The sequence below is a fragment of the Haemaphysalis longicornis genome, unplaced genomic scaffold (genome assembly GCF_048455015.1).
Source record: "Haemaphysalis longicornis isolate Haplotype H1 unplaced genomic scaffold, Haemaphysalis longicornis Haplotype H1 scaffold_47, whole genome shotgun sequence".
NCBI lineage: Eukaryota > Metazoa > Arthropoda > Arachnida > Ixodida > Ixodidae > Haemaphysalis > Haemaphysalis longicornis.
Genome location: NW_027526379.1, coordinates 1,411,599 through 1,482,890, shown reverse-complemented (window position 1 = coordinate 1,482,890; position 71,292 = coordinate 1,411,599). Strand labels below are relative to the sequence as shown.

The window sequence follows — 71,292 nt, the reverse complement described above, 5'->3', positions numbered from 1 at the left end:
TTTTTTTTTTTTGGGGGGGGGGGAGTTGTATAACAGAAATATTATTGATTTTGTAAGATCCTTTTCTGAAGAAATTTTACATTTTTTGTTGTCTTATGTCTGGGTTTTTCCAAATTCCGTTCGACCAATTGTCTCAATGTACGCTATTAAAACGATTAAATGTGTTACTTCCGTCAAATCTACATTTTGGGGGAATGGCTTGGCGTTACGCGATTCGCTATTTTCGCTATATTGTATCCGCACTTTGGGAATCCTTTTGCGGACTTTTAACCTTTATTCTTCGTTCTTTCAGGTAGATGTATAGATGCATATTTGGGATTTTGCCAGATCTTTTTGTTTAACTTTTTTTAATTGTTTTTTATTTCAAAATTCTGTCCGCCCAATTGTCTTCATTCACGCTATTATAACGTACAAAGGTGTTCCTTTGTTTTCATCAGCATTTTTGTGCAAATGCTAAACGTTACACGGTCCTGGCAGTGGGGTAGTCGGCGAAGAATTCTACTCATTAAAAATAAGGGGAATTCACAATGTTAGATTTACAGGTGGGCGCCTGTTGGTTGGTTGGTTGGTTGGTACCAAAAAACAGTGGTGCGTAGCCACTCTGGGGGATTGGCCAAGTCATATTTTGTGGAATGATTAAGAATTCAAACTAAGGGTAAAATAGAGCTGTGGAGAATGTGAAAGACATGATGTTAACAATTTGCGAACCCAAGAAAAAAAACTATAATATACTGATGCATAAAACGATACTACACGTACCAGGAAAAGAGAGTACGAGATGTGTTTTAACAGGGAAGGCGACCTGATTGTAAAATAATGGCTTGAAGGACACGACAAACATCCCCGTGGCAGAAACCTAAAGCGGATGCCCCAAATGTCAGTAAATTCGAAACCCTCAAGTAGGGACCCAGGCGCCGGAGGCGAACCTCCAGGAATCTATTTCGGAGAGTACATGTCGCTTATAGTATCTGTATTCATCTTCGTCTACTGAGCGCCCTCTTCTTTTTTATCACACTTACCACTTATAATAGCGCCAATGGCGAATATTGGTCTAACAAAATGTTGAGAAAAAAAGTGATCTTGCGAAATTAGTAATGCGTATTAAGAGTATCAACATAGAAAGTTCGTGTGGAATGTTCATTTTTGTGGTTCTTGGCAATGCGAAGTCACCTGCACCAAGCTGAGCTGCAGGATTCCAAGGCGAAATATTCATCTGTTCAGATCAGGGATTTCACCTACGTAACTATGCTGGCGGTGCCAGGTCCTTGAAAGAATCGAACATTTTTGTAGCGTGAGCTACACTGGCCGAGGTTGAGCAGTTTCCCGTGGTTTTTGGAGAGCCGTGCTGCACAAGCACTGCGCGTGGCGGCCCGGTCAACTTGATGATCATGCGCGGGGTGCCGGGTGTGGAACCGATGGCTCGAGCATCGCAGCAATACCGGCATGCGCCTGTGGAACCAGCTCAGCTCTGGGGCGATTGGAGAGGCTGCGCAGGACCCGCCTGATAATTACACATGTGTCACAAAATGCGCATACCGTGTGTGTGTCATTGAAGCAGCAGTAAGCCTGATAATCAAGCTAATCCTAGACAACGAGGAAAGATAAGAATAAACAGCTGAATCTTAACTCACGCTACGTATATCCTGGCATAGCCTAGCTAAGCCACTGCTAATTTTTAAGTGCGAATGCACTTTATAAGCGACCCTGAATTCCGGCGACCGCCGTCCGTCCACACAGCAACAGCTGCGGGTGCGCGCGCTCCTCGTCTTCCTCGGCAACGGGGGGAGATGGGCGCGCGCTGCCTGGCCGCTGACATTGCACATACCCACGTGGGGGATTGGCCAGGAATCGGGCGTGAGAAGGGCTAATGCACCCGCTTAAAGGAGTACTGACACGAAATTTCAAAGCTGAGATCCGCTCTAGCAATCAAGTACAACGACAACACAAATAGGTGTCTGTGAATAAATGCATCTTTCTTTCTTTGTAGTTGTGTGTGTGTGTGTGATCTCTCTTTTGCGAAAATTACCGAACCGCGCAAATTCAACTCGTGCATTCGCACTTTCACATTCTTCCCCTCGGGGAAATGCGGGGAAATTTTTTGTTCTCGACTGTCGCCGTTTCTCAGCACCTAGACTTTGAAGGCTCTTGAAGCAGCTTTTGAAGGACCCTATTGAGCGTTTGGGGTGGACTTTGTCGATTCCACTTATATTATCTATTGGTGCACCAAATTTGGGGTATGCCAAAAAGGGATATATATAATTGCATTCAAGATTTTCTTTCGGCTTCAGGTCATTTGAAGTGCTCAAGGGTGCTAATTAATGGGCAATTCGGGTTATATTCATACCGATGTTTCCTTTTACGGCGTATTTCCGGAAATAAACTGGTATTTTGAAGTGCACACGAATTTCAACAACCAATTTAGCCCTGACCAATCTCCACTTACTGGTATGTTCCAAACCTTTGAGGGCATCATCATCATCACCACCACCATCATCATCATAATCATCACCACGTTATACTCCACCTTTATAAAGGGAAGGCAAAACAATCTCGAAAAGAACGATGGATGGACCAGCGCTGCAACGCTCTGCATTAACAAAACATGATACATGGCTGAGTTAGCCCACTTAATCGCTATAATAGGCTAAGAAGAACTTGGGGAAAGAACCGCCTACTATAACGATTGGATGGTCTAATGCGCATTTAGGATTTCATAAAAGTTTTTTAAAATGTGTTTATTATAGTTTTTCTATTCTCGACATAGTCCTCAAACATCTTTTCGCGAAACTAGACTCCATCGCCGACGTTCACTTTAACATCTATCTATGGCGATGATCTGACTGTGTTGTGCAAATCAGGGCTCCCCCAGGCACAAGAAGTACCAACCACAGAAATCAATAGGTGTCGTCCCAGCGCACACAAAAGACTTTGGTCTCAGCTGCTCCCCCTCTATGACAGAATACATCATCGTGAAGGATGGTCTACCCGGCCGCGCTGTCCGCAGTCGTAATTTGATGAAGTTAACACCAGAAGGCACCCCCTAGCAAGTAAAGAAGATTGCATTGCTCGGCTTTTGGCTTTATTAACAAGGCAAGGCGGGCAATTGTTTTTTTTTAAAGATCATTACTCCGATCATTCGGATCACGCACGTGATGAAACGGATTTCAAGAAACCGACACGCGGTAAAAGATCACAAACCACTACAAATTTTCAAGGAGTTCATCGCTCCCCGCATCATGTCGGCAGCCCCTTACATGCTGCTAACCCGCACTCAGATAGGCAAAATGTAAACGCAACTACGCAAACCTATCTGCCATGGGACTCACAAATTACACCCCACTCCACGAGATTCGACGAATGGGAGTTCCAATTTCAATCTCACTCCTAGTAGACATTCACTCAGAAGCTCAAGAGTCTCGGTTGCGCGCCTCTAGACAGGCACGAGCTATATTCTGCTCACTACTGGCGCAAATTCAGGAACAAGAAGGCTACATTACAGAAAACCCCCCCTCCCTTCCCCTTACGAGCACATGCCGAGGCTGATTGCACATTCTATACCCCGCAACAAAAGCGTGAAAAACACGGGCGTCGCTTTGAAACGACGGGGTAGGGCCATGCAAATGCATGTGTTCTGGGGTTGGGGCCGTCGCTTTGGGGAAGCTGTGCACTCAGTGTGAGCCGCAGAAAAGCACCTTGGCAAGGGCGCGAAGCGAGAAGTGAAACGATGGCGGCCAGTGGGTGTCGCTTTGCGCCCTTGCCAGAATGCTTTTCGGCGGCCCACACTGAGTGCACAGCTTCCCCAAAGCGACGGCCCCAACCCAGAACACATGCATTTGCATGGCGCTACCCCATCGTTTCAAACGACGCCCGGTCGTTTTAGAGACTTTGGCCCCAGCTCAGCGCCCACAGAGCGCATGCCGCCCGCCATCTAGTTGCGCAGAAGACAGTCCAGGGTTACGCTCACGAAAACACCCACGCCGCCGTATAGGCCACCTGCGCTGGAGTTTTGGCGACATGCAGCGCCTCTAACGGCCGACGCCTCTGGGTAGTACAAAAGCAGACGACCCTCGCCGCCCTCCAGGTGTTTTCAATTACAAGCCAGAGTGAACGTTGGTTGTGGCGCTTTGTGGCGTGTTTAAATGACTGCATACTGTATGAAATAGCCCTTAAAGTAGCTTCAGATGCTAAACAAAATAATATCCGCTAAGAGAAGCCGATTTGTCGGCTTTCTTTTGAGCGAGCTGTCGCGGTACGTGGTCGCGGCGTGGGACAGTGTCGCCAGGTCGGGTGGTTGAACGGTTTGACGACAGTTACAGTTTTTTCTTCTTGCGTGCAGTCGACAAAGGAAAGTTCACGAGTAGCATAAACACGGAACGCTGCCGGTAACTGCAAAAGGTTGCTTCAGCGTGAGCATGCGAGCGAACGCAAGAATTGCGCAGCCGACTCAACTGACACTGCTGGCCTGGCACCGCCTTGAAAACGAGTGGAAATTTTGTTTTGTATTTACGCAAACTAAATGATTATTGCGTAACGTTTTGCCGCACGATTTACGAATGGCAGGGTACATGTATACTAGCGAGTAAGTGGGGCAATAGCGCCAATTAAATAAACAAATTAAGCGCTATTAAAGGACGCAAAACACGCACCAAATCACACGCCCGCTGCCTGCAGAGATGTGTACTTCTATAACATCACATAACACAGTATAACATAACACAGCCGCATACACGGCGCGGAGCCCCGAATATTTATAAACGATCTTCACTGACTGTGTTGGTTTTCTAGTGCAGGGGTCGTCCAATCTGAACGCCGACACACCAGTTTGGACTTCAAATGGAGTTAGACAGCGAGACAAGAACAGAGAATTGGCGTCCTCCAGTTGAATTGCCCCCCCCCCCCCCCATCTGCACACTTCGCCAGATTATTGTAAAATATTATTAGAAATTCGCTGAATGTTTTCTCTTTGCATTCAAAGCCCTGCATGGAACTCGGCCGTTGCTGACCCTCATTCTAGGCTATTAAGTGCGAACTGGGACTGTATGCTGCAAGAGCGTAATTAAGTAAAGTGAGAGCAAACAAGGCAAGCGAGCGGCCTCTTAGTTCGCCCGACCACCTTGTTTTACGGCCACTATAATTTCGGAATCGCAAAACAGATTTCACGCTTCTGATGGTCGCGGCATTTTGTCACGGAGACACGCAACAAAACGGCAAGCTAACGCTGCACCATGTATTCGTAACGGCGACGCAAACGAGCACTGTTTAATGAAAGTGCACGCATAGTGTGCAGGTACGCAAAAGAGCGGCGCACCGCAGCAGGCGAGCCTGCGGTCCGCCGGACTCGCTGGCTTTTCAAAGCCCGATCATCGCCGATTGCGTCACTCTTCTTTTTTGATCGGCTGTTTTTGAGAAGTATTTGTCACCTAGAGTATTAGTTTAAACTAGAAATTTTACGTAAAATTTCACTTCGTACGACCATCGAACGGTGAACCTGCGTGTAGCAGAGGCCGTCACGGTCCCAGGCACTTTGGTCGGCTCTGTAAAGGTGTTTAGCGCTGCAAAGCTTTTTCCCCTAATGCCAAGTTCATCGCTGAAATAGATCGGACGCGTCGGGGATGAGCTGGTGACCATGTCTCAAAAGAATCGAGAACATCGAGCTCATTTTGCTTCTGTCAACACGGGATCCTATGGGACCCGCGCAGCTTTGTACTACCCGTAAGTACTGCCCGGAAGCCGCTTGCGCAGCGCCCCCTGTGCAGCGCAGGAGGCCTATAAGACGACGGTATAGGCCTCGGGCTTCGCGATTGCTGCGCCGCCTGCCGCCGCATCTCCGCGGTGCGTACTGGATGAGCGCTGGGCGGCTGATTGGGGCTTAGGCAGTGTTTTGGTTATCTCTCGCTTATTTTTGCCTTTCCGCGCCATAAACAGTTTGTTATGGTGATGTCCGCAAGCAAATAGCACGTTTAGGGAACTTCAAAAAACCGATGCACGAGTGCTCGAACGCCAGCAAGAGCAACCCGGGGACGCGGTACTGCGGGCTTCTTCACCGCTCTCACGGGTGCCAGACGGCAGCAGCATTTCACGACTGTCACCTCCCGAATACATCAGACACAAAGTGAATTATATTGTCGCCTCGTTTAGACCTGATACTGGCACCGTGAGATGTTGGTTCTGTTTTGCAGCGCGGACAACGAGTGCGGCTTTGTTTGGAATATATATGTCGTAGAAAAAGATGGTTCGGGGATGTGATTACCCAATACCTGACAACACTTCTGCTTTGTATAGGAATCTAGGCCACGCGAAAATGTTAAGTGTATTCCAAGACTGTGGTTAGGTCAATAAGTGCCCACACACGCCTTATAGCAAGGACCAAGAAGAGTTAATGAAAAAACGAAACAAATACATGGTCTCCCAAGTCCGGAAGAAATAGAATAGCTTATACGGGAATGAGAGACCCCCAGTGCTGCTTCGGAAATGGTAAGGACGGTCATCTAAATTTAAGCAAAGTAGGACTCAACAGACCAACTAGATGCGAAATGCACTGACATTTCCCAAGATAGGGGGGAAGCAGAGTGGGCGGATGGTTAACTATCGTGTACAAATGCCGAGCGAAATCAAAGAATGAACGTTTTCGTTTTAGTAATTACACACACAAGCTGCGCGCTGACTTTTATTTTAGGTGCAGAGCACCTTAGGACCACACAATGTCCGTCCGCGTCCGTGCGCAAGTATTTAAAATCGCAAGAAATCACACAGGCACCGCCAGGATTTGAGCCTGTGTCTGCTCGACCAGGCAGAGTTAGTGTCAGTCGTCTTACCCATTTGGCTACGACCATGAGGTAGACCAGAGAGTCAAACGGCTTACTCCCTCGCCTGTAACGGTGCGGAGTACCTTAGGACCTCCCAATGTCTGTCCGAGTCCATCTGTGCGCACACCACCATCAAGCGAAAATCAAGCGAAATTCCATTTGAGCCGTGAGTTGCAGTTTCATTTATGGAATAATCAAGGTGAAACTGACGGCTCAAATCGAATCACGGTCGGGGCGCAGCTTGGATGTCATTTCGAGTCCTCGTACTCCGCACCCTCGCCATCATACACAAAGTGGAGATGCTGCCCTTTTTGTTTTTCGACTTCAACGAACAGCTGATCACTCGGCGGACGCATTTCTTGAAGTATAAAGTAAGTTCACAAGCGATAAAAGGTGCCATTAGAAAACTGTGGTATCGAATAAGGCCCTCTGATTTCAGTTTGCGATAGGTTCTGCAGCATTTCTGGTTCGTATGACGTTTCAAAGAAGCGTTTAGTTGCGAACGCAAGTATAAGCTCGTCTCCGCGCTGCTCGCGCAGGGTACATGTAGCGATTAATGAATGTTTGCGAGCGCTCACCTCGCGACAAGACAATCCAGCATTAAATTCTTTGTCGTGCGCTGATGCCCGCGTATACTTTTGCATTATCCATCGTACTTATTGCGTACAATGCTTGTGAAATTTATGACACATTGGCTTGTTCAGGGTAGTGATCAATATCTGAAATATGAAGTGTAACTGGCGTTTCCAGGTATACGAGTGCTGCGCTCGATTATGTAAGCGCACAAAACCGACTTTCATCATAGCGTATAGCCGTAGCATGAGCATATAAAAGAACGCTGCTTACGGAGATACAGTTAGGAAATGTCAGGGTGGTGGAATTACGATCAGCTGTATGCATACGCCGGTTTCGCGACGCCGGCTGTGACACACACGTGGCGCTTATACGGACCCAATCTGTTGCCCTAAGATCGCATCAGATACGCATGTTGTGAACTTATCGCTTTTATCGCTTGTCAACATGCTTGAAGCGATTCAAAATAGAGCAGCCCGTTTTATCTCGAGAAATTACGACTACCATAGCAGCATAACGGAAATTAAGCTCTGCCTTTCTCTTCAATTGCTGAGTACTCGGCGGGATATTTCTCTTCTATGCCTCTTCCATAAGTATGTTTACAGTAATAAACCATTCCCATTTCAACTCGATGTACCTTCCGTTACATCTCGCAGGTTGCATAATAACTTAAGTTTCACGCGATTATATGGGTCAACCGACGCCTTTAACTCATCGGCTCTTCCTCACGCCATTCGCTTGTGGAATGATCTCTCGAATGACATCGAATATCAATCAGACCCCGAAAAATTCAGACAACTTCTCCACTCTTTCTTTCAGTGATAGAAAACTTCGACTGGTTCTTTTTACAAGTATTTGTGCCACCTCCTGTATCGCTCCAGTGTAATTATATCCATTCGTTTTTACTCCGGTTCCGCCCGCTTACAGATTAAGGCCTTGTGTTCGGTAAAACAGCATCGCGCTCTTCTTTTTCTTTCTTTTTTCTTACCGCTTCACACTTTGTGACCGCCGCATTTTTGTAGTTTATAATGTCCTTATACACACAAGTAAAACTCTGTTATCGCCCTTTATTATCCTGTGTTTTCGAAACAAGAACAAGTTGCTTTCTGCGCTTTGTTATAGAATATTTTTAACTACGTGTGTAGTAGGTGTTTTTTACTAAGTTGTATTGCGCATATTTGCATTCCTTCCCACCTGCAATGTTCCCATGTATGTGTCACTTCAAGTGACTTTTTTTGCACATTCTCTTCTTTTTCTCTTTAGTGACATATATCCTGTTATTTGCTGTTCCGTTCTTTCAAAGTTCATTCAAAGTTTGATGTTCCCTTACAGTTCTGTCGCGACACTCACCCTTTGTTACCCCCCTTACACAATGCTCTGCAACAAGGGCCTGTAAGGTATTTTTAAATAAAGATACATTTACAATCTCGTAAATACACAAAATTTGCGAAGAGAATGACTGCTCTTCATAGAAATATATATTTCTAACGCATACAAGCGGTAAATCACAGTCGTGAACATGCCGCAAAAGCAGCGGCGATAGTGGTGAGATGGCCGCAGCCTCCACGACTGTTTTCCAAACGGGCCGCTAAAGGAATTTCAGTGGCGCCCCCAAAGGCAGCGGTCGAGGCGTATAGTTGCTACCGCCGCGTACTAAGGAAACGGACAAAGTACACGACGCTTCCTCGGGATTCATGATCTTGGTCATGCCAAAGCGTTATCCATAGCAGATGCCACCACGATCTTCACCGGCAGACGGGAACTTCTTATACTGACTGGCGGCCAGGATGCGGTCCGCTTCTTCTGCCGTAACAAAGTATCCAAGCACATACGCAAAATTCTCGAAGTACATCTAACCTGCAAACCAGAGCTTTCGGTCGAACTCCGCCGGGTGCCAGGTAATCAAAGGATACCAGGAAATGCGGCGGCTCACAAACTCGCGCCCACAACTCTCTTCCGAGAGTCTGAGCCTCCAATCGGGCTCCCGGAGGAATACGACTGCCGCACCAGGCGCGTCGAAGAAAGAATAGCCAGGCAGCAAAAGTTAGTTCAGCTGCGCACAGATCAAGACAAGCATTTTATCCCTCCAATCTCTTGGCCCCGATATAAGATAAGGTGCATCCGCCGAGCTCAAGCAGTTGCCCTACGCACCCCCAAATCACCTGCTACATAGTAAGCGAACGTGGCCATCCTAGCTGCCCACGCTGCCGTCACGGACACCCTAACAACTAGCGCTACATGCGGGACGACACAGATATTATAGAGACCAGGATCATATACACAGAATACCTTTCTCCTTCTCCTTAGACTTGGGCGGAGTGACTCTACCCGCCAGAGGACTCCCCAAAAACAGCTCAAACTCGCTCTCCGCAAGCGCACGGCAAGCATCGGCCGGTAACCATCCTCAGTGAGACAACTGTCCACCTCCTCATTGATATTCATACTTCATACTTCGTCGAAGCATCATCTACGAGCGGGTAAAATTCAACACCTGAGTCCAGATGGATGGTGAGTCCGTGGAAAGTTTCTCCACAGCCCGGCACGCACTAGCAGAGGCTTGTAACTATGGGGAGCTCTGCGAAGAGTTAATCCGTGACAGACTAGTCATGGGCCTCAACAACCACCAACTGACACAAACTCTGCAGCTTGACCCCAGCTTAGACCTAATGAAGGCTTTAACCAGCGCTCGTCAGAATGGGGCAGTACAACAGCAGCAGGCAGAACTCGTTTCGGCCACGCCAAAGGAAACAGTCAACCTCGACGCTCTTAAAGCATCACGGAATAGGCCTGCTAAAGACCCCGCTGCTACACGAACTTCAACCGCATATCACATGAGAGGTTCCAAGAAAAACGTCCCATCGTGTGGCGGGTGTGGCAACGAACGTCGCGCGAGGGCCTCACGTCCTTCTAAGGACTGCATCTACAAGAAATGCAGGCCCAAGAGCCATTTCTCAACCATTTGCCGCTCATCAAATGCTGTTCGAAATATTGAGCAGGAGCCAGGTTTCCTGGGCCTCACGACGACGACGTCTTAATCCAGGTGGGAGGTCGCTCCCTTCGTCGAGTCACAGACCCTAGTCTACAAAATCGACACGGGAGTGGGCGAGACTTATCGCGGAGCAACAATTCCGACAGCTCTTCAAGCACGTCGCTCTAAATCCCACCGACCGGAGGCTTCAGGGTCCGTATGGGAGGACTCTGTGCATCTCGGGGCTAGCACGGCTTCATTTCAAGATCAACAGCCGAGAAAGCGTGGAAAACGTCTACATCCTACCTGGCCTACGCACAGCCCTACTTCGGAAACCAGCCATCATGAACCTTGGTTGGTACCTGTCAGTGAACAATGTTTTGGATTTAAACGTCGAAAGGGACTTTCCTGACCTCTTCCAAGGGCTCGGAAAGCTGCAACAGGAGTATGACATCGCGTTCCAGCCAGACGCAACTTCGTTTGCTCTGACGTCCTCACGACGGGTACCACTTCAACTCTACGAGAAGAGCAGGGCAGAGCTTTAGCGAGTGCAGCAAGTTGGCGTTATTACTCCTGTCACACAACCCACGGCATGGTGCGCGCCAACGGTAGTCGTACGCAAGCCGTGGGGGTTACTCCGCATTTGTTTAGAACAGAGAGAACTAACCAAGTCAGTACTACGCGAGTGGCCTCCGATCCCGGCCGTTGAGAACACCCTTGGCATGCTTCAAGGTGCCGCGTGGTCCTGAAAAATCGACACAACCTCGGGTTTTTGCATATCCCGCTGACTGAGAGAGGCAAATTAATCACCACCTTTATAACGCCTTTTGATCGTTTCTGCTCCAACCATCTACCATTGGGAATCTGCTATGCGCCGGAACACTTCCAACGACGCATGAGTGACATTCTGCAAGGCCTCGGTGGGGTTGCCTGTCACATGGACGACATCCTCATCTGGGGTTCAACAACACGACGAGTGACTCCAACGTACTGTCGAGCGGATTCCACGTGCGAATGTATTCGACAAGCCGGTGTAATGCTCAACAAGGAAAAATGTCAGTTTGGCGTCATGAAGATCACATACTTAGGGTACGTCATCGAAAGCAACCATGTTCGACCTGATGAGCGCAAACTGAAAGCCATCACAGAAATGCCTAGGCCAACTTCCAAGGAGGAACTTCGGCGGCTACTGGGCATGGTGACGTACTATCGTGATAAATTGAAATACGAACGACGGAGCGCGCGGCTTTCAGCATATGCCGCGCATCCTGGAGACAGGCCGCTTACGCACAGTGCGAACAAGTTACAAGAGTTCGTGTCCAACGTTGGTATGGAAACACCGTCGTTCGGTGTGTAAGTGTTTTGGTTGGTCTTACCAACGCGTTCGGCGTCCGCTCACGCAAGAAATATCTATGTTGCTTTGATGAGTGAAAATGGCGCACGCAGGCATATTCCTTTATATTTTTATTTTGTGCTGAGCGCCCAACGGGCAATGGAAATACAAAAGAGAAAACAGCGCAAACTTAGACAAGACACAAGAAGAAGGAGGTGACAAACACGAGCGCTGAACAAACACGAGTCAGCGCTCGTGTTTGTCACCTCCTTCTTCTTGTGTCTTGTCTGAGTTTGCGCTGTTTTCCCTTTTATAATCATGAACCAACTCGCCCAAGCCCTAACCCTTGAAATGGAAATACGATGGTCTTTCCATATCCAGGTGGTCACGAACTCTCGTAACTTGTTCGCACGGCGCAAACGCAGTCCGTCGCCAGAATGCGCGGCATGTACTGAAAGCCACGTGCTCCGTCGTTCGTATCTCAACTAACCACGATAGTACCTCCGTCGGTTCGGACCGAACATGGCCTAGCCTCTGCAGCCACTGTCTAGCATGCTGTCTTCAAAGCAAGAGTTCGTCTGGGAGGCCGCACAAGGGAACGCATTCGCAAATGGAAGACACTGCTCGCATCAAGCCCAGTTCTAGCCGTGTACAGAAACGACAGGGCGACGAAGATCACAGCGGTAGCGTCATCCTACGGGATCGGTGCCGTCTTGCGCGAAAAGCAAGAGAACAGTCACTTCGCTGTATGCGCCTACGCCTGTCGAGTACTGACTGAAACGGAACCTCGATACGCCTTGATTTAAAAGGAAGGACTCGCTTTCGTTTGGGCAGGTGAGAAGTTCCATGGCTACGTCTTCGTGATGAAGTTTTGCCTTTAGACCGATCACAAGCCCCTAGTTGCGCTTTTCGGATCAAAGCCCCTTGACGAAACTAACTAGTTTAAATTGGTATAAAGGGGTATCACTAAGCTCCCACCCCGAATTGCTCCGGTGTCTGCGCTTGTGTCGTGCGGTGGTGTAGCCCCAAGCTAGCACATCAGGATGGCTAGGTTCCGCTGCCTCACCTTTCGAAAGATGCTCCTCTCCGTTGTTTTTTCTCCCGACTCACGGCCGGGCTATAGCGGCGGTGTCCGCCGCTCTAGCTCGGCCGTGGCCGAGAGAGAGAGAGAGAGAGAGAGAGAGAGAGAGAGAGAGAGAGAGAGAGAGAGAGAGAGAGAGAGAGAGAGAGAGAGAGAGAGAGAGAGAGAGAGAGAGAGAGAGAGAGAGAGAGAAGCACTTTATTAAAGAATACCTCTAAGCGAGGGAGGTGGCCGGCAGCCGGAGCTGTGCGGCGACCTTTGTAGCCCGGGCTATGATGATCTTCTGTCTCTCCGGGTTAGAGAAGCTCAGCGCTGCCTCCCAGAGCTCCGAGGAATTGATTTGAGGGAGGGGATCATATGAACAGGCCCACATGTGATGTTGCACCGTGGCCTTGTCTCCGCATAGTGGGCAAAAGGGAGAGGGATAAACTGAGGGGTGTATGTGATGGAGGAGGGCCCTATTGGGAAGGGATTCTGTCTGTGCGAGCCTCCATAGTCGTTCTTCCGTGTATGTCAGTGAGCGGTGAGCCGGTGGGTATTTGGGTATTTGAGGCGAGGGAGGCGGTAATGAGTAGTTATTTCGTTGTAGCTAAATAGGCTATCTCGGGCTGATCTGTCTCCGTGAGAGGCTACGGAGGTGGCGCACGCCCGGGAGGTGAGTGCTCGGGCTGTCGTGTGTGCCATCTCGTTACCCCCAAGCCCAGTGTGGGCAGGAGTCCAAATCAGCTCAACTTGGGTAGTAGGTGGGTTTTGGAGGAGAAGGTTTAGGGCCTGGGGTGAGATGGTACCCGCAGCATAATTTCTAATGGCCGTTTTCGAATCAGAAAATATGATTGAGGGAGGTGGCCGACTTCCAAGGGCTACTGCGATTGCCGCGCCTTCCGCCGTGACCGGTTCTGCCATGTGGATCGTGAGAGAAGTGAGTGGCGAATTGTTCGGGGTGTTGATGACTGCTATAGCGAATGCATTGCGGTGCCGATATTCAGCTGCATCGACATACACTGTGTCTGGGCGTATCGGGTACTTTTCAGCAAGCTTTTTGGCCCTGTGCATCCTGCGGCCCCGGTGTGAATCAGGGTGCATATTTCGAGGGAGGGGGCTGATTTTGATGTGAGCGTGAATTTCCAGTGGGATAGAAGACTCGGAAGCTGTGATGATGGGCGCTTTGAGTTGGAGGCGTTGAAGCAGATTCTGTCGGGGAAGTGCTTTGGTTAGTCGATTCAGTTGTCCAATACGGTGCGCTTCTATGAGCTCCTGTGCCATGTTGTAGGTACCAGTGGCCTCACGCCTGGCAGTGGAAGTGCCGGGTGGGAGTTGTAAGGCAACCTTATATATTTTCCGTATCAGACAATTTATTTTCGCTAGCTCTGCGTCAGTTTCCCAACTGGAGGTACGTGAGGGAGTAAGTAATACGGCTGATGGCAAATACTTGGATTAAACGTAGTCTATCGGCTTCTTTAACGCCGTTATTTCGGGTAGAAATGCGTTTAATTAACCCGATGGTTTGGGGGACGTGAGAAAAAAAGTTGTTTTATAAAGTCCGTAGTAGTTCTGGAGCGATTTATAGTGAGTCTGAGAATTTTGATTTTTGAGACAATCGGTGTAGGGGTTGACGCAATGTAAACATGGATATTTGGATTCCAATGTTGTCTTTTCCTTGGGGGTAGAAGCAATAGCTCAGATTTCGTGGGGGAGCATTGGAGACCAGCGAGGGCAGCGCCCTATACTACAGCTGTCGCACCAGCTCAGAGAATTTCTTCTATTCCGGCGTCACTGCCCCCCTTGGTAAATAAAGTTGAAAATTGAAATTGAAATTGGTCCAGAGGGTAATATCGTCCGCATGTAGACTATGGTGAAGATTTGGTATTTTGTTCAGTGTTTCCGGGATTTGAAGTAGGGCTAAGTTAAAGAGTAGCGGTGAAAGCACTGCTCCTTGCGGTGTTCCTATTGATGGTAAGCTAAATTCTTCCGTTTCTAGAGGGCCAAGGAGGAGCGTCGCTGTTCGTGAGGTGAGGAAGGCTTTAATGTAGTGGCTGACGCTGCTGCTGCGTTCGGGACGCCGCCCCCGCAAATTCCAGGTAACGCCTGCCAGAATCACTGGTTTTAATTTTTGTAAAGCCACGTGCGTGAATTGAAGCGATGTCACATGGGCAATTATTGTGGGTGTCGTTTAAATATGTGCTTTCCAACCACCTGTACAGCGTGGATCCCATGTATTTCCTCCCTTCTGTCGGCAAGTCAGGCGCCATAAACGTGGCTTCTTCAGAGTCCGGCGTCGACTTTCTGCGTCGACCTGGAGCCCAGCTCGGCCAAACGTAACATTACGCATGGGTAATGCCAACGCCTGCCTGTAGGCTTTACCGATGACTACGTTTAGTTGTTCTATTTCTGCTTTGGAGGGGACTACGTAAGGCGTTGCTTACGTTATCGGGAAGATGAAAAACGCTTGCATGAGTAGGATTGTGTCCAGTTCGTTTATGCCGCGCTGCCTGTTTGAGATTGCGGGAACCATATACGTTACTTGTTCTGCTGAGTGATTCAGGTGGCTCACCAGGATGGTGTCCGTGGTATCCGCTTGGAATATCAGCCTGGTAATTTTAAAGGGTTTGCGTGGGTGGGTGGGGTGACCATCTAGTTTAATTTGAATGTCAAACCGTTGCGGTGGGTCACTGGCTGAGGCAGCTGAGCCCAAGGACCCGGGTTTGATTTCCGGCCGCGGCGGCCGCTTTAGGATGGAAGCCAAAAAACGAAAACGACCGTGTTTGAGATCTCGGCTCACGTTAAAGATCCCCAGGTAGTCAAAATTAATCCGCAGCCCCCCACCACGGCACGCCTCATCGCCTATATAGCATCGGCGCGTTAAACTTCACAATCAATCAATCAATCAATCAATCAATCAATCAATCAATCAATCAATCAATCAATCAATCAATCAATCAATCAATCAATCAATCAATCAATCAATCAAGCAAGCAATCAATCAATCAATCAATCAATCAATTGAATGTCAATGGAGTCCGTAGCGGTACCGTTTCCCCTGAGTAGTAATAGTAGCCCTGATTCTTGCGGGGTGCAGGAAAGGCTGTATTTCTGGGCATATGGTTAACTAAATCGGTTGCCTCTTGAAGGCTGTCCTGAAGGCTGCCCAGTGAATCAGAGCCGGCTCAAACTGTGATGTCATCTGTGTTAAAGCCGTGGATTATGCTTTCGGGCATTATCTACGGCATAATCGGGCATAAATTCGGGCGACTTTTAACAATTTACTTGAAACATTACAGGCACGACGAAGTGTTCATTCAGAGCACTTCATTTACCGAGGGCTTGTAGTCGTCCCCTTGTTTATAGTCGGGTTTTTCCGTATTGGACAAATAGAGGTTGCGATTTTCTTTATTTGGGAGAAGCAAAGCTGTTCCTTTAGCCCGTAAATAGGCGCACAAACAGCAGAGTGTAATGGTGGGTGTCCAAGAGATGGTTGGGCAGCATAACCTAACAGTTGGGAGCATGTGAGACACTGACAGAAAGCAGACCTTTTTTCGAAAATCAGGTGGGGAAATGTTTATTGGGAGACCGGCAGTCATAGATTGACGATGTTGGCCTTGTACCTGCTTCTTCGCCGCTTATTGTTGAAGTAGCAGAAGGAATCACCGGCACAACGGTTCTCAGTAACAACGCACTTTTCTCCGGGGCACTGCAAGACGAAAAAAAATGGCAGCGTATGTGCTCACCTGGCTGGAACTGTCGAAAGACGATAGCCTTCCGCCGCCCCTACCCCGCCCACCCCTAACTCTCTCTCCCACCCGTCTCGGTCCCCTCATGTTAAACGCCGTTGAGCTTTACTGAAATCAATTCAATTCTGCCGCGTTCGCACTGCTCGTGCGCGCTCTGTTTGGACCTTTTGCTGCCACTTCGAGAAATGAGCTCCAGGGTCAAAACATTACTTTCAACGCGCGTTTTTTTTAAGCGCAGCCCTTAAGCACCGACTACTGTGATCTTACGGCGTCTCTCGCCGCCCTCCCTACATGTACCCGATAGAATGATACCGAAGCGAGCGCCAAGAGGTAGCCGAGGGTGCCGTGCGAAATTTGCTCCGTGGCGTTGACCTTCCACGGAATAACGCCATAGTGGCGTGCGGCGTCGTGCATTCGCCGATACTGCGATCACTTCTTAAGATTAGTACAGCGTGTTGTTGGACTAGTTGGTATTGCATTTTAAGGGTGGAAGAACTGCGCGTGAGAGACAAGACAAGGCACGTTCTGTCCCTTTCTTATTCTCTCGTCGCTCACGCTCAGTTTTCCCACCCTTAAAAAAACCTACCTAAGACAAGTTGTTTCGTCTGGGACTGATTTGCTTAAGCATCGGCTGAGTGCCACAGACGCTAGAATCGAAAGGTGCGCGCCACCGAAGCAGCAGCTATCACCGTCGTGGAGAAGACTGTGCACTTCGGGCCACCGAAGCAGAGGCTTATTATTGCCGCTAATGTATATGTATGTTTGTCTGAAATTCTTCGCCCCAACATATTTGCAACGTCAAAATTTCGGATTAGGAAGTGTCGCAATCGTCAGCCACTTTTAACAGGATGGCAAGTTGGGCGAGTTGGTGTTGATTCGATCTCGAAAATTGGCGCGGAAAGACGTTGGCTAACAAGAGAAATACACAGGACGGCGCGCACTTTCAGCCTCAGCTACTTCAGACAGCCACTTTTGTATTCCTAAATACCTAATATTGTGGCAAAAGTGGTTTTATTGCGCAACACTTTGGCGGTCGCTGTGGTTTGACATCGGCGTCCGAGTCGTAGCCGAGCGAGCGAAGAAAACGGCGGAGGACAGTGTGGCGAAAGTCTGAGGGGGAGGGCAGTTGGCTGAGCCCGTACGAGACACTCCTCGGCGGCAATGCATGACGAACGCGTGATGAAGAGGCCGTGAGAGATGCAGGGCGGCAGCGAGGCGCTGCGAGATGACGCCATTGCAGCGCGGGCCGTCTTGCGCTCGACGATGATGTGCGTTCGCTTCCTGAGACGCAGTTCGCGGTCACTTCCTGAGGCGCAATTCGCGCCGACGACGCAGAGGCTTACCATCGCTGCCGTCGAGAGAACCAATGAGTGAGTGCTGCGTCAGCGCACTGCAGCCCTCGGGAGTGAGTGCTGAACAACGAGTAAGGCAACCGGTGGACGTGCTTTGCGTCCTCTTCGTGGCGGGGCTCATCCGAACCACGCTAAATTTGCTCGGGAGGTTTAACACAATTTAAAACAACATGCTAGGCGCTGGCGACGCTCTGTGAGAAAACTACATACCAGCGCAGTCACTTCCGATGGTGATTTGAAATCAGAAAGAAACATTTTCACCGGAACGATGCGAAGGCACGTCTGCTCTCGTGCCCCTGCTCGTGCATCCCCCGCCGTGTGAGAGCGTGGCGCGTCCAACCATCGCCTTGTTTATTACTTTTTCATCTCAAAACGCAGCGCCCGCCTCACAATGGGAGTTAGCGAGACGCCTGTTTCGCCCCCATTACTTAAGGTGGGGCGCCGAGCTTAACCGGGATCACCCGGCCGTAACTGAACTAAACTCGAAAGCGGCTTGCACCTGGTTGCCAAGGCAACCGATGTTTGAGATTGCCGAAGTAGCGGTGCTCTGGCCAGCGATAGAAAACGGAAGGCCGCAGCGGCGAACGTTTCGCCAAGCCGCCCCTTTCCGCTACGCGTCGCCCCGGCCTTAACCAGTGTAGGGTGCCTTGATTCACGCGTCCGCCGTACAGGGTGGAGACACGTCTGCGCTGCCGCAGCCATTTTGGGTCACTCCCTCGCCTCCGAAGCAAGTAATTGTATCAAAACCGCGCTAAAAGTATCGCCGCAAAGCGGTTTACTGGCGAAGTTTGAATCATGTTATCTCTTTCGCGTTTCTGGGTCTCGTGGGAAATGAAAAGCACAACGCGTTGAGCACGTTGACCCAATTGCGGCGGCACGGGACCGTACACAGGGTGCTCCACCGTGTACGGCGGCGCTGGCAAGGTTAGAAATTCGGGGAGAGTTGACGAGTAGAAATAAAGGGCTTGGTTAGCCACTGGTTACAGATGAATTTGGAATTGAAAAAAATTCAGGAAGCGATGCTCCAACCGAACAAACGCCGGCATGAAGCTACAAGAAAACACGTTTCGTGGGTCACGTGCTAGGGCTGACTCCGGCGGACCTGGAAAGGGAAACAGCGAGGGAGCCGCGTTAGCGGAGATGGGCATGAGAAGGCTGGCTCCATGACGTCCCGCCTTCCCCTAAGTTTTTCCTCCATGCTGCGAGCACCAAATATACTAGGGATAAAGAAACAATGCTGCCATTGTGAACTAAGCATCGCTTTATGTTCTGTACTATGTGTATTTCCGCGTCTGTGAGTCTTTCCTAACTAGCCTAACTTTGGGTTCGAAGGAGCTCGGTTTGCGTTTGAAATTTGGAGATAGCAGTCATAGAGTTTCTTACAATATACACCAGTGAGGAATCCAGCGCTTGCGTCAGTACGGCTCACATCAAGCCCGTCTCTTTCGTCATGGGGCCACCATCATACGGTCGCCTAAGTTTTATCATTGGCTTGAACTAAAACATTTTCGTGTCCAGAAATTCAAACACAGTGCCGCAAAAACGCAAGGAAAAAGGCTTCATGATACATGTAGACAATATTACAGGCTGTTTTAAATTTAACAAAAAGGAAAGTATTTGTTTTACTGAAGAAGTGTCGGAATAGTTGTCTTTGCGGCCATGGCATATCAGTGCGTAGTAAAAAAAGCAAATACAAAAACAGGCGCTTAAGGATTAAAATATCATGCCAAGCCCATGCCAAACCGAAATCTTCCCTTAATTTCCTCTGATGATATTCATTACAAGGCGCAGTTTCCTCTCCAGTATACGTACTAAGAAAATCTGTGATAGCAGCACCTTAAATATTTTTAAGTAAATATTTTTTTCAAGCCACTTATACCAAACAAATATATCCCCAATTCCCCAAACACAACCCAATTTAGCTTGTGTTTTTTTTTCAAGAAGTGTTTTATAAGCGTGAGTATCTATCTGGACATGGCCGCTCGATGAAAAGGAGGCCTATATTTCATCCAGCTTCCGCGCTCTAAATACCAAAGGTTCTTTTGTGCTGTACGTCTCAACAAGATATACCCGCAGCTACCCCGAACCGAAGTCGACATTTTGTTCCGCCAACTCAAAAAACTGATACCGCCTGAGTCGCGCAACATAGCTAATTGCACATTGTTTTACTTCCTCCAGCTGAGAGCAGTGCTCACTGTATATAAACTCCATTACTGTATTAGGAAAACGAAAATTGATATCCACCATTTTAGAGCGAAAAGGCCTACAAAATTCAGCGTGGAGAGAACACACACTGTGTTGCGGAAAACGTGAAGAGCATACTAATTTTTGCAAAAAAAAAAAAAACGACTGAATGATATCGTGGCTTTGACATAGCTATTTATTGGATAAATGAGTACCCGTACGCTAGGCATAGAAAACAAAGCGACATAACATGAACAGGTCCTATAATTAGATTGATTTGCAGAAACTAGGGTAATCTTCTCGTGCGTATAACGTATCTTAGTTCGCTTAACTTTCAGTCAGTTCAATTTGCGAAACAGCAAGGTACACGCAAGAATAAACAGCACATGGCAGCGGGAGGGCGAAATGCCGCCTAGTGTTGGAACCTAAGCCTGCCAAAACATCCGGTCATGAGAGGACTGCGACAGGACGTAGAAACCGTAGAAAGCACTTGGTGCAAACTTACCCCACACCTGTCACCAAGACGACAAGGAGGAGGATAACGGCGGTTTTCATTGCGATTCGTGCGTGCAGGACGGTTAGAAACAGAGCGAGAGAGAGAGAGAGAGAGAGAAAGAGAGAGAGAGAGAGAGAGAGAGAGAGAGAGAGAGAGAGAGAGAGAGAGAGAGAGAGAGAGAGAGAGAGAGAGAGAGAGATATGTCCGAGTGAGTGACAGACTCACTCACTCACTCACTCACTCACTCACTCACTCACTCACTCAATCACTCACTCACTGATACATGAACGCCTAGCCAAAACTGCCAGACCTAAAGACTAAGTTTCTGGAGTACATTTTTGTCATGTCGTACGGGCTCACTAAGGCGGCGTTTTCCGGAATCATAATCCTAACCCATTGAAACGGAGAAATACTGTTTTCGTAAATTCGAGACTATCTCGGTCACCTGTTCACACATCAAAGTGCGTTTTGCTTATATGTTTAGTCCTTAGGAATATCTAAAAAGTAGTTTTACGATTTAGCCGTAACGAAAACTACCGGGGCTATTCAGTATTTCGGAACAAAAGGGGTGCTCTTAAAGATCCCCCAATATATGTTTTACTGTATCATTCATTCACTTGGTTTTGACTAGTAAATGTTTCTCATACAAAAACAGAAAAACAATGTTAAGGATTTAGCCTTGCGACGCCGATACAAGAGTGAAAATAATTTTTTTAATGACACACCTGACGAGGCCAAAAGGCCTAATAGATAATGTCATCGCTAGCCGAACTGCTTCTTCAAAAGGCTTCAAGTTTTATGAGCACATTTTATTTATAGTGTAGGACCTGAATATTGCTTAAAATTTGAGATATTACTCTACCTAGAGAGCAAAACGCGTTGAAATAATCGGGGCCCGACAATAGCGCACCATAGGAATACATGGTTGCTTGCAAAGCGATTTGATGAAAAGCCCTTAGGCATTCTTAGTTAAATCGAAGCTTACCTATCGTGCGCACAAAAAAAAAATGTCGTCTGAGCAGTACAACTCGGTGTAGCAGCGGAGCCGACTTTACAACAGCAAGAAGCCTAACCATTTATCTAGCAATTCTCGCTTGGGAGTTTCTGCAATTTTAAATGCCTGAGCGTTTCAATGTGCTGTGAACAAGGAAACCTGCCTGTCTGTGTGGAATAATTCCAGCACCGAGGGCCTTCGTGCTTTGTGTCAGGCTCCTCCTAATGTCTCTGAAGAAATATGTTCCTAGTAATGCACGCGTTTATAGTAGGAAGCCGAATTTGAAAGGGGCCTGGTTTACAGCGCTCCCTAGGGTTCATGGGCTTTATGGAATGTATTGATAAAAAGCTTTCGGCGAATCATACCTTGGTGTCTTATGGCTTACATTGCTCAAAATATTTTCCCAGCTGTTGAAAACCAGGAAGCAGGCGTGGGTTAGAGGACGCCGCTTTATTTATGACTTTCGAGCGGTTCGCGTTGTTCAAATGATGAAGATGTCTTGAGCCTCGCTGCTCATGCGGTCGCTGCTCGTCTTCACTTATGCGCCATTTTTCGGGCCACCACCACCACCACTTCGGTGTCGTCTTCTTCCAACCAACCAGATCACATTTTGTAACAGGCTCCGGGCCGACGCAATAATATGGATCTGGTTGGCTTCAGGTGGTTAATATCTTGAACCTGGCAATGGATTGGCGATTTATTGGTGCGTCCGTAGTCGAGAAAAACTGGAGACTTCCTTGGAGTCGTGCCAGCAGGGCGCAACGCGTGCAGGTATTTGTTTCGCCGCTCTAATTTTTATGGTCACTCCAGAAGTTGCTCTCCGTGCTTCCAACGCTCATAAATTGTCTCGGCCGATTAAGCTTGAGGCGCTGAAGTCGAGAATAAACATTCGGCGGTTTGTTTCGTATAAGCTTCTGCTTCGGTTTCGACGAGGACTTTTAAGGCCCGTGAACTTTCTTCGGAACATTCTTTATGGTCGGTACCTTGTGGTAGGTCCACCTCCAAGGAGGCCTTTTCCTGCTCAAACACTGGCTCTTCATTTGTTACGTGCGAGCATGTCAGTGCTTTTGATTGTATGCTTGCTGAGGTTAATTTCGCTTCTCCAGGCTCTGTCCACGCAAAAGCCGTTTCCTGGGACATAGTCGTCAGTTTTGTTGGTGTTGGCCGTTTCCAGTTTGGATCGCACAGTGAAGGTATGTGGTGTCCTTTACTATTCCGACATGAGAGGCTTTTTACATTCTTGCAATTCTTAACGCGGTGAAAGGGCCTGGTGCTGCGAAAGCAACATCCCTGCTTTCGCAATTTTGCTTTCTTTAAGTTTAATGGGAGTTTAACCCCGCAATAATCTGTGAGGTGGTCGTTGGATTTACAGAGAAGACATTTATGGCGGGATAACTTGACCGTTAGCGTGGCAGAAGAACCTTCTATGTTGTCGACGTGTTTCCGGTTTGGTTCTGTTGTGGTAGGCGTATCTGAACCAGTCATTACAGAAGTAATCTCCCGACTTCGCACTTCAAGGTTAAAAAATTCGAGTAACGTTGATACTTCATCAGGCCGTTCTCTTCTCTGTCCTTGTGGCGTTGTTAGCATTAACTGGTGAAAATTGAGCACGAGCTCATAGGGCAACTTCTGCAACAGCGCAGTCTTCAACATGATTCCGTAGGACTAAATGTGTACTCCGAGGTTTTCGAGTGACCTAACGTGAGTGTGTACACATTTATGGAGCGTCTGAAGGTCGCTGAAGTTTTCACAGGAGGTCACTTTCGGGAGGTTCAGCAATTTGCTCATGTGATCGTTGATTATCAGGCTTTTGTCTCCAAACCTATGCTTGAGCAGTTCGGTGGCTATGGGGTGGCTTTCGTTAGTCGTTGTTAATCCGCTAATGACGCCTTGCGCCTTTCCTTTTATACAACTGCGTAGGTACTTCAACTTGTCAACGTCGGCTAGGAATGGGTGTTTATGTATCACTGACTCGAACTGGTCCCAAAAAGTAGGCCATCGTATAAACTCTCCATTGAAAGACTCGATTTCAAGTTTGGGCAGTCGAAAGTGAATTCCTTCATCAGGGGAAGTTACAGCTTGTGCCGCACTGGTCGTCGTTGGGCATGCGGTGGCAAGATGACTTTCAGCGCGGAAGACCATGCGTGCAATAGAATCTCTGTAATCTTCTACAGTTGCCAGTTCATCTTCTAGTTGGTCATCGGGAATGAGGTCCTCTATCTCTTTGTCTAGTTCGGTTAAAGCAGCCTCTTTCCGTTTAGCATATTAAGTTGCTCAGCCAGCTCACCGGTCGGTAGTGGGGTCACCTGCATCATGGACTTCATCTCGCTGATGACCCTTGTAGTCGAGGCGCGAAGCACATTACGCTTCCGTTTCGGACGATCCATATTGGGGCTCGGTATGCAGAGATGTCTCTTGCGGGAGCTGATTCGATACGCCGTTCGTTACCATTGTGTCATCTTCAATGGGCCTGCTTCTACGGTAGGGGTCTCCAACGGTGTAATCCTTTCATCCTGGTCACGGCACCAAATTGTTGAAAACCAGGAAGCAGGCGCGGGTTAGAGGACGCCGCTTTATTGATGACTTTCGAGCGGTTGGGATTATTCGATTGATGATGAAGATGCCTCGAGCCTCGCTGCTCGTGCGGTCGCTGCTCGTCTTCACGTCGGTGTCGTCGTCTTCCAACGAACCAGGTCACATTTTGTAACACCGGCAATGCGCTTGTGCGTACTTGTGGGGTGAACTCTAACGGGTTTGCTGTATGGCACTTGGTGTATGACGTTTGGTGTCTATAGTTGTGTTTTGCAGACTTGTGTAAGATAATGCCCGGGGCTTTAAATTTTTATTTAAGACCTCCCATGATCCCCCTGGAAAAAGTCGTTTCAGCAGGGCGTTTCTGAAGAGTACTGAAGGCGACAGTACATAGACTAAAATACTTCAATAAAATATGACGCTTGAAAAAATGCCTTCTCGTGAATGCATGCGTGTGTACTATGTGTACTAGTCAAGCCACGTTCGAGAGAACTGAGTGCATACGAGACCGTTTAAGTATGTGTTCAAAAATTCTTGCTGCTGACTTAACGGCATTCTCTCCAACCTCTTCGCCGTTGCGGCGAAAGGTAGCGCTTATTTTTTACCGCAAAAAAAAAGAAATGCTTAGGTATGCACGCTTGCAAGCACGCAGTAGTGGTGGCCAACTGCAAGTTGGTTTGAATTCTTGGACATCTGTAAGAGTGACAGATACAGACAGGAAGCATCCCCTCGTGGGAAGAGGAAGTGGAGTGCACATTTATTTCCCGACTGGGATTCAGGCGGAAGTGGGTGGCTTGCACGTGCCCTTTCCGCCGTGGTGGAAGGTTCCGGGCTCGTTCAGCTCACAGACTTGGCCATCGGCGCAGCGATCCTGGTGAAGGGGCACACACTCCTGTCCGGCACACTGCGAGGGAATAAAAAGAGACGTCGACTGATCACTTCCCGAGTATTGCCGGTAGGCACCGCAGTACAGTATACAACCTGCTAAAGAAAGCTGGAAGATGTACGTTATGAGTTTTAAGTTCAGGAAATTGAAACTGCAAAGTGAAGAACCGCAGATAAAATTCGAGAAAAAAAGGAAGTATGATAGAAGATGACCCGACGAGAAGCAGCAGTTCACAAGCAATGATAACTACTTGGCGACATCGAGCCTTTCGGCTACTGACACATTTTAACCTGAAAGGGGCCGTGCTTGCGCCTAAGGCAACGACGCTGTATCATAAGTCGATTGACTGTCCAATGACCGTAACGCTTACTGGACTGATGATGCCACTTGTCCTGTCCTCAGAACCTTCCCTTCCTCCTACCCCACTACGGTCGTACATTGCGAGGCTGTAGTCTGCACAGATAATTTGCGAGCGGTGAACAAGTGAGGCTTTACACCGGCTCCACCAACAATTGTTGGGCAACCAGCTCAAGAAAGTCTCGCAAAAAAAAATCTACTGCGAAGCTGCTTGTTTTTTGTATTCGTACCACGACAATCTTTGACCAGGGCGTGCTGAGAAACCCCTTTGTCCGATCGCTTCATCTAGCTGATCCGCTGAAAACAGGCTCGGTAGTGGGCGCAGTAAATGTAATTGCATAGACACACGAATGTGCAACCGTGCCAGAAAGCACAGCTTGCTCGTGACGTGATAACAATTTGATGGCCGTAATTTTTTTATTTTTTTTTCATGTCTGCATTTTTGAGGTTTCCAGGTGAATCTTTCTCTTCAAATTTGTTATTACTCCAAGATTAGAACCAATAGAATAACGAAAATTGGTTCCAGTGTTATAAAGATTGCTTTGCCGTACAATGTCTTCGCCCCAGATAATAACTGATAACCCGATAAAATCATAGCTACTGTGCTCTAAAATTCTTACGCAGATTCATAAATCTGACGCAATTAACATTTCCCGTCGTTTTAGTGAGCAACTCTCGAGTGCCTATAAAAATTTACTTGTATCAATACTACGCCTTTAAGCATTGACTTCAATGAACAATTAAATAGCTTGTGTGACGGTCACTGGTAATTTGTGCAATCACCTGGGGTGTGAAACGCACTGATGTTTTTGTAACCACAACACCCCATATTCAACTTACCTTCCCTGTGTATTAAAAAAAACTACGCTCTTAGCTACAGAGCTAAAAGTGGTATCAGTTTCCGTAAGTTGGTTTTAGTTTGTCGGTGTGTTCATCTCGATAAAGATGCGTGAAAAGCTCGTCACGCACAATTTGATTGAAACGCCCCTTAACCAGAAAAATATTGTCCTCTTACACAGAAAAGCCAGTGCATCTTAGAAGAAAAGTTGCTATTTTCTCACAAAACGAAGAAATAAAATAAACGCCTAAAAGACGTTATGACAGAAGATTGGAGCGGAACGCAAGAAATTGTGGTTAGGTTCATGCAGACCGGACAGCAAACCTGTGAGAAATTCTGTTTTAAGCTAGTTAAAAGCTTGTTAAGCTTGGTAGTTTGACGAAGAGGAATGGAAACGAACGAATAGAGATACCCTCATGAAGAGACAGAGATAACTGATGCTCGTCTACATGGAGTTAGTGTTGTACTTGTGGTACTTGTAGAGCCTACTATCGAGGTAAAGATCAAGCGGCGCTTTCATTTGCCATTTTAGATGGTGCGGCCGCGTAAGCGGGTGTTGACACGGCATCGACGCCTCAAGTGCACAGTGAATACGATTGCACCGTCGATTCTTCGTGGTAGACTCCGCATGGAATTTTTCGCGCCAACTGGAACGTTGTAGAATTTAGCCAGTTCAATTTTAAGGACACCTGACTGGAATGAACGGAAGCCTTGATGTAATCGGACGCTCTTTTGCAATGTTCAGTGTAGGCATGTCTGCTAAGATGGGACACATATCCTCTTCTTGGATATATCCTCGTTTTGGATAGCACAGGCGATTTCCTGTTGGCGCAGAAGCCACGAACGCCGTACGCACTACAGTTTATCCCGTTTTAGTAGACAGCAACCTCTGAGAATAACAGGCTTCCGGGTTGTTCTTGAACCAGAGTCGACTACTCACCGAGCAACGTTATACCTTGTTTACAAATAAAAATTTCTTCTTCAAGTCTGAATTCGCATTTCGTCTGAGTTCTTCGTAACTTGGTCGATCGGCTCTGTTGGTTATTTCGGGCCGTTGTTTGGTATGTAGTTCGTGTGGAGTGCAGGGAGGATCGCTTATAAACTGTTCTGCTGCTGAGCCAGCTCGCATCTCAATGGCTAACCTCCGGTTTGAGAGCATGGTTTCATACACAGCCCAAGAAATAACGCCCTCTCACGGCCACGGGCATACACGGAACTTTAAAATGGAAAGGCGCATTTATTGCGTGTTCTGATTTGCCGAAAACAATGTTACGTTCCACTGTGCACGCGCTCACAACTACCACTCTAACACGCCATAGTGAAAAACCACCTAAACGAAAAGGTTCAAAGAATTAGGTCAGACTGGGTGGGGAGTATTTTAGTTTCGCAGGTGCACGGGTTGGAACAAATAGGAAAAATTGGTGGCTTCAGCGGAATGTTCTCAAAACTAAAAAAACAAAAAAACAATTAGCACCAGTTCATTTTCACGGTTTGAGGACAGGCGCCACAGGGATGTTCACACGGAGCTGGGGGTTGGTCCCGAACACAAGTTCTGATAGATTTATTTTTGACTGCAATATATTTTGAGAGGGCTACAAATTTTCGTTCAGAATTCCTTATTTACCGGACAATGCTTTCTTCGCGAAAGAGGCACGGGTTTCATCAACAGCCCTTCTATGCCTTCCTTTTTTCTTGGGCATGCGCCTGTGCAGAAAGGGGATTGCTTAGCGCCAGTAGCCACTTCGACTCACATTGCTAGCTTATTCATTTCTGAGAATTATTCAGGGCCGCTATGCGATTGCGCTGAAGTAAAGCTCCATTTGGTTCCTATTGAGACGTGGTAGCATCGCATAGGTCATAGTGCCTCTTCGCCTCAACTTGAACATTCAGCATGAGTTCATGATGTTTGTCTACGCGTTAGGTCTGTTACGTGCTCACCATTAGGGTTCCGCCAATTCCCCGTCAGCAGTAAGTGTGATACATCGCCTTCTCTGAGAGCACGAGGACGCGGGTTCGATTCCCGGCCGCAGCGGCCGCTTTTCTGATGGAGGCTGGATGCAAGAACGCCGGTGTGTTCGAGATTTCAGCGCACGTTAAAGATCTCCAGGAGGTCAAAGTTATTCCGGAGCCCTCCAGTACGCCGCGCCTCATCATCTGCGGAGCGTCGGCGCGTTAAACCCCACAATCAATCAACCATCGCCTTTTCGGACGCGGAATCCGCACTGCACCTACAATATGTATATACTCCGTAGTAGTTACCGGAAATCGTGTGTTCGCCCAAACAAACAAAAATCGTTGCATTTAAAGGTTTGTCTATAGACGAATGTTCTCGGCTTGCATGAAGACGCAATTTGTGGCTTCGCCAGTTTCGCGGCGCCTGCCAATGAATGAGCTAAGGTACAGCTTGTACGAATCGCATCTTGCCGTATATATTTTTTTCCGAATGGTCCAAGAGAGCCGCCAAGGAATTCCCGGCAATACTATCTCAGACGTGAATATAAGCGTTTGATAGGGCTATCGGCGTAACACAGTTCCTCGTACCTTGTTGCAAAAGTCGCAGCATCCACAGGCGTCCTTGTGACTTCCACATGGGCAGGTTGGCTTTGCGCATTTAACGGTCGCGCAGTCCACAGCGCGGCAGTTTGGAGGACTTGTGGCTGACACGCTGCGGAATCGAGAAGGAAGATGAAACGTCTCTTTTTAGACAGCCAGTAAGACGGAAAAATAAAGCACGAGTAGTACATACGTGTATGCAAGCGTACAAAACTCAGGGTAAACATTGAGATAGTCGTCCTGCTATGTTGAAACACGGCTTCTTGTACCGGATGTGCATGCACGGGAATACATTAGGATCAGTGAACCCTTCATTGGGGACAGCGCTAAAAGAACAAAATGAGAGAGGATGCGGGGGAGGGGGGGGAACAGGCACTATCCTGGTGTACATGGTCCGTCGCTCATCGCTAAACGCTCATTCGCAGGCATGCAGTCCTTCTCAGGCAGCTTCAAACAGTATCATACCCCACTACACACGTGTTGCCTACCATGTATCCTGCGGAATATAACGACGCTTGTCCCTTTTCTTCAGTAGAGCGAGCCTCATTTCACCACATGATTTGGTCATGGCCAGACATACCGGCATTACCTACAGGAACTCATGCCACCCTTCATAAAGTATCATTTTTCAATGAGTGGGAGGTAGGCAATCTTTCGCTCACCGAGCCCCCCTCGTGCAAGAGGTCCCCGACAAATTGGCTGAAAAGACCGAGCGCCCAAAATATTGGAAGCCCCGCTGTCCAGATGACTTAATGAATCACTTAGTGGTGCAACCACCATAATTTTTGGGCAAAATATACTACTACTACTACTTCAGGGAGGATGCAACATAGTTACCAGAAACAAATTGAAGATGACTTCAGGTCGATGGGAAGTCGAAAAGTTGCAGGCGGGTTTCTAGCAAAGATTTGCTTCGTTACCACTTGTCGCCCGTGATAGAATAAAGATTATAAATGACTACCTGATAACGCTGGAAACAAAACCCACAGCAATAAACACGGAACTCTGTATCTGCGCAAAACATAAAACTATTAAAATTTACACATTGTCGCGTAAGCTGAGTAACTATGGGAAAAGCCGAAAACTCGACCCACACTTGAGTAATTGAGAATACTCATGGCAGCAATCAGAAACGAGCACTGACCACAGAGGTTTATAAGAGCTAGGACTGGTCAGTCTATGCTGGTGTGCATTATTCATAAGGAAAATACAGGCGGAGAGGGTCGCCTTATTTTTGGTTTAAGATGGGACGCGGGAGACGTGCGAACACAAGTGGGAAGCTACTAATCAGTGCGAGTTTGTCACTAATTTGAAACACACATATAGTGGAGAAGTACATATCTTTCTTTTTACGTTATGTCCACTTGGGCCCAGTCCATTTCATAGTGAGTCGCTTCAGCATGATCTGCCAGAACATTCGATAATACGTCCTCCTTTTTCCCGTTTCGCATGCGCTGCTTGAATCCGTGGTGGATATTGTCGTACTCGCCGACGTAGCTTCGAACTTGGTTTGCGCAGGGGATCGTGTTACTTGCACGAGCTATGAGCGCCTACATTAAGAACACTGCTTCCGTACGGAAGCCGAAACGTGTTGTCTTTTGTAAAAGTTTCAGACTTGTGTGAACTTTTGTTTTCGGCAAATCTAAAACAAGCGACGTTCGGTCTTAAGGAATGTAAGAGATGTGTGTGACGGTGTTATCACAAGTGAATGTTTAAGGATGGAAAACGCACGCTATTCTTTGAAATTAGGTGTAAACAATAGCACGGACAACCAAGCTGTAACCAAACACTTGTACTTGGTGGCTCACACTATAGTTTATGAAGTACAGTTTCATAAAAACCAAGCTAGCAAGTCTAGCAAGTAGAACAAGGACATAGTGAATTTCCCGTTCCAGCTGCAAGAAAAGGCGGAAGAAAAAAATCACGTATAGATTTCTGGTCTAGCTGGTGTAGCGATCCTAAAAAAATATTAGCAGTTGCTTAGCTCAGCTATTCCATGATATGCGTAGCGTGAGCTAAGGTTCAACTGGTTATTCTTAGCTTTCCTGGTTGTCTAGGATTAGCTTAATTATCGTGCTTACGGCTGCTTCAAAGACACACACACGGTATCCACATTATGTGACACATGTGTATGTATCAAGCGGCTCCAGCGCAGCGCCACCAATCTCCCCAGAGCTAAGCTGGTTCCACAGGCACACGCCGCTGTTGCTCCGGCGCACGAGCCATCGGTTCCACACCCGGCCACCCCTGTCATGATGTCAAGTGGACCGGGCCACCACGTGCGGAACGGAGGTCGGCGAAGACGCTGGGCGCGTGGGCTGTGTAAGATACGCCGGGCAGCCAGCAACGTTCTGTGCGCCGCGTGACGTCCATGCTCCGCGCGCATGCGCAGCACGGCTCTCCAGGAGCCACGCGAAACTGCTCAACCTCGGCCAGTGTAGCTCACGCTACATAACTGATTGGGATAAGCGCAGGCTCTTGGAGAGCCAAAACACAAGGACAAGAAAACGACAACTGTTAGCTGACCCTCCTTTTCTACTCAGGACTCTGTACATTTGCGCTTGCGTGAGTCGTCTCTTCTAGCCAAGCTTTTCTATCCACCGAGCGCAGATTGCTTTGGAAATGCAGAGGTGCTGCAGCTGGAAGAAATTTGTAAACCATTTTTATGTTTTAAAGCACACCATGTCAAAGAGCTTAACAGTTACAGTCGCAAAACCATTAACTTTATTTCCTTAAAGTATCTTTAACATGCTGTGGTATCTCAATAGCATAGGCAATTCTATACGTTTACTTCGCCAGGAGATAGATTTGCAGCAACCAGAAATGTAATCAGAGATCTTGCTCAGGAACGTTAGCTCGTGCTTGCTGCCCTACAAAAGCTGATTACCAGTAAAGCATTTTAGCGCACGACGTGGCGGTGTTACTGAAATTAGTTAGAATAGACCTGGAAACTACATTTTTTGGGAGCGCGGAGAGCGGTTATCAGTAAGGTGCACGCATACATGTAGGCACAAGATTTTATTTTGGCCCTACTAAGACAGCAAATGCCTAATAATGATAATTAACCAACTACAAATATAACTTCAGGTGATGAGACGAAAAACCGGCAGGACCAGTTCATTATCTGAACACCGTGTGACTTTGGAGGTAATCTCGTTCTAATAGCCCCCACACACGGACAGTCGTTTCGACTTGCCGTTTCTTGGTCGTCTTGTGCGCGCACTGCATTGCGCCTACGCCATACATTCGCAGAGACTCAAGTTTCCGATGCGAAAGGTGACATGACTTTGCTTTGACGATAAACTTGGTCTTTCTAAGCTGGCTTACCCACATTGCGTTTTCCGCACGAACGGACGGTGTAAAATCTGGAGCCCTAGTCGTAGAAGCTTCGCTTAAAAAATTGCCTAGTGACTAAGCTATTAGATAGACTAGGTGATGGAAATACTTTTACTTGTTCATCAAGCTGAGAGCAGGGTTAACGGCATGTAGTAAAGTCTGCCCACGTTTTCGAAAACAAAAGTAGATATCGATCCCGCACAGAAATCTTTGTCACAAAATTCAGCGTAAAGACAATGGGAGCTGTGATTGACCGGCGGTTCGGAGGATAGCAATCTCTGCAAAAAGCTGAGGGTAATTGTTCTTTTAACACAGCTACCTGTTAAAAAAAGGACCAACTTTGCAAAAATCTGAGTGTAACTGTTGTTTTAACAGGGCTGCCATTTGAAAAATGGACTGCACGGACGTTCACCGTAGAAAAAAATACATCGTTGCCGGAACAAGTCCTCGAAATAAACTGCTTTAACAAAATGAGGCTCACATCTCCACCGCCAATCCCCGCGTGCCTACTAGGCATTTTAGGGCGCTTCACATTCAGACACTTCAATCGACGCAACATACTTTCGTTTCCTGGTCCAGCAAAGAATAAAGAGGATATTTCGAGACAAAAAGTGAAATGTGGCTCAGGATGGGAACCTAGTGCCACGGAAACAGCAGGGCATGAGCGGGTTAGGACAGGAATTAGCAACCGTGGACATCAGTTCGGGCGCACTTACCATACAGCTGCCACCAAGACGACAAGGAGGAGGATAACGGCGGCCTTCATTGTGATTCCTGCGTGCAGGGAGGGGACACAACGGAGAGAGGGAGAGAGAGAGGAGGAAGGTCGTTAGGCGATGCCGCGTACGAAAGGCTGGCGCGGAAAGCGCGCGTGGCTCCGTTTGCGACGTGTTCTGAATACATTGCGAGCCGCGGACACCTCCCCGTGACCGCTGATTCCTTTTGTGTTTCCTTCATCCCCAAATAAATACTCTCAGTTGAATTGCTACTCAAGTTGCTTCGCTTCTTCTGAAACCTGGCGTAACTTGTTGCGTCTTGTGCCCAGATGGGAAGGCTTCCCCGTAGGCGGGCAATTTTTCTAACCTGTGGAAGTTAAGATTAAGGGTGCCCTAAGCGCTGCTTACCAAAACGTTGGCTTGCAACACAGGCATAGCAATCCTAAGTCATGGCCTTTCTTTCCAGGAAGTTGGTTTTCAAGGCGTTCTTCCCTTTTCTTCTGTCTCGCACTGGCTTCCTATTGGTTAAGGACCCTTACCATAAACACCTGTGAGCTGTGTAGAAAGACAGACGGTCGTTCGGAGAAGCTGGGTTAGAGAGTGGGTACCATATTAAAAACTCATAAACTTTTAGGCAATAACGGTTCTCCTTTTTGATTGCGAGGAAAAATTTGGCATTTATCACGCAAGTAGCGAAATTACAAGTTTAGTGGGTACAAAAGACTTGGTACCAAAACACGAATAAAAATAAGAAGTCCATTATTCTCCTTGGATATTTGTGATTTTCAAGAACGATTGATACGCGCTACGCTTTCCACTGATGTCACGCGCAGTAAAAGTCTGCTATTTTTTGTTGTATTCAAATGCAATCCGGCCTTGGCTTCCTAAATTTTCAAGCGCACCACGCATCGTATGAAACACCCTCGCATCGTATAAAATATGCCCCTGTTCAACAACACAGCCACTAAGGCTGTGTTGTTGAACAGGGGCACATTTTAGGGCTCGTATTAAAATACCACATCCGGAGGTGCGGACAGGACTCTTGGAAAGAGAGTGTTACAAAAGGCTAGAAATACTCTACGGTAAAACTTCGTTCTTTCTTGCCTTAAAATCTACCAGTTGGTTTGGAGATAAGGCTCAGATAGGTTTCGTAAAGATAAAACTACACCAGTCTTCTATAAAGTAGTTTAAAGCTGTAATATGACGTCTGTCTCGAACAAACCGTGCCACGTTTTGGAATTTGATACGCGTCCGATTCCGAATGGCTTTGAAATTTTCCTACTAGTTTTGCAACCCTATCCGGTGCAGCAATGTTGCCAGCACAAAACCGCCGAATACTATGACGTGCAATAGTTTGGGCCTGCAATGTCACTGACGTTGAAACGGAGGGATTTATAAACGGCGTAATTTCATCTTCTTTTTTGGAGCCAATCCACGTCATACCCTCCGCCAAAATGTGCTGCCGGTGGGATTGGTTTGCACACGTGTTATAATCGAGCATCTAATACATGGAGGAGAAATAAAGGGACCTTCGTTTCTGCTGACGTGTTTGTACCAATGAAAGTAATCAGTCATTTGTAGCCTAAGACATGTACATTTTTAGAGACCTCAGTAAGCATTATAGTTTAGTTAATCAAATGGACCTGTGATTAGACGCTAAATTTGTTGCTCCCACTGGTTGCTCTCGGTAAATCAAAAAGGTATCGTCCCAACAGACGTATAAAGCCTACAGGCATTGGACTGTAGTTCCGCTTCAACGTTGTATGCCGTTAAGCTTATTCGTCCGTCCGCTAGGCGCTGTTATGCACGTAATACGCTTTTCTTACTACACAGGTCCGGACACTCCTGACGCATGCGTTGTGTTCATTCGTATATTTTGAAGGGCGAATAGCAACAAAACAAACTTGTCTACAAGTTCATTCAATGAATTCTGTTTCCGCTACTAGATAAATACATCATCCAAAATTGGTCGTTACATTCTGTTGACGCCTCTAATCGTACAGCATCGACGAGAACAAAATGATAGTTTTAGTGCATTTTGCGAGCATTCGAGATAAAACTACATTATATTAATCACTGCCGGCCTCTTGCCGTTCATTTTCTCTTTTTGGCGGTGTGCAGCATATCGATGTCGAAATAAACATGAGCAGCTCTAGAGTTCAAATGGAGAACAGACATGACCGAGCAGGTCTGATTATTTTCTCTAACTTGCCGTCCATCTTGTTATGGCGGTTGTTTCTTGTAGCCCTAAAAGCGGTTCTGGTTGAGGTCCACGGCTTCTTCATGAGCTCTTTGATTTTTGTTACGTGTTGTCCTCTGCATAAAGTGCGAGGATAAATAGCTCGGCCCTGTATTATTCGGCAGAAAAAAGTAGAAAGCGCAAAGAGTCACAAATGAAGCGGAACGCTAAACTCATCAGTACTAAATTTGACTTCGTTCTTGTCTATCGAGCAACCAATTTAAAGCTTTTTGGAAAAATTTCGCCACGCCAATATTTTTGAAATAAGATTGACAGTCTTTGGCGATCAGTACGCGTTTGCAGCTGACAAAGCAGGAAGGATAATTTCAGTGAAAGGACTGACCAACAACAGCGCCTTTCTCTGGGTACTGTGGCACCTGTAAGATGTGGGCTTACCTTGAAAGCAACAGAGAAGAGGTGACGCGACTTCAGCGCATACTGTGCCGAGACAGGAGAAACCGGTCGGACTCTTATAGCGACGCCATAAAAACTAAACGAAAGTGAGACGGCGCGTGGGCTGCTAACTCCTTTCCCCGTTGGAAGAAACCTGAAGTGCCTTTAACCTTGAGCAACGGTGTAAACACAGACGTTCCTCGTCGTGATTACAGCGACTTTCACATCCGTGTTTTTTTTTTCTGTTCAAATCTCTTAATTTTTATGCATCGCCTAATACAGGTTCCAAATTTGAAGTTGTGAATATACACTGTAAATTTCTCGTTCTACCAAAATGTGAACACGAAGAGTTATGAAGCAAGCTAATTTCTTCATGATCCCCTTTTGAAAAAAAAAATAACCCGTACCACACCAGGCGTAAGCCAGTCATAGGCTCCTAGTTACAACGCAGTAGTTAGCGTTATACTGTTGTTCGGAAACGGCTGAGTGTAATTTTAGTATTCAGCTTTTCTTGGCCGGGTGGGCTCGGTAAAATAATTTGTGGGGATTTTTATTGTAGTTACTTCATCAGATACCTATGTTAAGTGGCATTTTCCCGTGATGCCACCCGGTTTTGAACAAAAAAAAAAGCATAACTGGAAGTGTGATCGTAATTTGCATAATGATTGCTCGAGTGCGTACTTGGCGAGCGCATCTGATGTGAATCTAAAGCTTCAGCTGAAAGTCTCACGTCCCTGCTGCCGCACAGGTTTCTTGCTGGACATTCCGCGTTGTTTACGACATTTACTCGGTCCTCTCTGCCTTTTCGCGTTCATTGGAATATTGCTATGATTAAAGGGCTATTCGATGCCTCAGAGTAGTGGATATTCTGGTCGCGTGAAAAAATCCCGGTTATTGCACATATTTATCAGCGTGATGTAAAACAGCAAGGAAAACAGCATTGACTGGTCCGCGTTTCGGTTGAATTTCAAAACATCGCCATAAGAAGAGGACTAGCAGCATGGACGCAACTTACAAATTATGGGGACACACACACAAAAATCGTTAGTGCTTAGTTGAAGGAACAGATAGTGCTGCAGTGGGTTTATAAAGGGCAAAAAGCCTTTTTATTTATTTATTGGTAAGTTTACCAGGCATGTAACCACGTATTGTTTTATGAGCAGGAGGTATGTAATACGGGGCGATAAACTTGCTGGGCTGGAGTTTTTAAACGTAAATAATGTATGACTGACATGATGAACACAAACAATGTACCATAAGTTTTTGTCTGATTGTGTCTTGCACATATTGGCCAGTGGTCCATGAGAAAAAAAACTTGAGAACGTTCGAACACCATAGCAAGCAATATAAACACGAACGCGAGCAAGGAGGCAGACGTTTGGAACCCCCGGATAGGGTGCTTTGAGAAATTCCTTTGCCGGGAAGTATAAACAGACGTTTTACGGATGTGCGGTCTGCAGAAAGGCAACACAAGAAATCGAAACAACATGCGTGAATAGGATAGCATTATTCGAAATCCTTTGGAAGAAAACTGCCGACGTTCTGAAGCTACACGATTTAAATGTAATACACAGAACGCTAAGTACAGATACACTTCGGATAACAAAGGGAGGCTGGAATGCCGTTGGTTGTACATTTGAGAGGAGATTGTAACGTAGTGTAGCTAGCATCTGTTACGAACAAAATATGAATTTCCCCTCTGGTTAGTAGCAGCTGAAATAATACAAGGGCAGTACCATGCAGATGTGGTTCTTGATGCGGTTAGACGACACATGCTATCTGCCGGTTCGAAAAGGATAGCAAAACAGATAATATGGAAATCATTTGTTACAATGACCGATAAAGCCTAGTGATATTCAGAATTTGCAAATTCAATTTCAGTGCAGATTTAGGGTTCAAGTTTCTTTGTAGGTATTTGGGCGTTTTCTATACGCTGCATTGGTATTTAGTGCTCACGCCATCTTACAAAGGCAACAGTATTCCTTAATGTCAAGTATTTTTCCTTCTCTATAAAGTAACATTGAACTTTATGCGAGTAAATAAAATAGCAAACTGGGGTGAGTAGGTTATGAGCGAATTAGTATCTGACAACATACTTGCTCCATCAGGTGTATTGGCAGTTTGTTTTCGCTTGTTTATCGCTTTCTGTAACGGCCAATGTTAAATTAACGTACACGAGATCATTGAACATTTCTTGCGCCAATTAGCTGCATAAACACACAGTGAGAACACGACATACTACCCCATTCATTCAATTTTATTTCTGTTTGTCTCTGACAGCAACATTGGTAGGTTAAATGTTGAATTATTTTAGCACATCCAGCCATACGTCTATTCTTAAATCCAGCAAGGAAGGCCAAGCGGGGTCGCTTTTTTGCCTTTTCAGGTTGTCGTGTAATACTAGCTTCACCTTCTGCTAGCACCGAAAATAGTTCTGATTAAGCAACAGCACGGCTAAGCTGACGCAAGCATTTTAATTAGAAAATTTACATTTTAATAGGGTTCGAGGCAAATCTGGGCTTTGAAGTTTTCGGGTGAAGGGTGGGGAGCGAAGGAATCGAAATATTGGGAATGCATGTATAAGGCTACACAAAACCGCATGGGAGCTGACTTCCTTGCAACTTTCAAGGCTTCCAGTTTAATCGTTTCAGCAATCTGTGCTAACACGAGGCGTTGAAAGTAAACCTGTAATGCATAGTAAACAAACGTGTGTTCGGTGCTAGTACGGCTGCCAGCCTGACTTAAGTTGTAGAACCAAATACGACGAATACCTTCCTGGTACCTAGCGTGGCATCTATAAGATGTAGGCTTACCTTGAAAGCGACCGAGAAGGAGCAGTGTTGCGTCAATGTATACTGTGAGGAGACCGGCGAAGCCGGTTGGACTTTTATAGCGACGCAGTGAAACCTGAGCGAAAGTGAAACGGCACGTGCGCTGCAAACCCCTCTCCACGCGGGATTGAACTGGAAATGTCGTTAACCTTGACGAACGCTCCAAGCGAGTCAATGCTAGTCGCCCTGAAGTTTCTATCCCGTGGCTTCTTCCATCAGAGTTTTGTTCTTTCGAACCCTCTAAACTTTTACCGCTTCCCCACTGCAGCCACGAGTTTTCATTGACAACCACAACTTTTTAACTGTTTTTCACGGTTTCACAGCGATATATGGCCATGAAGTGAGAATAAAAATTAGAGGACACCTATACACTTCTTATGAAAAATAGGAAATCATTAAAGTCGAATTTAGCACGGATGAGTGATTTTACCAGTACTAGGGTGTGACTAACATTTTATTGTTTTGATGTAGTCTGTGCTTCCGTTTTAAATGATTAGAGTGGGTGCTTTTTCCAGGTTTTTACGTGAGAATAATTTGCGGAACTGGAATTACTTCGTCGATATTCTGGGAATTGTTCTGCGGCTCAGGACTGCATTGCTCGCTGGTGGCTAATGCGCAGCTGGGAAATGGCAGCGTGGCGAATTCTTGATGTGTCTGTAACTGGGCGCCCAGCATCCACCGCCGGCGCACTGTCCGTTTTAAACGTGACTGATCACATGTGCAGGCGCTTCCCAGCAGCGTGTTTTTTTTTCTTCTGTTTTAGAATGTGAGCGACGTGCTATGGAAAGCTTCGGAATCACCTGGAATTATGACCTATTTTGCAGCACGAAGGAATACACGTCTGTGCAAAAAACGAGGACCGAGACAGAGAAAACAAGACAAGCGCAGCTTCCAACATTAAATACCACACCCTTTCACACCACCTAGCCCATGCTACAGAACTCCCGGTGATTTTCTTTTGTTCTCAACAAGCATGCAGGCAATTTATACTGAACTACATTAACGGAAATACCGTAGATTTATTTAATAGTCGCTGTCGTCATCACTACCATATTATTTTGATATATGGCCACCAGGAGATGTATGGCAACGTTCGGGCAGACACGCTCACCCATTAGTAAAACAATCCAGGAAACGAACATCTCTTTGGAGAGGTCCAATTGTTGTGACATCACAAACGATACACTAAGAGACCTTGAAGCGAGCAGAAGGTAAATACCTCGGCCCCGTTCTAACCTACATAGGCAGGCAGCAATCAGTATTAGTAAGACAAGCGCAGACTAACACTACATGCACCCCAGCTAGATGACATCCGGCCTCTAAAGGAATGGCAGAAGAACCACCAGCGTGCAAACACTGGTGGATATCCTAATCAAGAACATGTTCTATGGGAACATGTCCTACGGGATTTCCAATCATTCCTGACTTGCGCACACCAACGCAGCTGTCATATCCCATTGGCCCAACCTGGCTGACTCTCGCCTCCACTTTTGAGGATCAGCTAGCTCTAGTGCGGTACATCAAAAACGCACTAGGGCCGAGTTCAACATTCATTGAATACTGCCTGCCTGGTAGTCTGAACCGTCTTTGGTTCTAAATAAACATTCTTGTCTCTCTTTCTCCAACTGTATTTTGCATGAAATGACAACACACATATATACTTCCAATCACCCGCGAGCCGGTGGGGGCAAGCCGGTATATCATTGAAAAAGAGGAAAACCGGTACAACGTTAGGGTGGTTTTTAAGCGCCATGTAAGTCATCAAGATTGTACTTGTTAATGTCTGAACAAAAAAAAAGAATGTATGAAAAAAGACATGAAGAATGATACACGAAGGGCGTTTCAGGAGTAGTCTACAAAATTCTGTAAAAAGTCTGTAAAAAGGTATATATTTGTAAAAGTGGCCGATGTTTTATTGGTAGGGTGCGTAAGAACAAACGTTTTGTTGCAACTGAATTGTGTTGGAATGTGGCTATGCATTCCAAAACCTGCGACTGCGTTCCAAAGCTTTCAGATACCGAATTCCTAGCATGAGCTAAAGACCAAACAGAGAGAGAAACTTTTGAAGCGTACAGAATTAGAGACTATGCGGAAGATTGTGTCAGCACACCCTCCGTAATCCTCTTACCCACAGAATTAACTTTCGTACAGTGTTATCTTTAAAACAACTTCGGGGAAATTGTCTTTTTCGGCATTTTTATGCTTTTGATAAATGTTGGAAGCGCACCCACTGTGTTGTTCCCGACTTCGATTCCCTTCCCGACTTATCCCTCTAGTTTTGGTGTTTTTATGCCTTGTTGGCTTTGATTTTCTTCTTTCATTTTTTTATTTGGGTTTGACACGTGTCGATTTTAGGTGCCTTGAGTAGTCTCTAAGTTGGATCGGTTATGTGGAGCCTATGGCTTTTTTACCCCGTGTTATCGAATTCTCTTATTTGTTGTATGTGACACGTGATTATTGTTATGTCGAATTGGGTGGCAGAGAATGTTGATTGGCTTGAGGTTGATACTGGTGGGAAGTATGTATGTGCGTTGTCATCTCATGCAAAATAAAGTTCGAAGTTGTACTCGTCTTGTCCGCTGTGTCTTCGTTCTCTTCTTTTGCGCAGCGTTATTCCTTCGGGCTTCATGAACCAAGTCGACAACAACAACTGAGCAAGAATATATAGGAGGCGAGACGGCCCATTGCTGCAAGCGCGGGCGAGCGACCAGATAATGTCACAATGAAAACCAAGGCTGACTGCAAAGCTTCGTAGCTGCGACGGCGAAGGAGACGGTAGCGGCACCTGATGGACGAAGTGATAGCGGCCGCACCTATTCCGGGGCTGAGCAGTGAAATGCCGATTTCGACGGCCGCGCAGTTTCTTCGGCGGCGGAAGATGCCGCTAGCTTAACGTATGACGAGTGCTTGTGACATTATCTAGCCGCACTTGGAAGCTTGTTTTCGCCTCCTATCTTATTATTGCTCCGTGACAACAACCAATTTCTATTTTGCTGCTTCGATGCCACTCTTTTGATAGAATATGCCATGTGCATTTCACTAACAAGCTAACTTTGCTGGTTGTACCCCTTAGAAAGAAAAGAAATGTTTGCCCTTTTAAGATTAGGTTACCCGTAGTCTTCGAATTAGAATGCAGGCACGGAACTGACTGCCTAAAACGTGACTAACCAGCCGAGTTCAACACAATACAATAAAACCTGATATGTTAGTTCTGCTTATAGTGCCAAACGCACCGACGCAACGACGGTGGTGAGGCGCGCCGTAGGGGTGGGCTCCGGAATAATATCGCCCACACCTGGTGATATTTAATGTGGGCCGAAATCTCGTACACAAAGGCGTTTTATCTTTTCGCCTCCATCAGAAAAGCGGCCGCCGCGGCCGGGAATCGAATGCGAGTCGTAATATATAGGTTTCAGGTTGTTATTTTTGTCTTTGTTTTTTTTTCATAAAATATGCGGTTTCAACATTACATATACTGCTCACGCTGCACACTAAAAATTGATTTTTTGCAGCTTGCTCGAGATTTGTGTCAGTACTCATCCTAGAGTAATATTTCCAACTCAATCTGATAAGAGAGCAATAAATGAAAACACGTATGCGGTTTAAAATAGGTCCTTCCTGCTGCACAAAGCCCTGTTTAGGCAGGCATTCTTATTTCACATTTATTCACTCGTTGTTGCTAGATCGTTCCCATCACCAATACCTCATAGTAAAAGCAGCGCTGGTCATCTCGAAGCCATATGCGCTACACCGAGTTGTGGGGGCATACGGCTTTCTCTGCAATGCACGGAGTTGTCTAATCGACCTGCTTCATACCTTGGCGGCAATGCTGTAATTCGGCTGGTCCAGCTGTTGCCTGTTACCGCCTAGATAACTGCATTTTTCAAAAGTTGCTCCCAACACTTAAGAACTTTAGAGAGCTGCATTAACTTTAGAGAGCTGCATTAATTTTAACTTGTGATTAAGCTTAGTTATTCTCATCTCTGCATTCATGCTTATGAATATCCTTACTAGGATGCAGACACTTTAATCCTAGAACAGGACACGTGATCGTTGCATATCAACATTTTCCCTAAAAAAGAATAAGTCAGCGGCATATGACCCAGACATATAAATGCGTAGTCTTATTCACCAACTTTTGGTGCGGAGATGGCTCAGCGTAGTCCTTGCTTTTTCAGAGAACTATAGCAACACTTTACTGCAGTTGTGGACGGCAATAACGGTTTACAAATGGCAAAGATCGCACGGGCAGAGGGAGAACTCGCAATGCAGCCGTGGTGCCACCAGTCAATCACCTTAAAAAAAGATCAGTCAGCTTGTTCACGTCATACTTACAATGATGGTTTTATTATATCAGGAAACCTTTCGTGCAGTGTACACCCGATTTATTCATGTCACTGGCATCAAACATGTCGCAATATTATCGCAAGAACATTTTTTTCTAGAAGCGAAAATATGAAACGCATATTTCACGCTGATACCTTTATTGCAGGTTAGTTGTCATGTACACAGGAAGAAAGTGCGGTGTGGGCTACCAGGCAATGATTGGTTCACACACTCGCAGAAACCGCTAGCAGAAGGGAGGCGTGACAGTGCTGAATCGGTGTCTCCATCAAATAAGCCACATGTTAGGAAGAAGGCTTGCACTTCCCCTTTCCCCCCGCGTGGATGGTGCCTGGCTCATCCAACTCGCATGTGTGGCCTTCGGAGCAGCGGTGCTGGAAGAGCGGGACGCACTCCTCGCCGGGGCACTGCAAAGCAATTCAGTGTGTAAAGTTTTCGTTTATGGCTGGTAGAGTGGAAGCGCGCGGAAAGTATAGTTTTGTTTACTATTGTTCGCTTGTTTATTGTTATTTCTTTTGACATCTGCATTGACTGCTGCCCTGCAAAACGGCTCCTGTGCCGCTGTCAAGCTGCTTAGTGCAGCTTTTATCCTAGAAGACTATACAGAGTTGCACTTTTGTGTGTCTGGTAAATGAACTTGACTTAGCTTGACTTTATCATTCATTTCAACATATCAACTACACATTAATCACAAAATAGAAGCTGGTATGCAGATTGGCTTGCTAACGACTTGAATATTCCACTGTGACAGTGGAGGATTGCTTAAATAAAGGAAAAAAGCTGATTTACACGCATCAAAGTACCCCTATTGTATGTACCTTGACACAGAAGCAGTAAAACTTGCAATTATGCTAATATTCGCATAGAGCACGGGCAAAAACTCCGTGCAGTGCTTAAATTTTTGAACATTTCATATACATGTTTCTTTTCTCGATATCCAGCATAAGTCGTGGTAATTTTTCTCGTACGCATCGTTCTCGAGTCCAGCGTGCTCAATACAGTTTTTCCATAATCTGGTAGATCATAAACGGAAGTATATTGTCTATGAATTAGGCTGTATGTTGCATTAGGATAGCTAAACTACAATGTAATTTGACGAGTATGCCGATTTCTAGGAATTATTAGACAGCAAAACGAACAATGGAACAAACCTTGTTGCAGATGACACAGCAGCCACAGTAATCCTTATGCGTTCCGCAACTGCAGTTCAGCGTTTCTGGGTTATTGTGGCACTGGCTTTGCGAGCAGCTTCCGCAGACTGGAGGGCTTGTCGCTGTTACGCTGTTAGATAAAGATAAGACGACAACTTATATAAAGTCTGGGCTAGATCACATCTATCGGCCGTCGTACACGTTACCGCCTGCGTAGTCCTGCTTGTTTCTCAAAGCATTTCTATTTTGGGTGACTGATGGCTTTGGGCTACCAAAGCCATTATGTGCCCTTGGGGGCCGATCCCGGTGAAACATAGGCAGATAGTACAAAGATGCACACTTCTAACCAACCTTACCCGTCAAAGCACTGCTATTAGAGGCGCCACCTCTATTGTAGAAGTACTTTAATACGTTGCATTTGGTTAATGTGAACACGAAATTTGAAGGCAATGTGTTTGTACGAGACAAGCATTAGCACAGTAGTTATAGATAAAATAGGTTTCAAGCCTATGCATAGCGGTTGCTCGAGAGGAACGTTGCCACTCACCTACGCTCAGCGGCCCTCTACTGCAATATCGTTTGTGAGCTCTCATGGTTCAGGAGTACAAAAACAGCTATGATCTACTTAACGAAGGGTGAAATTGTGATTGCATTTGGAGTCCAAGATGGCGTGCGCTGATGCTAATCGAGACTACATGTCGTGACCTGCGTATGTACGTAACCAGGGAAAAGTATTTTGATGGGAGCTATGTAGGCACGTCTTCCATTAACATAGGGGTAAGGCTATGCAATTCAAAACTGCCACACGTATTGTGAAACTGAAAAGAACTCTCGGAATAGTTCCTAAATAATGCGTTTTTACCCAGCCTATCCGCATTTTTTTCCCAGCCTTTCTTCACAGTAAGATCTTTGGTTTAGTTCTAACGGCGCCTACTTCATCCCTTATATTTCTTATTTTGGTGAACAGCCCCATTTGCATAACTATCGGGGGGGGGGGGGGGGGTAGTGTTCTGTATCACGTGTGGTGCAATAGCAACCTTGTCGAAAAACAATTAATAAGGCAGCATAAACGAGCCATAAATACCACGTGACTTCTCTATTTACAGTTAAGGAGGCAGCGAGTTTTGAAGACAAAACTGGCCAGACAGAGCGTACTTTAAACCAAGGCCGTTCGACTTCGCCCCGATACGTTTACCCCGGCGACGCATTCAACGCATAGAGATGGCGTAATAACTCGCGATGCCGAGCGCATTAAAACATGCTGCGGCCATGTTTCCTTATTGGCCATATTGCCCGTGTAAAGTTGGCGTGGCCTGTGTAAATGCGCACTTTACATAGGCGACGCGGAAATGGATTACGAAGGCCGTTCTAGCAGCATGTTTTACGGAGGCGGAGGCGCCGTAGCATACGACACTACATTAAACTCGCTGCTACAGCCTGTCTTAGCTTCAGGCCCTGATCACCGGTTAAAGCAGTGCAAGCAGTGAGTAGTTCAGTCCACCTGTAGCTCAGGATATGGTGGAGGAAGAATACAGTTTCTTGGCGCTGTATTAGAACTTACCACAGCGCTGCAAGCACGACGAGTAAGGCGACGAGAACGAAGGCCCTCATGATGATTCCTGCAGGCGAAGTATAGGAGGAGAGAGAGAGAGAGAAAAGAGTATCAGCGGGCACTGGAGTTTTGTTACATCTATCATACCGCGTCGCAGCTACCTGACAGGGTAAGGCCTCCCTCTACATACAATGTGAAGGGTACGCACTAATGGCGCCGCGTCTGGTGAGCAGTGCACGCTGTCACTGCAACCTGCTGCGGATAAACGTTTGTTGTTTCTTGATGTTACAAATGCAACAGGTTAAAGTAAAGATTCGGAAACAGTTACGGACGCCCAAGTGGTAAATTTGCAAGTCACGTGTTGTTATACAGTTTTCTGCCATTCCCCACTAAGATAGTGAGTAGCTGTGTTAAGTTGTCAAAATTAGTCTCAAGTAAGGGGGATTCGACTGATAAAAGTTTGGAGCTCGTTTCAGAGGGGAGGAAAAGAGCAGTACTTTTGCACAGCAGAAGTCAAGCACAGAGACGCACAGAAGAAATTCGTCTTGTTTGGAGCATTTCGAATTGCGGGAAAGCAGCACACGAAAAGGATGCACGAAAGGACAAGAGAATAACAGCGCTTCGTCCTGTTTTTCTTGCCTGCGTCCTGTTCGTGCGCTGTTTTAGGGACAGATGCAAAGCTCTGTGCCCTTGTAGGGGGTAAGTTTCGCAAGACAATAAAAGCAGTAACAACGGAAACAAGAACGGGTCCCAATTCGAAGCAAAGCTGATGTCTGGCCTCGTCACTTGTAGCACAAAACCGTTACTAAGACAATCGACTGTCTAAAGAAAATTTACGAAATTACTCAAGTTATATTGTCACGAATAAAGGTAGAAAAACAGTATTTACTCGACTTAAAAGACCTACAGACGGCACCGAAGCTGACGCACAAGCAGAGCTGCCGTGGTAGCTGCCGTGGTGCCGGGGTAAACCGTGTTGTTTCCTGCGCCGCCGTATTGTAGGCGAAGGTCACGTATGGTAGTATGGCATCCCAATTCCGGTGGTCGACGTCAACGTACATAGAGAGCATATCGGCAATGGTCTTATTTAGCCTCTCCGTTAGTCCGTTCGCCTGCGGGTGGTAGGCGGTTGTCCTCCGGTGGCTTGTGCAGCTGAGATGTAACACTTCTTTAAGAAGTTGTGCTGTGAACGCAGCTCCCCTGTCCGTGATGACAACTGTCGGGGCACCATGACGAAGGACGATGTTCTCGATAAAGAACTTGGCAACTTCTGTGGCCGTGCTTCGGGTAAGGGCCTTTGTTTCACAGTAACGCGTTAAGTAGTCCGTAGCGACGACGATCCATCTGTTGCCGGAGGATGACAAAGGAAAAGGCCCCAGAAGATCCATACCGATCTGCTGAAACGGTAATTTCGGAGGGTCAACCGGTTGGAGTAGACCGGCGGGCTTTTCGGGCGGAGTTTTCCGCCTCTGGCAGTCTCGGCAAGTTTGTACGTACTGCTTGACATCAACCGCAAGCTTCGGCCAGTAATACCGTAGACGTATGCGGGCTAAGGTACGGGCGAAGCCGAGATGCCCGGAAGACGGTTCATCGTGACAGGCCTGCAGAATTTCTGCACGTAGTTTTCTTGGTGGAACGAGCAAGTATGTTGTTTCCGTGGCATCGAAATTCTTTTTATACAGGATGTTGTTACGCAGACAAAATGACGTACGGCCGCGTGCGAAAGATCTGGGTAGCTGAGAGGTACATCCTTCGAGGTAATGGATGACTGGACGAAGTTCCGGGTCATTTCGTTGGTCTTGAGCAAGGTCAGAAGGAGTGACGGCTCCAAGAAAGCCGCCATCATCGTCTTCCTCGGTAGAGATTTTATCGATTGGAGCGCGGGAGAGGCAGTCTGCGTCGCTGTGTTTACGGCCGGACTTGTAGACGACACTGACATCGAACTCCTGTAGCCGGAGACTCCAACGAGCGAGACGTCCAGACGGGTCTTTCAGGTTGGCCAACCAGCACAGAGAGTGATGGTCAGTAGCCACCTTGAAATGTCGCCCATAGAGATATGGCCGAAATTTGGTGACGGCCCACACGACAGCCAAGCATTCCTTCTCAGTTGTAGAGTAGTTGGCTTCGGCGCGTGACAGAGTACGGCTCGCATAAGCGATAACCCGCTCTACACCATCTTGCCACTGTACAAGCACTGCACCTAACCCGATGTTGCTTGCGTCAGTATGCAGTTCAGTGTCAGCGTTCTCGTCAAAGTGGCCGAGCACAGGTGGAGTCTGCAACCGACTTTTCAGTTCGTCGAACGCTGCACACTCTTTTGGGCCCCAACTGAACTGCACATCATTCTTTGTTAGGCGAGTTAACGGCTCCGCTATATCGGAAAAGTTCTCCACAAAGCGACGATAGCACGCGCAGAGGCCGAGAAAACGGCGTACGGCGTTTTTGTCGCTTGGTGTTGGGAAAGCGGCGACAGCAGCAGTCTTGTCGGGGTCAGGGCGGACGCCTTGGAAGCTGACGAGGTGGCCCAAAAACTTCAGCTTTTCGTACCCAAAATGGCACTTCTCAGGTTTTAACGACAGTTGGGCGGATCGGATGGCCTCAAGAACTGCTCTCAGACGCACTAGGTGCTCTTCGAACGTTCGAGAAAACACTACCACGTCGTCCAAGTATACAAGGCACGTCTGCCACTTTAGTCCAGATAGAACAGTGTCCATCATCCGCTGGAAAGTGGCGGGGGCGGAGCACAAACCAAACGGCAGGACCTTAAATTCGTAGAGGCCGTCCGGAGTAACGAAAGCTGTTTTTTCGCGGTCTCGTTCATCTACTTCAATTTGCCAATAACCACTGCGCAAATAAATAGAGGAGAAAAATCTAGCATGGCGCAACCGATCCAACGAGTCATCAATACGCGGCAAAGGATAGACGTCTTTCTTCGTAACTTTGTTGAGCTTCCGGTAGTCTACGCAAAAACGAAGAGTACCGTCTTTCTTCTCAACAAGGACGACCGGGGATGCCCAAGGACTTGTCGACGGCTGGATGACGTCGTCTTGGAGCATTTCTTTAACTTGGCGACGAATAGCCTCGCGTTCTTTCGTTGAAACTCGGTAAGGGTGTTGGCGAATGGGTCGCTCGTGTTCGTCGGTGATGATGCGATGCTTGGCGATGGTTGTTTGTCGAACTTTAGACGTTACAGCAAAGCAGTCGCCAAACGAGTTGAGAACATCGCGAAGCTGTTGCTGTTGGGACATCGGCAGGTCAGGGTTTATGTCAATTTTGGCGACCTTCTCCGATTCGTTCTGCGTGGACAAGACTCCTAGAACAAGATTCCTTTCTTCGTCGCTTACTGCGTCCAGGTATGCAACTGCTGTTCTGTGCGATAAATGCTGGTGTTCCGGACTGAAGTTCGTAAGCAGTATTTCTGTTCGTTGGTTGCTGATGTCGACGAGGCCACGGGCTGCGCAGACCTGTCGGTCGAGCAGCAGGGAAACGTTTTGTTCGGCGATACCGCAACTGACAGGTGATTGCTCGCACTCAACAGTAACAAACATACTGCTTCGGGGAGGTAAAGTAACAATCTCGTCGCAAATTCGGAGCGCAGGCCTGGAGAGCTCGCTCTCGTCGTCGACTGACAGAGGGTTCGAAAACGTAACCAAAAGATCCCGCAAGTCGATCACTGCCCCGTATTCGCGGAGAAAGTCCAAACCAAGTATAAGTTGTTTCGAGCACTCCCGCAGCACGGCAAAGCAGCCAGGGAAAGTTGAATCTTGAATTTGAATTCGGGCGGTGCACAAACCAGTCGGCACAACAAGGTGGCCGCCAGCTGTGCGGATTGGCGGTCCACACCATGGCGTCGTTACTTTACGCAGCTTGGACGCGAGTGACCAGCTAATAACAGAATAGTCAGCGCCGGTATCGACGAGAGCTGTTGCCGAGTGGTTGTCGACGAGGACCGGGATGTCGGCAGAAAGAAGTTCGTTCGCTTCAAAAGTTCGATTTCGGTGGTCGTCATGCGGATGTCGTTGCGTCGGTGGAGGTTCTTGAGCTTTATGCGCAGCGGCCTCACCCCCGGAGGTCGCTGGGTTTAGTTTCCCCGGTGTGGGCTCGGAGACCGGTTCCCGCCAGATCGAGGAGAGCCGGGACGGATCGGTGATGAGTACCTGCGAGGGGTAGGCGTTCGGGACTGATGAGTAGCGGGCGAAGTTGACGTCAGCTCGTGGGCGGAAAGGTACTCCTCGATTTCTCGGGGTCGTTCCCCGTAGCGCGGTCGAGGTGCGTTCGGCGAGAACCCGCGAAGTCCCAGGCGGCGGTAAGGGCAGTGACGGAACACGTGGCCTTCTTCACCACAATGGTAGCACAGGGGCCGATTGTCTGATGTGCGCCACACGGTCGCTTTCCGTTCGAGACGTCTTGGTTCATACCGTGTGGCCGGGTTCAACGTGCGTCCGAACGGGTGTGTCACAGTTGGTAACACTTGGGGCGGTGCCGAGGTCGGCGTGCGCACCACGTCCGTGTAAGTGCGATGTTCCACTGTTGGAGCCAGCATAGGATACACATCCGTGTACGTTCGAACAGGGCTTGCAACATCGGCCGGTGCCGCGGGTCCCATTGCTCGCCGAACTTCGTCTCGGACGACGTCGGTAAAGGCAGCGAAAGTTGGTCGGCAGTCACCCTGTTGAAGAAGCCGCAGTTCCTCACGCACGACGCTCCTCACGAGCTCCCGGAGAGCGTGTTCATCGTTGACCGCTGAACCGCAGGCGGCCACACTGGCTTGACGCCCGTACTGCATGTTGCGCTGCTGCAGGGCCCGCTCCATTGAGGTCGCTTCCCGAACGAAGTCAGCAACCGTTGTTGGCGGGCTGCGTACAAGGCCAGCGAATAGCTGTTCCTTCACACCCCGCGTCAGGTGGCGAACCTTCTTAGCTTCACTCATACCAGGGTCAGCTCGCCGAAAGAAGCGCGTCATGTCCTCGACGAACATAGAGACGCTCTCGTTTGGTTTTTGCGCCCTGGACTGTAGAGCAATCTCGGCCTTTTCCTTCCGCTCACTATTTCTGAAGTCTTCGAGCAACTGCCGCCGAAACTCCAACCAGCTTGTAAACGTAGGCGCGTGGTTTTCGTACCACGTCTGTGCCGACTCCCTGAGGGAGCAGTAAACGCTTCTCAGCTTACGTGTGTCGTCCCACTCATTGAACGCAGCGACCCGATCGAAATGATCGAGCCAGTCCTCGACGTCTTCGAAGGTGTCGCCGTGGAACGGCCGCGGTGTGTGCGGCAAGTGCACCACCAGCGGCGAGAAGGCTCCGCTGCCCTCATTGGTTTGGCAAGCCGTAGTGGTTGTCATTACGCGTGGAGGCTTCACCAGCAGGCCAAATTCTGGTGGTAGACCTCGAATGCGGCGACTTGACTTGTGCACTGGTGTTGTCTCCAGATGACACTCGCGTGGGTCGATAAACTCGCCTGGCTCGAAGTGCATGGGATTACCCAGCACCTCCACCACAAATGTCACGAATAAAGGTAGAAAAACAGTATTTACTCGACTTAAAAGACCTAGAGACGGCACCGAAGCTGACGCACAAGCAGAGCTGCCGTGGTAGCACCCAAACCTCTTCTTCTTCTCAGACCCAATGTTCCGAAAGGCACATACCCAAACAAGGAGATTGTCCCAGGCATGCGGCAATATTAACCTGAAAAGTTTAGCACCCGATGGTAAAGAAACCTACAGTTCATACCACAAGCTGCATGCAGTACTTTGGAGGCTAGATTCTTTTCAATAGAGCTCCCACTGAGGGCGCCTAACACACCGCGAAGGAAAGCGACAAAAGCCGCCGGGGCCTTGCCGTTTCACCTGCCTAGAGGGGAGACTGAAACGTCTTTTCAAACCCCCTTCGTGGTGAAATAGGCTCCCTCACTGGGGACAACAATGTAGCCTCCAGAGTGCTGCATGCAGCTTGTGGTATGAACTGTAGATCTGCTTGTTGAAGCATAAGTAGGCATCGCCGACGCCACTACAGCTCATGGCTTTAGCAAACAAAAGGTGGACGTAGTAACTCCTGCGTGGCATTCTACATAGAGCACACCGGAAACTCGTGCACGCACCTCGATGTACGACGAATGTGATGGTTCTGGGTAAATACTACCTCAAAAACACGTTAAGGCTTAATTTAGTCAGTTAGCTGAACAAGTTAGCGTTAATTTCGTACTTAAAATTCTTCGTCTCTGACAGCTTACGGGCGCACCCGAGTACGCGGCGCTGCACGCCGTTTATTCTTGCTTAATAGGATTGGAATTTTTTTGCGAATGTATAGAGGTAAACAGCGCACCAACCCATAATACCCACGGAGCGCACAACCGAAGCCAATAATATTGCATTTTATACCGAGAAATTAAACACCTTGTCTGCCGTCTTAGAGCGAAATAAGAAAACAGCGTAAAAGAAGTCAGGGCACATTTTTAGGAGCGCACTCAAGAAAAACAGGAATTGAACTTAAAAATAATTGCTCAATGCCTGAGAAATACAAACATGCAGGGATAAAACGGACACTCGTTTGAATGTATTGTATGCACAGAAATATGAGCTCGTGTGCACAGCAATGTGAGCTCGCGTAACGATGAAACGGGCATGCCATAAAAAGAAAATCCCCGCAAAGTTCCGCATAGTGTTTTAAGCAATATGGGTGTTCTGTGATCCACTACGGAGAACTTACGCTGTCTCAGAATGTCACCGGTAATTATGAAACGCTTGGGTGCAAACAAAATTCACTCTTTAAAATACTCGAAGTCTTTTGGCTCAGAATAAAACCACAAAATGATTGTGTTCGAATACAATGAAAGTGAATACAATAAGTTTAAAAAGGGTATAGATTACTGATATTTAGAGAAGGTACCCATTCCTCTAAAACAACAACAAAAAAAGTGGTCGGCACCCGCGCATTTTTTCTTGTATGAGATTTTTTTATTTTCAACATTTACGTTACATAATCGTGGAGGAGAGGAAGGAGAAGTAAACGCTTCTATGGAGAAGTTAGCCTTTGGGGACTGGTTATTTTAGTACCCCTTGAGACCGCCTGGAGCAGCAGAAAAATGAAAATTCTACAGAAATTCACAGAATTATCTACTAATGCGCCGCATTCTTATGCCGCTTGTCCTGAGTGTAAGTTTTCTCACGCAAAATGCTTTGGTTTTTCATAATCCTGTACGACCAATTGTCGCCATTTACGCTATTATAACGATTAGAAGTGGAACTTTCGCACATCTGCATTATTGTGGAAATGCAGGGCTACACGGGTGACGGTTCGCCATTTTCCGTGAAAATTTTTTATTTTTCCTATTTTCTAGATTTTTCAAAATTTTTCAAACAAGTATCTCTATTTACACTATTATAACGATTACCGGTGGAACGTTTGCGATATATGCATTATTGTGGAAATGCCATGCGTTATATATTTTGCTTTTTTCCTTGCTTCTTAAATATTCTTCTCATTATCTAGTTTTTCAAAAATTTCCTTCAACAAATCATCTGAATTTGCGTTAATATAATCAATAAATTTGCAACTTTCGCGATATCTGCATTATTGTGTAAAGGGAGGGCGCTACACGTTTCGCCATTTTCCGGAACTTTTTATATTTTTCTTTTTTTATTTATGAAAATTGCGCGAGACCGGTTATCTCCATTTACGCAATTATAGAGAACAGGTGGAACGTCCGCCATATTTGAATTTTTGTGGAAATTCAGGGCGTTACACGGTCCTGGCTGTGGTGGTACATGGCAAAAAATGGTACGCAATAACAAATAACAAACTCGAGCACTAATCAGGTTGTGAAGAGAACTACATGAATGGTAAAATTCTGGTTCGGGATGCGATAACAATGCGATAAGGAGTAAAGCAGCTGGTACGTGTCGCGAACAAAACTTCGTTTTTACCGACGGTTTTTATGAGCGCTAAGGTCACGAGGAGAGTGGAAAGAAGATAAATTCGCTGCTACGGTCCCGGGACCCACGTCATCACCCTTGTGCGAAGGAGATCAAAATCATGTTCTCACAACAAACACCAATGGACACTTATAAGCTGCACTTAAAATTGTAACGGTGCTTAAAGGTTGAACATTTCTCATCGATATTTGGCAGTCACATGTGAGTTTTCACGCAATTAGGGCGCATGTCAACCTGCGAACATGTAGGGGTTTTTAAATCCCACGTTATATTACAAGTAGAGATTTCGAGCACTCTATTTTACTGAATCGCCGGAAAAGGAAGCATCTTCCTGCATTTTAGCAGTAAATTCAGATGTTCCAACCAAACAACTCTGTGGAATATCTCTGAAGTTTTTCTTGCTTCTATTTATGACTTAAGCCAACCTTCATATATATCCAACGAATGCCGCCGATATATTGCGCCCTGCTTTAGTGAGAAATCCTCTGATCTCTATTTTTCAACTCTGAGTTGTAAGGTAACACATCGTGAGGTACAAAAAAAAGGACCACGAGCCCGGAAGCGCGCGCCGCAAAGGGAAAGAGCAGACGAAAGTTCTGAGAAAGAGCTACGGAGCGCGAGCCGATAGTGCACCGGAAAAGAGGAGCAGCCGTGTCTCTGGAGGGCGGGAGAACACTGAGCAAGGGCACCCAAGCACGCGTGGAAACACAGACCACTGCCGAACGAGCAGTACGAACCGCCTGGAAAGGTGAAGGAACCGGTAGAGGTGAACAGGAGGTTCTTAGCGGTGACGACGAGGGAGCGGAATAAGCTTAGTGGGGTGCTATCTAATGCGCTGTGAAGGGGTGACCGACGAGGATTGATGCTGAGCAAGTTGGTTCCTGGTGGAAAGGAGGAAAACAGCGCACATTTTGACGGGACACAATGAAGAGGACGACGAACTCACCTCTGACTTGAAATTGATTTATTTTTTTACGGCAGGGCAGATATATAGCTTCCAAGAAAAAAAAATCACACACGGAAAACGAGGCTATTATGATCATGCCTGTAATCACCGACTAATGTGACTCAGAACCACTGCTTTGTGCCACAAACACGAGCTCGACCAGCAGAGGGCTAGAAAAAAATTTTTAGGAGAGGGTAAGAGAGGGCTTGCTTACAGTGTATAAGGTAGACCAGAAGGTAACGATGAAATACGGAAAGAACAGTGGAGAATCCAAAACAGCCACGGTAACCAAAAAGAGGCAGGGCAGATAGAAAAGGGTAAATGGAGAGAAAAAAATGGAAGCTAAAACGTCTTTAGAGATGTACAGGGCTAAGAAATTTGACATCAGAAAGGAAAACTTCTACGATAATTCCCAGGGCAGTGCTTTGCTTTTTGAGGCTAGAGCAGGTTGCTTGCGAACTAAGAGCTTTCGGAGGAAGTATGCACAAAATGATGGGGTTTGCGTGGTCTGCGGAAAAGAAACAAAAACTATGCGGCACATAGTGTTAGAATGTGAGGGTATCCATCGAAATCTACATGAGGGAAATATTCGGCCCCCATAAGCGTAGGATTTAAGGGTAGCACGGAGGAAGTTAACCTACGGCTGTCGAGGCGACGAAAAGTAGATTAGAATGCTGGTGGACTAAAAGCAGAGAGGGAAATATTGCCTAGAACCGTTACTCCCTGTAAGAGGAAAAAAAAGTATTTTGTGCCTAATACGTTTTTCGTGCCTGCCCTCAGCAGCGAAGTATTATGCCAAGAGTATAAAATATAGGTATCTTAGTCCTTTTTGGGAAGATGACACGTCATCACCCCGCTACAAAGATGAAACTAATAGCGATAATCATCACTATCACCATCATCATTACACAGCCTTCTTTTAAGCGTGAAATTCCTACTTCTTCAGTTATTTGCCTCGTTTATTTGTTTTCGCTATGGCAGTACTCTCCAGAGAGAATGCGATCTAATTGAAGATGTGTGAGAAATTTCTGAGAACACCCGACGTTACGAAATAGGCATGGTGGTGTCAGTGCACGCGCAAGTGTTTACAACTGCCCGAGCAGCTGGGCTGATTTCCGTTACAGAAATAGATAACCCGTAGGCTTTGTTCCATGCTCGTGTGGCATCCGCCAAAGTGAACGCTTACCTTGAAGGCAACCGGGAAGGGGTTGTGCTGTTTCAAGGGGTAGTGTTTCAAGATAGGCGAAGCCGGTTGGTCTTTTATAGCGACGCAAGAGAACTCTGAATGAAAGTGAAACGACACGTGCGGACAAACTCCTCTCCACGTGGAATAAAACCTGAAATGCCGTCGACCTTGGCGAAAGCACCAAGCAAACCGAGGCTCCTCTCCATGAAGTTCTTGCAATGTATCTCCTTACATCCACTCTTATTCGTATTTTTGTCCTGAAATCTTTCAGTTTTTTGCGTGTCACCAACTAGAGCCGCGAACCGCGAAGTGGCTGCGACACTGTGTCAACTGGTCTTTTGTTTTTGCCAAAACACATTACCATAAAGGGACAATTAAAAGTTGATTTTATTGCAGTCTATGGTTGAGCAAAAAAAAAAAACACATTGGTTCAACCAAGCGAAAGCTATCTATATAGCCCTGAAATTGAAAGTTAGAAAAGCAGCTGATTGTATAGCTATTGATTTGCCTAAATTAGTGGAGTTGTTGAAGACGTTAAACACGGTATTTTCCTTGTTTTTGTTTATTCGTAGAATAAATGCTTTATGCAATATATTTCAGCACTCACAATTGCTACCATTTTGAAAAACTTCATGCTCATGAGGTATTGTTATTTCTGTAGGCACCTGCCTCAACACATTATTGGCCACTCATGCTGATAAGATTGAACTTTCACTCACAGAAAACAACAAATGTCCTGTGAAATTAACCCGTCATTGTCCACACAAACCTCCTTTGGCGTGTGTCTTGTTTTCATCCTTTTATTCGCTGATTGCTGATGATTGCAATTGTGGAAAAACCCGCCACGGTGGCTCACTGGCTAAGGCGTTGCGCTGCTGAGCACGAGGTCGCGGGTTCGATTCCCGGCCGCGGCTGTCGCTTTTCTGATGGAGGCGAAATGCAAAAACGCCCGTGTGTACGAGATTTCGGCGCACGTTAAAGATCCCCAGGTGGTCAAAATTAATCCGGAGCCCTCCACTACGGCGCGCCTCATCGCCTGCGTTGCGTGGGCTCGTTAAACCATACAATCAATCAATCAAATCAAATCAATTGTGGAAAACATATTGCCCTGATATACTTATAAGGAGAGCGAACAGTTGCTTTGTGCGGTTTGAATGCTAGGAGTGGTGTTCCCTGCACCGCGTTTCTGAAAACACAATTTGGTTTACCAGATGCAGACAAATATTTTTGTAGTCTTAAAGGGACACTAAAGTGAATTGGTCAAGCTCCCGGTTTTGCTTGCACTGCGTAGAATGGCTCAAATAGTCACACTTTTCATCGCCTATCCGGCTGATAAGTCGGTAATTATTTTATAAAACAGGAAAGAAGAAAAACTACCATGCGTGGTCTGTGGAGGCCGCACCAACTAAAGGCTGTGACGACAGGAGGAAATGCATCTTGATGGGACGATGTCCAAGGGTAAGTATTCAAACAAGTTTCGGTTTCGGTTGTGTAAAACAACATGCTTGACATCCGAAGGCATCGTTGGATGGACATTCTCGATATCTCAGTAATAGTCGTACCGCGCTTCTGACATGTTGTCAGCTGGAAAATGACTAGGATAAGCCCCCCAGGGCGGTTTGGAATCGTAGCAATCACTAGCCGAGGCCTACGCCGTGGATGAACGCCCTTCGCGTCACCGCAGACGCTCAGATGCCATGCGGTTTTCCCGCATATTCGGACCTTACCTCAGTCATGCCTGTATCGTAAAAAGAGTCTTCGCACCAGGCGAAGGGCCGGCTAATTCTGGCCTGTGCCCACTGCCCGCAAGTAGTCGGTGCTTGTGGCAACAGCACGCCAACGAGAACTCGCTATAGCGCGTCGGTCTCAGTCTGCGCGCATTCTGCGAACTCGCTCGTGGAGCAGTGAACGTTACCGCCCAAAAATGGTGAACTCAGTTCAGAAAACATTTGCCGCAAACGAAAAAATCAACTTACAAAAAAAGTATGTACCCTCGGGACTTCGAACTTGCGACTCGCAAAGCAATAACCCCAGCGCTTAAGACCACTCGGCCACGGGCCAGCGCTGCCGAGGTTGGATATATGAGGTATATAATGTACAACAAGTTTACACTTATATTTAGTTTTAGCGTTTCAAGTACGTTAGGTGACTATTTGTTGTATAGCGCTCGTGCAGTTAGCGTCCCCCAAACTTCCACAATATCTCACGTCTAGTAATTGCATTTCTTAGACGGAACAGCGTTCGCAGATGTGTGGTCGTACTGCTGACCGCTGTGCTTGTTCACCCAGCGCAAAAAAGTGCTTCCTTCTCCCTAGTTTTGCGCTGTACGCTAAAGTTTCCGTTTATTGTATTTGCTTGGTACCTATATTGACTTCGCTGACTCCTCTCCCGCCTTGAAGTGGCCTTAGGTTTTCCTACTAGCGTAGCAGTCATCGAAGCGTCGCATGTTCACTTGTCCAGCGCTTGTGTGGAGGGACCCGGACTCGGAGCTTGATACAGTGTACAATCTAACAAAGTAAAGAACGGCACATTCTTCCATTCACAAACGTGTTGTGGTTAATTTCAACTGTGCGAAGAAATTGCGACGACCCGTCGGTGGCCGCCGGACTAAACGCTGGGCCGACTTACTCTGCTGGAAGGTCGGCGAGCCGTGCAGTAGCGCCGGCAATGGCCAGCTCATCTCCTCCTGACGTCATAAAAAAATGCCACAGAAAATGGGCGATGGTGCAGAGAGGAGGACAGCATTTTAGAATTGATTTTTCTACTAAATAAATTCGCGTAAACGCGCTCAGAGTAATCGAAACATGGCCTATGGACTCCGGACTACAATTTGCGCTAGTAATGCCGCCAGTATTACAAATCACTTCAAGGTCCCTTTAATATTATTATGGTTGACAACTCTCCGCAAACGTCTTCCTCTTTGTCAAGCGGAGCTGCTTTGTCCCTTACGGAGTATTTCAAATACCCTGTTATTATTTCAGTTTTCATATTAACATGTGGGGTACTAACATAAGTATTGTGATATTTTATTGCCAGACAAATGGTGGAACATTTGCGGCTACTTTTAAAGAGAAGCCTGATATGAATATATATTCCGTGCATTTTTTATGCCCGCAAATGTAAAGGCCTTCAGGCCAACTTTATCGCTAATGCTCAGAGAAAACAGCGGCAGCCCTTCCGAACACAAATATTGTTGCGTCCAGGCAAACAGGGACGCAGGGAAGTTGTGTTCGCGAAGAAGCAGGAACAAAGTATTTATTAGGCCAGGTGCCTAATTTGTCAGGGGAAACTCAGAGAGAGCACCGGTTGGTGGCTAGCAAATATGGCGACCTAGAACAGAGCACACGAGCCGCTAGCTGTTGTTGTTGTAAACTTTATTAGAAAGGAAGGCCAAAGGCCAGGTGGGGCGGGGGGGAAGGGAAGGGAGGATGGAGCACTGTTCTTATGATGCCGGCTTCAGGGGTTCTCTTCAGAAGTCGTGCAGACCACTGCTAAATTGCCCGTACTAGGCCGCTTTTTGTGGCATAAATGGCGATTTCGAAGAGTGTGTCGTGTGAGAGGGATGTTGGGTCGATGTAGGTTGAGGTGTCGTGGTGTGGGGGAGTGAATGTACGAAATCGAGAAAACTTGGGGCAGTGCCAGATGAGGTGATGAAGATCGGCTGCGATGGAGTGGTGGCAGTAAGGACATCGGGGGGCGTGCTGGGGATAATACCATTGTCGAATGGTCTCTGGTGCCGTACAGGTGTTGGTCAGGAACTTGTTCAAGAAGATCTCTTGTGCTCGGGTCAGGGTGGCGAAGGAGGCGAGGTGGCCTGAAGGGGTGAGTGACTTGAGGCGTTGTTGTTTTAGCTGCTTGAATCTACGGAGCCTGATTGCGGGAGCGAGAGTGGGGTCATCGTCAGGGCAGTTGGGCCAGGAGTGGTCCGAGAAGGGCGGCGCCGGGGGTCCATCGGAGGCTATTGTGAGAAGGGCCTCCTGTGCAGCCACGTGAGCTGCTTGGTTCCCAGGAGCGGCTGGTTCATGACCGGGGGTCCAGTCGATTCGGACTTGGCAGCCTGATGTTTGGAGCGCAGTGATTTGGTGAATAATGTGGTGGACAGAAGGGTGAGTGGACATGGGATGACAAAGTTCTTGGAGGGCTTCATATGAGTCTGTTAGGATGCGAAGGTTCGGGGGATTGGGGAGATGGTAATCGTACATAAAGTAGTCGAGAGAATCGTGGATAGCGATGAGCTCCGCGTCCGTTGAAGTAATATTGGGAATACGGTGATATTGCGCTCCCATGATGGATAAATTGTCCGGGCTGATCCATGCTGTGCCGACGTGTGGGTTTATGTGGCTAGCGTCGGTGTAGACGTCAGTTTCACCCGGTCGTTTAGTTGAGGCAAGACGTCGGCAGCGTTGCTGTCGAAGCTCGGGCTTCCTGCGTGCGACGGGTTGAGAGGTGACGGATTGAGTGAAGTGGGGCCGCTGCCATGGGGGTATTGGGGCTGGAAAGTTAGGTAGGGGAATATTGCTTCGTTGATCCCACGCGGTGAGGAGGACGCCTTGGTGGGTGAGTTGTCGTTTAAAATTGTATTGATCCGTTTGTTCCTGAATGATGCGGTCGATTGGTGGGAGGGTCACTGCTTGTTGGAGGTTTGCAATTTTTGTATGACGTGGGAGGCCAGTGATGGTGCGTACGGTGGAATTGTGAAGAACTTGTAGCGTGCGTCGTTGGGTGCAGTTGAGGTCATAATGTGTCCCTCCGTACGAAAGAATGCCCACCGCTACTGCTCTGCCGAGGGTGGTGATAGCCTTTTGTTTGGCTCCCTCATGTTTGTTTGAGAGCCGTCGGAGGGTGTGCTGCACGAAGTTCCATTTCTGCTTAAGGCGATTAAGCCATATGGTGGGGCTGTTTCTGGTTCCAATGTAGACTCCGAGGAGTTTAATTGGTTCCAGTCTGGCTGACACAGAAATGGAGGCGACACTGACTTGAGGTGGCACGTAATCGGTGGGGGGTTGACGGCCGAAGATGGCGAGGAATTCTGTTTTGTGAGGTGCGAGGGACAGGCCAAGGTCGGGGAGGAACTTTTTGAGTCCCGTCACTGCGCACTGGAGGTCGGTAATCATGGCGTCTTGATTTGGATATTGGGCTGATACGTTCGATACAGTAATATCGTCGGCGTAGATAGTAAAGCGCGCTGTGGACTCAGTGGAGATCCGTCTTGCTATTCTGGTCATGGCTAAGTTAAAAAGAGTTGGGGCAAGTATGGAGCCTTGCGGTACACCCCTATCAAGGTAAAAGACTCGGGGAGACCAGCCGGGGTAGGTTCCGTGTAATTGAATGGGGCGAGCTTCAAGAAAGTTTCGGATCCAGGTTTGAGCTTTCTGGCTGGGAAATGCCTCAGCAAGTTCTTCAAGGATTGCTTGTTGGCTAACGCAGTCGAAGGCGTTCTGTAAGTCTAGTGCGAGAAGGTAGTCGGGGGTTTGTCGGGAGTATTTCCGGTTAATCACCCGTCTGAGGAGCCAGAGGCTGTCAGCGGTGCTGAGATTAGGGCGAAAACCTGTTTGTGAGGGGTGAAAATAGGGCCTTACGAATTCAAGATAGTGGGCGATTCGGTTATGGATGAGCCGTTCTATTAGTTTGCAGATGACGGGAGTAAGGGATATCGGTCTGAGATGCGAGAAGTCGTCGGGGGTTTGTTGCTTCTTGTTTGGTTTCGGTATTGGAAATATAAGCGACAGTTTCAGGTGGTTGGGGACGAGTCCGGTTTCCCACGAGTGAATGAGCTGTTCGAGGAGGTGTAGCTGGGCTGGTTCAGGTAGATTGCGTAGGTGAATCCATTGAATTCCATCGTGGCCAGGGGCGGATTTGGCCCTTCCTTGACGGAGCGCTGTAGTGAATTCAGCAAACAAGAATGGGCTTTCAAGCTCAGGCACTGGGTCATGTATAGTAATATTTGGTAATGGTTGCGGAGGAGTAAGTGAAGCGTGAGGAAAGAAGCTGCGAAAGAGAGTTTCTTCAGTTAGGGAGTTGTTTTTGCTGGTGAGCATTAGAGTTGCCACTATTGGCGTGCGGCTGCGTTTTTTGTCACTAAGGCTGCGATGAAGTTTCCACAAAGAACTGAGTCCAGGGAGTCTGCCGAGGTCGTTGCATAATGCCGCCCAGTTGTCGGCGGCCAGTTGTTTTTGGTAAGCCGTGATCGTTCTGTATTGGTCACGTATGCGACATAGAAGGGAATGTCTTCTGCCGGAAGTACGATAGAGTTGCGTGAAGTACTCCATGCGCTTCCATAAGTTGGCCAAGTGGTTGTCAAAAGGAGGGGAAGTTTCGTCGCAAGGTATGGTCTCTGCTGAGGCAAAGTACGAGTTCCTAATTATGCCATTCATTTCCTCCAGTGAGGGCGGGGGATTGTATTGTAGAAGCTTCTCCCGGAAAGTGGCCCAGTTCAAATGAAAGCGAGTAGCCTGACGGTCTCGTATGCGTTTTCCTCGAAGAGTTATGAGTATAGGAAGGTGATCACTACCCCAAGTAGTGGAGTAGGGGCCCAGGTTTTCACAATGCCCGGGGAAGCCCATGTTAAGTCAGGGGTGGTGTCGGTATGATTGGGGTGGAGGGCGATCCGAGTAAAATAGGTGGTATCATTGATAAGATGAACGTTGGCCACTTCGGTAGAGTCGAGGAGGTAATTTGCCCTACCGGAGTTGGTGGGATAGCCCCAGGTAGTGTGGGGGACGTTAAAATCACCTCCGGTGAGAATGGGGGTGGAAGGGTATTCATTTCTGATATGTTGGAGCCATGAGAAAGCATCTGAGCATGTTTGATATCTGGGTCGGTAGTAGGCGGAGACCAGGATGAGCTTCTTGACCCTGGGAGGATGGGCGATGATTGTGACGACTTGGTAGAGGGGGGAGGAAGAAAGCGGCAAAGGCAACTGAGTAGCTGGGATGGAGGAGTCTAGCAGGATAGCTGCATGGCCAGGAACTTGGGAGTTGCGTGGAATAGAAGGATTGATGAAGACGTTGTATCCTTGCAGCTGAGGGGTGGTGAGGGTTTCTTGAAGTAGGAGGGCGATTGGTTTGATGTGTTTTACTTTGGCTGCGATTATTGTCTTGGCGGTGGAAAAGCTTCTGCAGTTCCATTGAAGAATGGTGGGAGGGTTGTAGGTCATGGTGTGGGTCGTGGTGGGACTTTGCGAGGGGGCTCAGGTATGGGTTCCGAAGGTCGGACGTTGGTGATGACTTGATGGAGGAGGTCTCGGATTTGCCGGAGCTGTCCATCGAAATACTCATGCATACGACGACCATCCTCCAAGCGGGCGAAGCGTTCCTGATGTATTTCGGTTCGAATAGTTTGAAGCGTTTGAGTTAGTTGGGGATCGTTTTTTGATTGAGAATTAGTGGTTTTCTTGTAACTGGGGCTGCGGTTGCGGCGGGGGGCTGGAGTACCAGATCGGTTTGGTTGAGAGGTAAACGATGTGTTCGTTTTAGTTGACTGAGCTCGCTTGAGGTCTGCAATTTCTGCTTTGAGTTTCAGATTTTCAGCGCGGAGAGCATTTAACTGGTTTAGGATTTCGGTGAATTGGGAACTTTTGTCCGTTGTTTTGGAAGAAGTTTTGGGATCGTTTTCAGGAATATCTTGTTTGAAACGGTCAGCCCATGAGATGCCTTGAACTTTGCCCTTGTTGGGAGAGTTCGAGCTTGCTGTGGGGACGCGGCCAGGGCATGTGGGATTCAGCGAGATGTGGCAAAATTCATCACAAACGACACAATATATGGATGGTCCGCAGTCTTCTTCATCGGGATGAGTTTTGCCACAGGAGTGGCAGACGGTTTGGGAAGGTCAATATTTGGACAGGTGGCCTATATTGTGGCAGTTGTAACATACCATACGGCGGGGTGGGGTAGGGGGACACTTTTACTATGGCAATGTAGTATTTGATCACTTTTGGAGGAGTAGGTGAGTCGAAAGTAATAACGGCCTTATTAGTACGGCCTAGTCGGTGGCAGTTGAGGATCTGTGCTTGTTCAGAACGAAGCCACTTTTTGATTTCATCGTTGGAATCGCCAGGTTCTACATCAATGACTCCACGTGAAGAGTTGGGGCGGTAGAGAGAAGATCTGATCTCGACGGGCAGCGTGAAGTTTGCTCCGGCATGGGGAAATTGTATTTGTGTGACCGTGAGCAGTCGCTGCATGTGTATTTCATCGTACGTGGTGATGTGGAGGCAGTTTCCGAGGGTATCATATCTGTGGGAGGCGAGCTCAGCTAGATATGACTGGGGGGCAGTGTTTCCAATCAGGTGAGCGAGGGCGTGTTTGGGGATGTTGTTGACACTAAATTTGGAGAGCGGCCTTAGTACGAGCAAGAAGCGTGGTCTACTCACTCGGTCTGTTTGGTTGATTGGGCGTTGTGCGGTAGAGCTGCGCTGCCACGTTATGGACGTGCGGCGGCTAACCCGCTTCTTCGTCGTCCTCTGCTGTGTCTTATCACACGGCACGTACCCACGCGGGGAATTAGATTGTCCGTCCTACTTGATAATGCTGTGATCGCAGAGTTTGGCACGTGACAACATATGAAAATCTGGATGAATAGTGTTTCGTGCATTTTTATGTACGCAAGTAAAAAGGCCTTCAGGCCAAGTTTATCGCGAATACTCAGAGAAAACAGCGGTAATCCTCATTACCCAAAGTTTCCGAACACAAATATATAAAAATCTGTAAGTAACATGACTCCATCTTTACTATGAGTTTCATTTACTTTTCATAGCGAATTCACAGTGAATTCATAAGCGTTATAGAATTCGAATCTGCAGTCAGTACATGAACATCTACGGGAGGAGAAGGTTTTAAAAAACGTCTGCAACTCTTGTTCTTTTGAGTTTCCCCCAAAAAATGGTACAACAATAGGCCGATAGAATTTGGAGAGCTTTTTTACTTACCATATAAGTTAGTTCACTGTAAATAGGCCAGTACCTTTGTTCAATATTCGGTCGCACCAGGCTTGCACCCGCCGCTGTGGCTCAGTGGACATATCGTTGTTCTCTTTGTTCGCAAGCGCGTAATCTTCCATCATGTGGTTTAGATGCTCGTTTTGTGTTTTTTCAAAGAATACTGAGCGCTATGCTGTATGCCCGATTTCAAAAAAAAAAAAAAAAAAACATTGCGCTGGGCTTCTATGGCGAAAATTGCTCAGTCCTGCCTACACCTGAGGCACGCACTCGACGTCTTGGGCGAGAACGGCTCAGGCCTGCCTTGGTTTTTGCTTACAACAACAGGAAAGTTTCTGAACAACGAGAGCCTAGCAGCTTCGCTGTAAAAGTGGTGGCACACGACGTGGGTGATAACAGGCACCCAGGATCACCCGTTTAAAACCCAAGTCAATTTCTACAAAAAGTAGCACTCAATTCGCAACAGAAATGATCCGGGCGTAAATCAACTATTCAGCAACAGCAATCAGCCCACCACCACATATTTCACCCCTGTCTCTGCGATAACGTTCAAATGTTTCTTCCTGTATTAAAAATTCTCACGATTCGCATCTTTGGAAAGATAGCCAAGTTTCAGCCAGCATTACATTTTCAGGATTCGAAGAAACAAAATTGTCCTATTCGATGCGTTCATTGAACAGTAGTTTAAGATCGTTTTTGCTTAACAATCTTTCCGAATAATAAAGTCTCGTATAGTAGTTAATCCTGTTTTACCAGAGCTAATATTGTATAATTTCTTGTTCTAGTGCTTGCATAATTTATTGGCGTGTTACACTGATCCCTACCTAACTGCGAAATTTTAGTACTTATACAAAATATTCCTTCATTTGACACTAATTTAAGACCATGCTTGCTAAAATTTTTTTCTGAATAATGCTTTTTGTGCTTACCCCTGTTTATAGTACTCAAACCTTTTTTCCAGAGGTAATATTGCAGAACGTCTTGTTAAAGTGTTTGCATATTCAATTAGCGCGCTAAACTGACCCTTTCCTCGACTGCCTACATTCTTTTTAACAACATTTTCGCATTTATTAACAGGAGGTCCCCCCGACAGTTTTGCTTTGGTACCTCCTTCTGTACTAATAACTACGCGCGATGTGTCTGTACCGAAAAATGTTTAATAAAGCCCTTGAAATCCTTGCAAAAAAAACAACAATGATCCAATTTCGTCATGTCGTTTTTGGCAGAACACTTCTAATGTTACTAAAAGAAACTTTACCATCCCTTCCAAAACAGAAATTTGAGAGAAGTGCGGCAGCTAGCTCGCATCAAAAGTTTGTCAACTGCGCGTAAAAAACGTCGCTAAAAGTTCGTCCAACCTTCGCTGAAACGAAATCGCTAACGAAATCGCTAACGAAATCGCTAAAAGTTCGTCCAACCTTCGCTGAAACGAAATCGCTAACGAAATCGCTAACAAAATCTCCAACGAAATCGCTAACGAAATCGCTAACGAAGAACGAACCCATGCGACAATTGTTCGCGCACTAGGTAAACGCATGTACGAACGATCTAAACGTATACCGATATGTGAGGAATAAGATAAATGTATACTATTGTACCTGTTATTGAGTATCGATGCATGTACTGTCTTATCTAGAACCGTTCCTTTTTCGCAATTTTCAAGCAACCGTTCAGACACAATGAAAGCTAGGTTTCTGGCACGTGCCGTGTGTTCTGGAATCTTATCAGAGCTTTTCGGTCGATCGACTGGTCATAGGGGAATGCATTAATTGTCTTTCGCAGGAAGCCATCGGTACCACTAAGAAAGCTTTGGTTTAAAAGAAATGATATTAGAGTCTTAAAACACGACGACAAACCACTACCCTTCGGGTATTCCGATTTTGCAGCATGAGCCTAGTTTGAAACGTTTGCGTCATGTGATTCTGGGATACTGTATACATTTGTATTTCCTGGTGTTCGAAAAATACACGGCTGCGTAGAAAATGCTGCTCAGCTCAAACACGGTCCCATGGGCATGATTGTAACAGTATCATTTGTAATTAATGTACAATTTGTTGTAAGCAAGTTTGTAGGCGGAATTTTGCGTGTTTCCGAATTTCAGGAGCTTTTCCCGTGCTGCCGTGTTCTCGCAGAAAATTATCCACTGGAAGTGCCACTACCATCTTTCAATTGGACAGAATAATTTGAAGTTTGAATTTAGTTGATTAAAAATTAACAATGACCGGTCAGCATTAACAAAAAACACCTGTCCTGTTCGCCAGGTGATAGGCTGTTCGGAGACCGAGAAGTCATATGAGGCATACATGGCAGCCGTTATCTTATATTAGGCCTGGTCTAGGGATCCAAAGGTTGATCAGCTACTTCATGAAACAAGACGTTGTCCCGTTGCATTCTGTCTTGGGATTCGGCTTGGTATTCGGGGATTCTTGAATTTTCTGTCATAAGTCTGTCGGCGAGTTTTCTTTGCCTTAGTAACTCTTGCAGCGGGACGTCACAAAACAATACGTCTACTGCCATGAGGCGTTTATCAATGCCTGTTATGGCATTCCGGGCGGCTTCTTGGCTTTTTTAACTTTGTTTACAGAACTTAATTCTGCGTGGTACTTCCCTATGAAAGCAGTGCTATCGTTTACTCTTTCTCGCACAATAAACGTGTCACTAAGTGTTTGTTACTCAGTGTCATTGGTTGTATTAGCATCTAGCGTCCGCTTAGGGACACCAGAATTAAGCTGAAGATCAACTGATGGCAAAATCAACTGACGAAGAACAGTATAGTTTTTCTCTAACTCCGAAAAATACACTCCTTAGCCTGGGAAAAGCAATAAGCACAGCCTGACTTACGAGAGTACAAAGATGCACGAGTTCTAACCTGTGTAAACGATCACAGTGTGTTAGACTGATGCATCAAAAAGCTACTTCCACAAACACTGAAGAAATCCGGTTGTCACCGGTCGTTTATATTGACGTCCAAAGTTGCTGGAGGAGTTCAGATTTTATCATGAAAGTGGTTCAACAATAACGTTTTACTAATCATGTCGTATTTCGCGTGAAACCGAGCTTGAGTCGTTGTTTTTGATGCTTTCGCAACTAAAAATTATAGCTATTAGCCAATTATTGAGTAAACGGCCCTGATGACAAAAATGACTCTTTAGGAAGCCAGCAATTCATTCAAAATAATGCTTCAAAAGTCCCTTTGAAATTTTGTAGAGGCCCTGCACCTGGTTGTCGTCAAATGTCAAGAAAAAAAAAACAAAAAAACTCTAGTGTTTTAAATTACAGTGTTGTGGTCGTCGCGGGCATGCCTTTATTTACCGTGGCGTAGTGGCTGCAGATGCAAAAGAGAGGTGGTTAATAAACTTCCAGCATTTGCAGTGTGTTCAAGACTTGTTGTACCATTTACAAGGCAGACTTGTATTGTGATCTTGCGTCCTGAAAAGGAGCTCCGGGATGTGTAGGGGGAATTCTACATATGATTTATCAGTGGAGTTGCGAAGAAAGAAAACGTAAGCTACTCTTGAATACTAGGTTACATGATTAGTGATGATGGGGACTGCTGCTTGGTGGTATTTTCTGAAGCGCACAGCGGGTTGAGAGGTTTAGATGCGATATGCATGTTCGCGGGCTGTTCTTTGAGGGTAACGAGATACCCCTACAGTTGACGCAGATGAAAGCAAGAGCTCTGCCACCGCGGAGTCATCAAGAGTGCCTCAGCCGGCAGCAGCGCACACAGAAGAGGAACTTCAAGCTATTGAGGGAGACGTCAAAGGCAGCCGTCACCCAGAAGAGACGTCGCAGAGTCAGTCGGGACGGCGCGTTTATTCCGAGAGGCAACCGAGAATACCAGCCCGAGGAATGATGATGTGGATGGGTATGAGAAACAGATGGGGTGCGACATGGTGATGATAATGGTCTTGAGAAGCAGACGGAGTGCAAGGTGGATTGGACACGAAAGTAGCAGGCACCTTCCATGTGTCCTTGAAGCGAGCACTATCGTAGCTTACACACACTTTCCCCTCCCCCCCCTCCGTGGAAGCGACCACCTGGGAGCAGTCTTTCACGAAGTGTGAGGCGTGAACGGTTTCAGTCTAGATACGTGAACGATCTCCGTGCCCCTGTAGCGGCGGTCCGTAGGGGGAGTACAAGGCGCGACGCGATAATTAACCGGGGAGGTTTCCTCCAGTATGGTGTAAGGGCCAAGAAATCGATTTAGGAATTTTTCACAGAGTCCGGGCTTGTGAATGGGCGTCCAAAGGAGGACCTTATCGCCAGGGTGGAACTGTACGGCACGATGCGTGGCGTCATAGCGAAGTTTGCGGTCGTGCTGGCAGGCTTCCGTGTTCTAGCGAGCAAGGCGACGGCAGTGATCGAGACGAGAGATAAACTGCTCGGATAACTGACTTGACGTAGGTACGGGAGCAGAAAAGAAGGTGGTGTCGAGAAGAAAAGATGGTTGGCGGCCAAAAACGAGGAAAAATGGCGAATAACCAGTGGTCTTCTGAACAGCGCTGTTGTAAGCGAATGTAACAAACGGAAGAATTGCGTCCCAGTTTGTGTGGTCGGGCCGGATATACATGGAAATCATATCGGATAGAGTACGGTGGAAGCGTTCGGTTAGTCCATTTGTTTGCGGATGGTAGGCTGACGTGGTTTTGTGCACTGTGTTGGAGGAACGAAGAACTTCTTTAACAATGTTAGACAGGAAAGTCCGGCCGCGATCACTCAAGAGGACTCTGGGGGCACCATGGCGCAAGATAATTGCGCGCAAGAAGAAGTCGGCTACCTCAGCAGCACAACCGGAACGAAGGGGAGCTGTCTCCGCGTACCTTGTGAGGTGGTCAACGGCCGTCCCCACCCAGCGATATCCGGCAGTCGTGATAGGTAAAGGCCGTAAAGGTCGATTCCCACAGTTTCGAACGGTGCCGACGGGCAAGGCAGTGGCTGTAGGAGTCCGGCAGGAGCGGACGTCGGGCACTTGCGCTGCTGGCACGAGACGCACGACGCAATGTAGCGGGCGACAAAAGTGGCAAGACCAGGCCAAAAAAACCGGCTGCGAACACGATCGTATGTCTTATGGAAACCTAAATGGCCAGCTGTTGCATCATCGTGCAAGGCTTGAAGTATCTTTGGGCGGAGAGAGCGCGGCGCAACAGGAACCCACCGGTACCCTGATGGGTGGTGAATGGAACGGTGAAGCACTCCGCCGAAAAGCCGAAATTGTTGAAGTTGACAGCGATAGCGGCAGTTCACGGGTGTTTTGGAGCCTATGGGCTGCTCTATAATTCCACGGCAGTAACAATCTGATTGTTGAAGGGTCGCCAAATTTGAGATATCGTCAGTTGGGATGTCGACGACAGGAGCGATGGTACGTAGTGCGCTACGTGAGGTAGTCGATGGAGGAACGTCAGGAGGATCTAGCGGACATCGGGAAAGGGCATCTGCATCACGGTGCTTCTTGCCGGATTTGTAAATTACGGTAAAGTCGTATTCTTGTAGTCGAATTATCCAGCGGCCGAGGCGGCCGGTCAGATTTTTCTGTGACTGCAACCAGCAGAGAGCATGATGGTCTGTTACCACTGTGAAGTGACGGCCGTAGAGGTATGGGCGGAATTTCTGAACCGCCCAAACAACAGCGAGACACTCCTGCTCGGTAATCGGGTAATTTTTCTCGGCGTGACTGAGAGAGCGGCTGGCGTAGGAAACAACCCTTTTTCTGTGTTGGTCATCCGTCTGCAAGAGAACAGCACCTAAGCCATGTGCACTGGCGTCCGTATGGAGAAGGACCGGTGGGGACTCGTCAAAGTGGCACAGTACTGGACCGGAAGTAAGGGCTTTTTTCAATGCTTGAAAGGCGTCTTCACATTCTTCAGACCACACAAAGGGTGTTCTTGAGTGCATGAGCTTGTTAAAGGGGGAAGCCAGGGTAGCGAAATTTCTGACAAAGCGACGGAAGTACGAAGCCAGACCCAGGAAGCTACGCAGATTCTTTTGATGCAATGGCTGTGGAAAGTTGACGACAGCGGCAATCTTCTCAGGGTCTGGGCGAATTCCGTCCTTGCTCACGACGTGTCCCAAAACTTTAATGCTTCGACTAGCAAAGCGGCACTTCTTAGTATTAAGTTGCAGGCCCGCATTCGCAAGGCAGGTGAGAACTTCGTCCAGTCGCTTCAGGTGCTCACGGAAACTCGAAGAAAAGACAACGATATCTTCGAGATAACAAAAGTACGATTTCCATTTGAGACCGCGAAGAACTGTATCGATTATCCGCTCGAATGTTGCAGGGGCGTTGCAAAGCCCGAATGGCAAAACATTAAACTCATACAGCCCGTCGGGGGTGGCGAACGCGGTCTTCTCTTTATCGGCCTCGTGCATGGGGATCTGCCAATACCCCGAGCGCAGATCAAGACTTGAAAAATATTCCGCTCCTTGTAAACAATCTAGGGCGTCATCAATTCGTGGCATCGGGTAGACATCTTTTCGTGTAATCTTGTTCAGTGCGCGATAATCAACGCAAAATCGCACTGATCCGTCCTTTTTCTGCACGAGAACAACCGGAGATGACCACGGACTGGTTGACGGCCGAATGATGTTCCGCTGAAGCATATCGGTGACGTTGTCGCTAATAATTTTCCTTTCTGGGGAGGACACACGGTAAGGACGGCGGTGAATAATGCGAGACCCATCGGTTTCGATGCGATGCGTTGCCTCCGACGTCTGACCGAGTTTGGTGCAGTTAGCGTCAAATAAAGATTTGTGTTTGGTCAGAAGCGCCATTAACGCTTCGGTCTCAGCCGGGGAGAGGTCAGAACCCATCGTTGCGGTTAGATCACAGCCAGGAGAGCCAGAATTCACATGAGCAGGGGATGACACTGCACAGAGCGGGAAAATACAGGTGGCCTCCGAGTCAGCAACACTAGCAATTGTAGTGCCCTTACGTAGGAGCATGGGCTCACGATTGGTGTTAACGGCGATTATATCGGCAGCTCCATGTGAAAATCGCACGAGACTCGTTGCGATCACCAGACCTTTGGCCAGAAAGCGAGGAGTGGGAACGA

General features: G+C 47.2%; 2 protein-coding genes across 3 annotated transcripts; both read right to left on the bottom strand.

Moving 5' to 3' along the window:
* Window positions 1-24,776: 24,776 nt before the first annotated feature.
* LOC144137696 (8.6 kDa transglutaminase substrate-like) lies at window positions 24,777-38,258 on the bottom strand. 2 transcript variants are annotated; one of them, XM_077669639.1, is made up of 4 exons: window positions 38,179-38,258; window positions 32,734-32,791; window positions 28,670-28,793; window positions 24,777-24,951 (listed from the first exon to the last, which is right to left on the bottom strand). In XM_077669639.1, the coding sequence occupies exons 2-4, from the start codon at window positions 32,781-32,783 to the stop codon at window positions 24,823-24,825; spliced, it is 303 nt and encodes a 100-aa protein (XP_077525765.1). In that variant the 5' UTR covers window positions 32,784-32,791; window positions 38,179-38,258; the 3' UTR covers window positions 24,777-24,822. The 2 variants fall into 2 exon arrangements, with proteins under 2 accessions (XP_077525765.1, XP_077525764.1); XM_077669638.1 differs by lacking the exon at window positions 38,179-38,258 and adding an exon at window positions 35,369-35,462.
* Window positions 38,259-42,512: 4,254 nt separating this feature from the next.
* On the bottom strand, window positions 42,513-55,400 carry LOC144137695 (8.6 kDa transglutaminase substrate-like). The gene is made up of 4 exons (XM_077669637.1): window positions 55,306-55,400; window positions 45,253-45,310; window positions 43,692-43,821; window positions 42,513-42,947 (listed from the first exon to the last, which is right to left on the bottom strand). Exons 2-4 carry the CDS (start codon window positions 45,300-45,302, stop codon window positions 42,825-42,827), a joined length of 303 nt encoding a protein of 100 aa, XP_077525763.1. The 5' UTR covers window positions 45,303-45,310; window positions 55,306-55,400; the 3' UTR covers window positions 42,513-42,824.
* Window positions 55,401-71,292: the final 15,892 nt, after the last annotated feature.

Excerpts from the sequence above, each read along its gene's own strand:
- LOC144137696 (XM_077669639.1), bottom strand. The coding sequence starts at position 32,783 with ATGAAGGCCGCCGTTATCCTCCTCCTTGTCGTCTTGGTGGCAGCTGTA. Across the intron at positions 28,794-32,733 it reads GTCTTGGTGGCAGCTGTATG|CGTGTCAGCCACAAGTCCTC; the intron begins GTAAGTGCGCCC and ends TCGATTCCGCAG. Across the intron at positions 24,952-28,669 it reads GCTGCGACTTTTGCAACAAG|TGTGCCGGACAGGAGTGTGT; the intron begins GTACGAGGAACT and ends ATTCCCTCGCAG.
- LOC144137695 (XM_077669637.1), bottom strand. The coding sequence starts at position 45,302 with ATGAGGGCCTTCGTTCTCGTCGCCTTACTCGTCGTGCTTGCAGCGCTG. Across the intron at positions 43,822-45,252 it reads GTCGTGCTTGCAGCGCTGTG|CGTAACAGCGACAAGCCCTC; the intron begins GTAAGTTCTAAT and ends TTTATCTAACAG. Across the intron at positions 42,948-43,691 it reads GCTGTGTCATCTGCAACAAG|TGCCCCGGCGAGGAGTGCGT; the intron begins GTTTGTTCCATT and ends ATTGCTTTGCAG.